The sequence below is a fragment of the Eutrigla gurnardus genome (assembly GCF_963514095.1).
Source record: "Eutrigla gurnardus genome assembly, chromosome: 6".
Classification (NCBI taxonomy): Eukaryota; Metazoa; Chordata; class Actinopteri; order Perciformes; family Triglidae; genus Eutrigla; species Eutrigla gurnardus.
The window spans coordinates 23,922,660-23,994,748 of NC_139920.1; the positions used below are offsets into that span (position 1 = coordinate 23,922,660).

The following is a 72,089-nucleotide window of genomic DNA, read 5'->3' on the forward strand; positions in this document are numbered from 1 at the left end:
ATTAATGCCGCTGGTTCATGCTCATCACGAATTGAATCTGAAACAGCAACGGCACATCAGCAACTCTCAACCAAGACGCAGATAACGGCAAAGCAGCTAGCATGCAGCTAGCTGGTTAGCATCGCCAAACACACCTGTAGCCTACGAGCCAAAACATTCAGGGAGCTGGCTGGATTGCAAGTACTGCAAATGTCAATGTCATTATATCTGCACTGTACACCTGCATGAATGTGATTGGATGTTTCAAGGCACCTGTTGTGAATGAGCCAATCATTGGGAAGCATGGAAAACAGTAGTAGCAGTAAGTTTCATACTGTTGGCTTTATATTATTACTTGATTTTTACCATTTGCTTTTTTAACATTTAAAGACCAAATTTAGGTGAAGTGAAGAAAATTCTTGTTGCATTGCTATAAATTACATGAACCACCTTCAAAGGATTGTATCCACTCTTCAGTCACAACCACAATGTTTCAATAGAATGTGTGACTTGCAGGTCTGTAAGCTCATGATTTCCATTAACAGCGTATTCTAGACTCATTCCTATCTGTGACCTTGTCTACATTCTTAATTGAGTCTGTTTGAGAGGCTCTGGAGCATCAACCATCAGTCAGTGATCATCTGAGTTGTGATTTTATTTCCTTCTGGGATGTCAATGCAACAACAACAGAACAAAAAGCACAGCGAAGCTGAAAAAAACCTGGAGATAATTGTCATTTTATTTCAGATTTTCTGCATTTACTGTCTGCTGCTTCAGTGCCTGCGTTAGCTTTGGATATGTTTGTTACCCGTAGCCTCGGGCTGAATGCTGGTTCAAGGTAGTTGGTTCGTCAATTTGAGTGGCAGATGTTTGGAGAGGCAACTTGACCGACTGGAGTAGAACGCCACAGATTGCCTCATCAAGGAAAAGAAACAAATGGAGGGATAGTGCTTAAAAAACAGAAATAGAGATGAAAAATGGACCGTTTGCTATCTTCATACAGTGGAAGGAAATAGAGAGTTGAGTGGAGAGTGAAACTGAAACTCTCTGGTCCCTCTGCTCTTTTAAAACTCCTCGATAAACAAAGAGAGAGAAGTAGTCATTTTGCCATGTGTGAGGCCCGCCACACCTTTCCCCCATTGAAAGCACGGGCCAAAGAGCAGTTTTGTTTGTTGTTTCGTCACCTACTCAGGCTTTATTGGTGTTGACTTAAAAGCTCCAACATCCACTGTATGACACCGATGGTCAGAGGTTGGGATCGGTGGTGAGCGACTTTACTTTTTACGACGTGCCATCGGGCTGTATGAAATATAAGGCGGCAGGCTGTATGGCGCGCTTCACACACACACTTTCATTAAAAAAAAAAAAAATTCAAGGACGTTATCACTTCATATCTATATAAAAAAAAGTCTGAAAGGGAATTTAATCGAGGGATGTTAAATGTCAGGAATAAATGCAGGAGAATAACACACGACTAAGGTCATATATTGATATATTTTGCATTTAAATCGTAGCCACGTTTGAATCAGGCCATTGACTTGCAGCAATTTGACGAGCACATCCTCGGTCTCAGAGTTTTACAGTAAAACAACTTAATTGTCTTTGTAAAGAAATAAAGGGCAGCCCTTAGCCAGTATGAACTTGAATAGGACACACACACACCTACACGCACACACACACACACCAGCCCTGCACAAGACTGATGGAAACCATAACATGGAGCCGAGGTCCTCTGGGGGATTGAGGAACGCCACACACTAACACGGCTCCAGTTACCCTGAAACCCAAGACACAGGACTGGGGAGACAGAGAGACTCACACAGAGAGAGAGAGAGTGAGAGAGAGAGAGAGAGAGAGAGAGCATGTGTCCGGAGGTAGTGAGAGTGACACCACACACCAGCATGTGGAGCCGGATCAAATACTTTATTTGCAAATAACTGTCAACATTTATTTCAACAGTCTCGTGGTACCAGATGGATGGGATTTAGACCATCATGACATGTCCCACGGAATCAACAGCGAGGTCTGTGAAATGTAATTTAGATCACCGTTATTGACATCTACGGGCCTGAGAGGGGGAATCAAAGTCGTATCACTAATCCAAACAAAAGCCTTTCCCACTCCAGTAACCCTTAAAGTGCAACACACACCTGCCGCTTCATGCGGTGATGATGATAGGGGAGCCTGGATGGGCCAATCAGGGCAGTTAACTCACTCCTATTCAGATGAGTGGGCGTGAACTATATTATATATATAAAATTAGCATTAATCAATAACTTCATAAGGACCACTTAATCTTGCAGTTATTCCATTGTATGTACATTACAATGTGCAGCCGTGCATATTTTGTTTCTGCAAGCTTTGACAGAATATATAGGATTCAAGATTTGACACTAAATTTGACAAAACTTCACTAACACTTTCACGGTGCCTCGCCTTTCTGACTGACACTCTATTAGGCTAGCATGAAAAAAAAGATGTGTTTTCATCTCGGAGCTTACAATAAATCTGACAATTATTTGTAAGTATCTTAATCTATAAAGTCTGAATGCCAGGAAATCTGAAGCCAACACTGGGACTGTGAGGCAAAATGAGCATCTTGGAGATCGGGGGTTTTATTCAAGAGACACACTCGTCATCGGGGGAGCTATTTGGAGAGAGGTGAAAAGACGGGGGGTTGAAAATAAAAGATTGGAGGCACGTCTTCATTAGTGAGGTAAGCGAGGAAGATGAAGAGGGGAGCAAAAAGAGTCAAGGAGTGAGAGAAGTTAATAAAGTAGATAAAAATCGGCTTCACCCATTAATCAGCGTGAGCACGAGTGCTGGATTGAAGCCCTTTTATTAGTGCACCTTGTATTGAGTTACATTATCTCACTGTTTGTTAATAGGTGGTCAGGAAGGAAGGAGGACAAACACCAGAGGGAGAGGCAAAGAGCAAATGAGGCCAACACAGGCCAGTGGCGATTGGCTAAGCCGGCGGAGCACAAACAACACAGCAAAATAAGAATACTCTGTCGGTGAACCCGCATTATTTTTTTTAATCTTCCTAATGAAATGACCCCTTTTAACCTCCTCATGACGTTTGAAGAGGGTTGGGTAAAAGTTAGCTCATGAGAATCCCAAAATCCGAAAAACAAATCCACGCTCCGAGTTAGAAAATAACGTGCCACTGCTCTAACAATACATACAACACTGTTCTTTCCACTGCACACATTCCTGCATGGACCGCATCCCTGCAGTTAATGTGGTCGTCACACATCCACACATCTCATTCCAGTAACCTTGAGCGAGGCGCCAAGGGCGTAAGTCACTGTGGATTATTATGCAGCGGGCTTAATGGCTTAAATGTGAATGTTTACATGGCAGACGACATCCGTGCTCTTCTCATGCGGCGCCGTAAACATGTAAACACAAACAAAACGGGAGTTTCCCAGACTCCCCCACCTCCGACCCCTCCGTCTTTTGCGCCCAGGGGACCGGGGGCCGCCCAGTGCCTCGATGCCACGCTCCTGCTTCTGCTCGCCTCTGAGGCTCCTTCATGGATGTGACATGCTCATGACGGGGTCCGACACCGTCAAGGAAGCTGAGGAAATGCAGAGCCAATGAGTCCCAAGTTTCCTTCAGGGAGCTTACCTTTGGGTCTGGGGCCTGTTTGAACCCCATGGCCCCGGATTTTTGGAGCCCAACAAAATGTTAGCATGCGGGGGTAAAGGGCTAATCCCCACGGCTGTTGGCCGGCTGGGAGGTGAGGGTGAATTGGGACATTTACATGATGCACTCAAAGGATAAATCACTGGATGTCAGGACATTTAGACATTTTCTGAAATTTGAATTAGCTTTGTTACAGGAATGTATGGTACTTAAAACATGTGCTCTTTTGTATAACACCACTTGATAAATGTTTTTTGGCTAATATATTCTGCAATCAACACTGTGATTACACGTGCAATGCATGGCTTCTTCTCTGCCTTTGCAGTAATGCCACAAGCAGACAAGCTTTGGCACCGGCAATATATTTCAGGATTAACTTTTTCAGACTTCTATCTATATGAACAGAATAATCAACTTGAACCATCTGCCTGGCGCCTCCACCTATTTTCCGACAGCCTATCGAAATGCAAATTGCGCAAGCAGATTAAAGTAAAAGCACATTCCCGACTGATGTATGAGCCCCTTTGACTAGAGGTTTTTATTGCCGGTATGGGTTGCTAAGAGATAGTTGCTCCCTCATTTTCGGGGTCACGAATGTAATGCTCCTAATTTGGGTGGGAGAGCGCATCCATGTAATTACAATAATCTTGTGCTTTCTACAGTCGAATGGAAACATTGCATCATGCGGGATAGCGGAGAGCGAAGCGGGGCATATTCAAGCATTTAGAACAAAAACAGAGTTGGTAGGCTTTCCACCAGAGCAAATGTGCTACAAACATGTATTGCCGCTGTGCAATTGCAATTAATTTCGGCTAAGGAGTGTAATAGTTATCAGCTGTGCATCGACATGTGTGCATCCACGTGTGCGTCATTTAACTTTCAACACCGACGTATTTACACTACAGTAAAAAAAAAAACGTGCACAAACACAGCTGCAGGCCTCATCCACACACAGGCCAACAGAGATCTGCTCATCTTCCTCAAAACATGTTCCTCTTCAGCTTCACTTCCTCAACATACTTTCACCTTTCCAAAGCGAGTGCAAGAACCGAGCGGAGGTGGAGCAACCCTGGGTATGGATATCAGTACACGGGCAAGCAGTGGTTCCCAGGGTGCTTCAATATCAGCATACTCTTAAAATGTGAGCAAAAAGTGAAGGTTCTATTATGTATGTTTTTTCCACAATGAAGGGACTACATGGAGGAGAATAGAAGCGTACAGTTTTCTGATGCTGAATCAAGTTTTAGGGTCGTATGTATATTCAACTCCAATCCGGGTCACGTTTGAATATTTTTCCCCGGAGATTTAAAATCCTGTTGACATTTTGAAGTGGATTAGTGTTGTTTTGCCTTTATTATACAGTCAGAGTTAGACAGGAACGGGGTAGAGGGAGAAGACAACATGTAGCAATCTGATCCGAACCCGGGTCGTTGTGGCAGACTCCTGTTCGCCAGGTTCTAAAACCAATGACGATAACTCAGCAATTCAACTATAATTCTCACTTTATTTGAGATATTCTGCTTGCACACAGGGTCCTTACAGTGCCCACATTAATGAACTTTGAGAGGACCTGCTAATAAAAGAGATCCCTCTCCAGGACAGTGAGCCATTGTATGCAAAAAGTCACTGTAATGATTCCCTCTGTTGTACTCAGGCAGCAACACCCACATCTGAAAAGTGACGCATGTGTGTATGTCTGTATATGAGAAAACGGCCGTAATTCTCACTTGATTTATTACCTCAGTAAACATTGTAAATATGACTTTATGAGCTCATTCGCTAGTTTCGAGTCTTCTTCAATACAGCGTGATGTTCATTTAGTAAATCATGGTCCCATTAAGAGTAAAATAGACGATAAAGCGGGGGATGCTTTAGGGCATTGGATATTATCTGGAGCAATATTAGCTCTGTGAGAGAACAGGCGCTTGCACGTATAATAAAATGGCACTGAGGAATCATCATCCTTCACTGTAACTCATTTATGCTGTGCCCGCTAGATGTAAAACAATAACTTAACATTGCTCTTGTTATTTATTAAATCCAGACTGGCAGAGTTGTTTTAAATATAGAGGCGGATTTGTGCTTTGTCCACCTTGAAGGACCGATGTTGCACTAGAGATTAGCGGCCCATTAGGAGAAAAAAAAATACACCTTACTGGTCAAAAGTATAAGGAGTCGATGCAGATAGCAGACTTGCTTCAAATAATTGCGTATCTGTTCTGAACTCCACAGGTAAGTACAGTCAAGTGGAAATGCTTTGGGTTAAATAGGTTACCTTACAGAGCGGAGACCATTTTAAGCATCTCTTTCCTCGGTTTTTAATGGGCCCACTTCCCAAAGAGGGCAATTTAAGAGAGGAGGTGTCACAGTCAAATAGCAGAGAGATCTTTCCACCGTCTTCATTGTTCGCAAGCTGCAGACGAGGCACGTCTACCGAGCGGTGAAAACGAACCGGACGGGCAGCCGGCAATACCAAATCATATGTAGTATACACTGAGGACCTTTAGTATTTGTCAGACTCGATTAGCGGCAGCAGTGTTAGTGTATGAAAGTCTGTTTCATATAAGACAAAGATAGATCTGGTGTCCGCAGAGACGTGGGATACAAATGTGACTGTTACAGTATGTGTCTGGTACAGGATCTGCAAGTGTATAGGTTTAATGTGGCTCTTGTTGTTTTCCAGCTAATATGACGTTTGTGTAAAATGTCCCTTTAAACTAAAGGAATAGTTTGACAGAGGGAAGTGTAAATATGGAGCTCGAGCCAGGAGGACTGTAGCTTAGCATAAAGACCGGCAGCAGGGGAAAACAACTAGTCCGGCTCCTTCCAAAGGCAGAATATGCATCTCAACACTTTGTATCTAATTTGTCTACAACATGCACAAACGTATGCATTATATCATATCTTCACACACAAAAAACCTACAATGCAATCTCATAGTCTATGCTTATTTCATGAATATGTTATCACAGACTCCTGATGGAGTGTTTTTTATGGTCTCTGTATTCAGTAGACCTACCTACTACACAATACCCCCCAAAAACAGTGAAATAGGACAGTGATGAATGTCGTTGAAGTGCCGGTTGTCGCTGTATGGCCACCGATGTCGCAGCAGGTTACCAGGGGGACCCAAAGATCTGGCCGAGGCTTTGCCTGTGAGTAATTACACTCCTCTATCTAGGGAACCTCGGAGAAGACATGCATCACTCATTTACTAAAGAAGGGGTGGGGGAGGAAAAATCTAAATGGCTCACAATGGCACCCTGGAGCAGTGTGCAATTAATTGATAAACGCCAGGACGTGATGTCCCGTCAGATAGTACAGAAGTGTTGCAAAAAAAAAAGAAAAAGTGTGCACTGGGGCGTGAATCAAAGACTGAAAATGCATTAAGAGAAAGTAAGTGAAATGCCATTAACCTACCGAAGCCCTCGACTGATAGTGGAGGGCAATAGCATGAGTTTTAAATTGCACCAAGCCCTCGAGATTATGGCAAAGTCTGTAAGTCTTCCACGAAAAAGGCTGCAAACCCATTCTGATTGCTTCTGACACAGGCACATGAAGTTCCGTCAGCAAAGACGTCGGATCTGAAAGCCATCATTAGGGATGCGGTAAATGTGTTTTGACCGAGTGATTACTGTATATACACATGTGCGGATTCATAATCAGATTGAAATTTAAGGGAAAAAATATCATACTCTTTGGTTTGGTCATATTGTAAATACTGAGCGCACGCCAGGATGACTGCATGTTTCCCATAATGATGCTGGTATTAGACTCTTCCCAAAGGGCACCATCAATAAAGCTGAGGGTTGAATTCCTTTTTCTAGGCAGTGGACAACAAATCAACAGACTTGGCGAAGACAAGAAGCTCTCCCTTTATACAGGAATGTGGTAGTCGTGCACACGCACAAAAACACATGTTTTAAAAAAAAAAAAAAAGTGCTCTTCCTCCCACAAATAAACACACACAAGGAGACACACATCCTCCCTCCTTGGTCTCGCTGCAGAGATTTCCCCCTGGTTTTGATTAATCTCCTTCTTGTGTTTGGGTCTCAACAGGCAGGTTGCCCACTCCACATCTGGAAGCTCTAGCAGCGCCATCTCCAGACACACACACACACACTCACAGACACACACACACTAAAAAAGGCTGCTGACAACACAAACAAGCCCAAAAACTCTCCCACCATACACCGTCCCCACATTTGCTACCTTTTGTTTTCTTCTCTGAAACCAATTATTCCTGGGATTCAAACCGTCTTGATTTGTTGATTTAAGTTCTTTTCCCACTATCGATTGGAATCCTTAGGAGGCAGAGTGTGTCTATTATAGTGCGGCGTCTTGTACTTAAAGATGGTATTGACATTTCCTTCGCTAGGGGATGAGGCAATTCTGAATGTATTAAAAAAAAGAGAGGGGCTGGAAGGGAAAATTCAGCTTGAGAATCTAATAAAAAGTCATCGTGAAGCACGGATAGGTAAACCAGGCACTTCTTGGTTGGTTGGTTGTTGTTTGGAGTGTTTTTGGTTTCCAGTGAACGTGTGACCACAGCAGACAATGTGATGCTACGGTGAAGTACTTCCAGCTGCTAATTTAGAGGTTTATGGCAGCAAAATGTCATCCGTCCATGAGCATCAACACAAAACGGCAGGTTTGTTGGTGTCTTACACGGTCGGCTTTACAGCTACACTGTGCAGGCCTTGTTCTGACTTTCAACACATGCTAGATTTCATGTTGCGAACCCCCCCGTGAGTCCTCGTACCCAAAAAAAGCTTAGACAATAACATAACTTTCACTGAAAGCAACATCCTCAATGCATAAATCACTCGGTAAACACAGCCAGTAGTCGTGTAGCGATGTTTTCAACACCAGCGCCGCCGTATTTACGGATCGGAACCTTTAAGGAGTTAACAGGATTCTGTCTGCTCTGAATGCACACCGTGTGTGGCGCGTTCGGTTTGCGCCAGGAACAGGCTTACTCCTCCATTCTTCATCGATGAGAGCCGAGTGAACTCAGATGTGTAAGATGAGTGCGTGCTGAATGGAATCGGAGCAAAGTGAGAGTGGGCATTCTTGTGTTCCAAGCACTTGCCTTTTAAAAACACTTTCTGAAACCACACGGCTGCCATAGTTTATCCAGAATGAGACGCTGTTTTCCACCGCGTGGAAATTAATCGATGGCGTAGCTTTTGATGTGAGGACCGTCGGTATATGTGAAGGTGGGCTCATGCTTAAGCACAGTACACTGAAAGTCAGGCTAGGTGAGGTTACTACAAACTACCAACACCAAATGCAGATGGAACCCAAGAGCCTGGGCTGCACAAGATTTCTGCCTAAAAGCCTATTGAGGCAGTTTTTGCTCGCCACTCGCGCTGTAACTCTTGCTCCTGGGTGGTGTTGGGACTTTGAAAATGTATTAACGCTGAAAATCATGAGCGTATTCAAGTCCTGCTCAATGTGTTAAGTGTCCTTAGATAACTTCTGTGGTGATATGACACTATAAATACAATTGAATTGAATTGAAAGCTACAATCATGCAATGATGAAGCAAAAGGGATAAAATACATTGGAATGTGCTTGGGGGATTTATAAGCTTAGTACAGTATGTGTCTCTTTTGTTTTGAATTGTCACTATCTGTATGAACACGTGACATCCAGCGGTAAGAGAGTGGACGTGTGACACGTGGGTTCAGAGACTGACCTGTTCGGGCTGCTCCACTTTGACCTTTTTTTTGTGAGCAAGTGAGACAAGCCACCTTTTTCATTCCCAGACACTTCGTTAAGTCAACTTCCTCTCTCCCCTCAGTCCAGAGTGTTATTGTAAAGTGTCACTCGGTGCTGTGAGAGACAGAAGAGATTGTTCTGTTACCGTGTGTGTGTGTGTGTGACTGCTTTTAGTACGTGTGTGTGTGTGTGTGTCCCACACTCTGCCCATATATCTTTCAAACTGGTTTGTCAGAAGCTGCGTGCCGAGGTGTGTTTGAGTGCATCTGTGTGGCCGTTTTATTCCCGCCTGGACGATAGCCGTGACGTGACACTGCCACTCAGTGGACTGATGCCAGAATGCAACATGAATGTGAGATGGAAGGGCGAGGTGTTCTCCACGGAGCCTCCATTACATACTTAAATAAATCTGTACTGCATTTTAAATTGTATGAAATAATGTATATGGCAAGAAAGAGCAGTAACACTGAAATGTAACTGGCACAGCTTACAGTGGCCTTTAACTGGATGGCGCATAATAATAATAAAAAAAAGATCTAATTACTTTCATTAGATCATTTTGCACAATAAGTCGAACCCCATGATGGAAAACAATTCCAAACTCAAGGTTTAGCTTGTATCGACTGGAAATGGCAGTGAAACCTTTTACGCACTCTATTTAAAATGATAATGATAATTAACTAATCTAATCTCTGTTAAGTTAGTTTATAGAGGAGAAGCAGTAGAAAAGGTTTTTATGGTCAATTTGAAGCTACAGCCAGCAGCCGGTGAGCTTATCTGACAAAGGACTGGACAGAAAAAAAGGGGGGGGCAAAAACAAGTCATAGGGGAGTCGTGTGCGGGACAATTTCTTGGCCGGGGCACAGTGACTTGGAGTCATGTCATCACCCTGAGGTTGCCAGGCAACCGCTGCAAGCTCCAGGTGCTAGTGGGCATACTTTGTCAGCTTCAGAAAATCCTGGGCTTCCTGTCGCCAGTCTTATTTGAAGCTCCTCCTGGGGTTAGTTTAAAGCAATAATACAAATATGCACAGTGCCCGAAAAATGAAAATAAAACATCACAAAACATTGATCCTTAAAATACTACTTGTTTTGCTGCTTGCATTAACAGGACACTTTTTACAACACAAGATATCTGGTGTCGTTACAACACTGGAATTTTGACCCCAGTTATCGTAAACTGCTGTAGCTGTTATCAGAGCATGACACCACTGAGGAAAAATCTCAGAAGATAATTGCCTTGATTTAAATTGCTGCCGCCGAGCCAACGTTGCCTTGAACTTCGAGCGTGCTTTTCACCACGAATTCACCCCCAGATTCGTCCCCCGGGTGCTTTGGGTGGAGAAGGTTATGAGAGCGGACGGATTCGTGGACAAATGAAGGCGATGACACAGACGGACTGAGCGAGCGCCAGAGACAGAGAGAGAGAGAGAGAGAGAGAGAGAGAGAGAGAGAGGGGAAACAATGTAGTAAAAGAGATGACAACGTCGATAAAGTGAAATTGGAGATCAAGCCAACAGATGGTTGGAGCAAAGAATGTGACCTGCCAAGTTCCTTGTGGCACTCCAGGCAGGGATAGACGGATACGTATAGTCGGGAGATAAAAAGGGAGGGAGAGTGGAAATGACAGATGCACAGCGGGGAAGATCCAGGGTGGGGGGGGGGAGATAGATGAGAGGGAGGAAGTGAGACGAGCACAAAGGGGAAACAGGCAGGAGATGAGTGGGCAAGCGAAAAGGGGGGAGATCTGCGGAATGAAAATATGAAAATCATACAGAGGGAGAAGAAAACAAACAAGGTATTAAGAGTTAAGAGAGGGAGTGCAAGAGAAGCAGGCGTCGGAGTAAAAAGAGGGAAGCAGGAGAGCAGGGTAGAGGCCACAGCTTGCCTTCCTCCAATTCAGACTGGAACAATAGCTGCCTATCAGTCTGTCAGCACCTAAAGGCGCAGAGGGAGTGAGAAGGTAGGAGTGACACGGCGCTAGCATCAATGCGCTATTGTCTGTGCGCGCGAGTCTCCGCCGAGGCAAACCTCACTCGGTTTCCTATTGAGGCGTTCTAACGCCATGAGTAATGGCGGCCGCGCCGGGGACACTGTTCTCGCTTCGAGCCTGTAAACAGAGGGGATCACGCACATGCATGTAAACTCTACATGTTTCTCAATGTGACCCATGCATAGCAATACATGTAGAAGAGTAGATGCACACACACACATAAATATTGAATAATTTTGTCCCTGAATGATTTCCATTACCTTCATCCAAGCGAAAGCTCACTTTCCATTCAAAATTGTCTTGTTTCTTGACAAAATGAATACAAACAGTGGAGAAGGGATTACAAAATAAAATGGTGTGCGTGTGTGTGTGTGTGCAGATTGCCAATGCACTGTCAACGTACACAAGTGGACTTGCCGGTAGCTAACGGCTCCCTGTACCAGTCACAGATTATCCACACAGAAACCAGTGAATCATACTGGTATAAACCATTACGTACCCACTGCATGTTGGCTGTCAACTTCTGACCTCTACGAGGAAGGAAACGGCGCCGTAATAGACTACACAATCAAATCAAAATCCCAAAGGGAACATCTAATGTTCACGGCGACTGACCTTCGCACAAAAATATGCCAAGGGTCTGAGTCGCCAATCCAGCTATGAAGGATGTCATTGAGCTTGTCCCCGGGACGCCTTCAATGGGGAAAATTGGAATTGGGGAAAAGATAAGAGTGAAACAAATCTACTTACTGTAATTGTATTTAAATAATCTACTCAAGGACTGTACTGTCAGATCACAAGTCTGTCTTTTTAGTTGAACATTCCTGTCTTTCAAGGATCAGACCAGTGTTACGAAATGTCATTGTCCTTCAATAGCATCGGCCAGCTAGCTTACAGAAACCTCTACCTTGTGATCAAGACTGATGACTTTCTGTTTGCCGCTGCCTTTCAGTAAACAATACAATGTATGAACTTCTTATACTACACTGTAATTTCTATTCCTTGTTATTCTTGTTTTTAAAATTAGTATTTTATTTTATTGGCTTGTTTTTTATCCAATGCTTTCAATGTTTGATGTAAAGCACTTTGACTCTTCCTCATATTCAAACTGGGACATGTTGGGAAGTCGTTCTCTGACCAGTATCTTCTCCTCTACATTGAAGTCATCATAAAACCAGCGTTGAGCCGTATCTCATACAAGCGTTGTTTATCTCACCGCTTGCTGGTTAGAAAGTACAATCTGTGCCAGTCAGATAACTTTTGGCCGATGGGATGCAGCCAAGGAAGCATGTGTTTCTTGTGCAGAATCAGACTTGAACTTGACATTACCGGCTAGCTCCACCCGGGCCACTTAAACGGAAGCAGCCGGACAGTAATAACAAGTGTACCCAGAACCTGCTTCTAGCTCCGGACGCAGAGAGGATTTGAAATCAGTGCCCACATTTGAATGGCTTTTATTAGAGTAATGAAGTCATTTTAGATCAAATAAACAACGCAGTGATTTTCACAAGGTAGAATTACGTAAACTCAGCGACTTAATGGTCTCGTTGAGTGTTTTTACACACCGTTTCAACATGAATGGCAGTAAAAGGCGGCTCAAACAGGTAGGCTGAGCTCTTATCAGCAATCCTGACCTGACCTTAATTACCAGGGGAATCATTCTCCACATCTTAAAAATAATTTACTAAAAACATGTATGTAGCCAACAAAGTATGTCGTCTTTCTGCTTGTGTCGTGGGGGGCAGTATTGGCTGGAAATGAACTTTGCAAAATGAATCTAGGAAGAAGGAAATTGATATGTTAACATGTGAGCAACAACTATTTTTTTATTTTTTTGTAATTCAGTATATAGATTTATAACATAAAATAAAAGTGGCTGGATTCTTGAGCTTATAGACATCTGTTGTACGTACTTAATATAACTCAATGTAATATACATTTTCTTCCTCAAAGTAAGCTTTGATAGCTACAAAGTCTCAAGTGAGTTAATGGTTGAATCAGTGGAACTGATCAACAACCCCTATGAAACTCCCACAGATATATTATGGTCATTTGGTTCTATGGGGGCTGTATAAATCTTACTTATTACCGCTTTAAGCTGTTCCCGTCGCACTATCCTCTTTCAAGCGCTCTCCCGTGCTGGTGCATGGTAGCTGTGGGAAATGCACATATTTGCATTGGAAACATTCACGGTCTATCAAATTAACCAGAAACATTCAGGTAATTGCAGTTAACTTACAACATGCTGAGAACGAGGGTGCAAACCTCAACGCAGACCTTTTTTCCGGGTAGGATGAATACGCTCCCCGAGTCATTTTGACAAGGTAATCATTCAGAGCAACCTCGGCGAAGCTCATGGCGAACCATTAGTTTATTTGACTTCAGCCCACAACATGTAAAAACATGGCTTCTCTTTGACCTGTTAATATGGTACAGTTATAAGTCTGGCTCTGGCCCAAGCTCCGCCTGCACACCAACTCGGTTCCCTTTTTACACGTCGATGTGCTGCCGGTGCGTTCAAAGGCAGGGTCAATGTGGTTCTGGTTAGGAAGGGAGAGCGGGGAGACAAAGAAGGGAGAAGGGAGAGAGAGCGGCCCGTGTAAGTGTTCTCTTGAGTCAACATGTTGGAGCACATTTTCCCTGACGATTTTGACACACGGCACTATAAACAGCGTAGAATAAATATCTGCAAACGATAAAGGGAGCACTTTGGGGGTTTATCAGTGCTGCGTGTTCAGCGCGGAGGGGTTGAGTGAGGAGAGCGGCTCACGGTGTGTGTTTATGTGTGTGTTTATGCATACGTAAGGTGTCGTAATGGAAATTCAAAAGGTGGAAGACTTATTTAGGCGTGTGTTTTGTCTGCCGTGCAACCATGCGTCGGCTCGGGGGGGGGCGTCACGGCGGAGATGGCGAGGTTAGCGACGGCGGTTTCCTGGGCGTCGTTTTAAGACTTGTATGTATAAATATCCATGAAAAGCCACATTTATAGGGACAGCCAACCAGCTAACCAACCAGTTACATACAGTGCCAGACATTCCACAACCCCTCATTTCCCCCCCGACATTTCCTCATTTTTTTCCCAACCACTTACAAGTAACAGCAACTCGTTTTTGATTCCATATCAACTTGTTATCTGCCCCGTTTTTACAAGCAAATAGGAAATATTACAAGCTCCGGTTGCTGGCTCTCTATTACTTATGCTCTTTGAAGTCAATGTTTTTTCCCCCCGAAAAGCAACAGCCTTCTCACGGAGTCATAAAAGCTCCTTTTTACTTGAACAAATTCATTTCCATGCGGCTCAACACATTTCACAATAATAAAGTCAAAAAACATTATCCGAAAGTCATGACGTGAAGGTCGGCGCCAATTTATATCAACAAAGTCATGGAGCAGGTAAGCAGGCAGTGAAGCCTCTGTCTAGGATGGAAGTCTTGTTTTTGTTCGTTTTAAAAGGTATAATATGGATTCACATTGTTAGAAAGAGACGGGGAGAGTGAATGAAGAGTGGGCCGGCGTTAGAGAGAACAAAGCCTTAAATCAAAAGAATAAAAGGTTATTTTTCTCATAGTTTCACGGCAGTTATGTTCTGAAGCACAAATCCACACCTGCACAAAAAAAACCTGCAGGAAAGTGTCGGATTCTGAATGATGTTCTCTGTGTGAGGTCTGTTCGCCGAGGGGGGCGGGACAAAGTGACTGGCTTTGACCTGGGAATGAGAGCGTGCTGCACTCCTTGCTTATTAGCTGGGGGGGTTACGCCCCCACATGGGGTCCAAACGCTCTTCGCTGATGCCCAGAAGAGTTCCAAACAGCGAAATAAGAGGAAAAAAAGAGAACATAGAGGCAGGGGGCAGGGACACCTCCACCCACTTACTGGGTCATAAGGGATGATGGGGATTATTTTTTGCCTATACCTTGTTTTTTAAGGGATTGCTTTCACAACCACGACAGTGTTTGGACTTTATTTGTGTAGAATGATGTCATTCAGCAGTTTTTCATTCTTTTTTTTAGATTCAAACCTATTAGATCACATTTTGATGGGATCTTCATAACGTAAATAAATCTGATTTGTAAAGGGACTCAGTCTACATATACAGGGTTGCCTATGAACTTGGAATCATTTGTAAATGTCTTGTCTTGTATAGCATCGAACAAATGTTATGCATTAATACATTTTCACCTGTGTAATTGGGACACATAATGTAATCATTGCACCTGGTCAAAAGTTGCATTTAAATAGGAATAAACTGGGGATTGTAGAAGAAAACAACAGAATTTGCATACGTGTTCCAGTAGATTACTGGTGTAAAATCAACTCGGTGTCATATTGTGAGTTAGAGCAGACCGAGCACACAAGTCAGTCAACCATCCTGCGTTGCCTGTGGACTTTCCATGCCCACATTCTCCACCATCTGACTGACGTGCTGTGGAAGCAGGAAGGGGTCGGCTGTGCGTTCAAGAGCAACGGTGGTTTTCACGGTCACAGACCGCTGCACGGGACCCTATAAATGTCATCCCGTCTGGTGGGAGAAGTGGGGGGGGGGGACGAGGATGGGGAGCCGAGCCGAAGCAAGGATCACCCCGGCGATAATGTGTTCCACAGCCACTGCACTGTAACCACCTGAAGGTTTAAATCAAATCCCACCATGCCTCACTCCGACGGCGGTGTCAGCGACGGAGATTGAACTGCGAATGTCTGGCGCTCAAACCCAACATGCCCTCACACTCACAGGAGTCTTCCTGTAATTTAGGGGATATATGAAAGTGGGGAGAGGAAAGACTTGTGGTGGGGTTACTTCCCCGGGCAAGGCTCCTCAGGAAGGAGTACTGTTCCAAACCACAACGGTGTCGCGCTACCATCCCGTGGACCGCCTGATCCTGGTTAGTGTTGGACGTAATTACAGCGAGCAGCAATCACACGGAGCAGGGAACCTCAGTAAGATAACCCGCCGTAGCTCTGGTATTGGAGGAATTGGGGCTTTCCTTTTTGGAAAACGTCGAGGGGAAGATCGTGTTTCTGTTTGTGGTGCTGTCTTGTTAGTGAGTCAAAAACTCCTATTTTTGTGTGATTTATGGCCACTTTGAGTGTGTTTGGCACGGTCGACCAAATTGGGGTTCGCGTCGCGATGGTGGAAGCAGTTCTACAATATCCAGGGTCTGTTTTATCAAAAGGAATAAGCTTTGAAAAAAAAAAATCAAAAAAGAGCTGTTATGATTTATGACGAATTTCCTGAAGGGTCTCGGTTTACGTGTGACACTGTGCAGTGACATTGCGGTTGAAATCGCCGCAATGGTGCTGAGAAGAAAATATGAGCCTGGCGAGTGGCCAAGAAAGCTTCACTCATTAGCGTGTATGTATATATGCATCTGCGGCGATCAGTGAGTTTGCCTTTATGTTTATTTATCTACATCTCAGCCTGCCGCTTAGCATTAAACCGCAGCAATAATAATCAGAGGCGCTAATGGATACTGATAGCACGCAGTTCTTTTAGCACCCAACACACACACACACACACACACACACACAAAACAAACACATCAAGAAACACATACACACACCGAGTCTGGTTCATCCAATCTTCTGCAGATGATGCTGGTGTCGGCACCCGGCCGCCCTGAGGGCACCAGCCTATCATTCTGCCCGCAGGGCCTGACCGAATCTCCAAACCCCCCCGGGGGGCAGATGCTCCTCGCCTCCTTACCCAGCCGTTGGCCCCTCTCTGCTACATTATTGATGAGGCCCTTCTGCCCTGCGGAGCTCTCTAACAGGCTTCTCACTACAGATGGATTCTGCTGTTACAGTCGGCTCTAAAAAGTTGGAACGAAGTAGTGGATGTATAGAGTGTATGGACAGGCAAGTGAGTCTGAATGAGAATGTATTTATTCGGCTCCTGTGTTCTGCCCAGTAGGCGTGTTTAGTAAAACAGCATGCGGTGTGAAATCAAACTGTGCTGATATGCAGCCGGACTCCTTCTGTAACTCCGCTCCACTTGAAGAAAACCTCAAGCTCAATATCAGCATCATATCCAGGGGAAAGAAAGAAGGCTTCTGAAGGGATTTCAAAGGAAACAGAACTTTTTACTTAAGTCTGCATCCTGTGCTGGATGGGAAATGAAAAATATATATCTGTGTATCTATATCTATATTCTGGGGTGTACAGGTACTTTAAGTTGGTCTGAGAAAGTGAACTTGTGATTGCATTGTCCTGTGTCGAAAGATGATGAGTAATAGTCTTAAAAGTTAGATTCCAGCCAAAAAAGACTGCAACCATGGGAGCCCTTTAACTGGCAGGAATACCATAAACCCTCCTGTTTAAAAGCCGTAAATCAATGAGAGTAGACTGTACTTTTCAAATAAATACCAGACTCAGGAGAACGGGGAGCAGGATGGAGGGGTGGGGCGGGGCCTGTGTGTTAAGGCCTTGCATATTTGGCAGTTGATCGCTACCAGAGGATTGTGGCTACGATGACATCATGGTATGGAATTTAAAAATCACCCACACAGTGATGGTTGTTTGTAGCTTCAATCATGTGACCTTCTGAAACACTTAACATGGCAGCTTTACGCGTTGCTTACTGGCTCATAAAAAAAAAAGTGTACAGTTCCAAAAATATTTGTGTAATTTAACATTTGAAAGCATCAACATAACATAATGATGGGAATTGGAAATGGCTTTTTTATAAGTGGATGTTGTTTGGTTTCCTCTGGCTTTCAGATAATCAAACATCTATGTCTTGCCTGTTGAGATTTTTATTGGTTTATGCAGTTCTTTTTGCTACCAGTTCATATTTTTTTGTGTGCATTTTCTGGGATTTTGGATCACCGGGGGCAGCTTGAAGACTATTGAAACATATTGATTCACTAGTAGCAGGTCTTATTTTTTCAGTATGATCAATTCAAAAAAATGGATGGTCTCATTTGAGATCATGTTTTGGAAACACATGAAAACTTCTTTGCTGCTGCACTCTTTGCTCCTCTGCTGCTTTTGTATAGAGGTGCGCGATTATTATCTTGTTACTTCGAACAAATCACACAATTATTTAGTAATTACCATAAAATTGTTCAAAGAAACACTCAGTGGCAATGGAAATGTATTCAGAAGCTGATTAACGATGCATCATTATCATAGTGCATCAGTTGCTTTTCATCAGTTTTATTATAATTTATACAGTGCAAGGTCTAATCTGATATAGAGGCAGGAAATATGAGAAGAGTGGAAGGGAAAACTTGTGAACAGAAGTTGCCTTAAGAAGGATCAGAAAGAATAGTAGTGAAAAACTGTAGAATTGGCAGGGAGGCTGATTGAGTAACAGAAGAATAAAGGTTACATTCCTCCGTTGTTTTGCTTCTTTCAGCCTGAGAGATTATGGTCAGATGACAGCAGCAGTCCGAGCTTGTGCTCTGCAATACATGAGCATCTATAACCTGATTCATAGGGAAGGGAGAGGATTTCTTCTGGGCAGCAAGCACATGTTTGCATACTGCAGTTAGCTTCAGCCAAGCTCGACTAATGCTGCCTGTCTTCCTGATTCCCGGTGCTGTTTGTGGGCAGAGAGCCTGGAGACCGGAGCTGTCAGGGCCTTGCTTGAGACGCCAGACTCTCTCTCCCCTTCTCTCGCCCACCCGCAATTTCACTGGCTCCCTCCGTCGCCTTCCACCTCCACCTCCCGCCATCCCCACCTCAGCCTCCCCCAGTCAGTAGGCCAGCATGGCTCCCGACCGCTGTTTTGACAAGTGCTTTAGACATAATGTCACAGGGAACCCCCCGGCCTGCCAAAAATGCTAACTAACCATAACACTAATTAGTCAGCGGGAGAATGGGTTTGGAAATGGTAGCTCGGAACAGTGAGCGGTGCTGGTGGCGGGCATTGTGGGGAGACTTGGACCCCGTCCTGATTGACTGAGGGAAAAGAGGCCGTGGAGAGCGAGAAGGGAGGGGAGCTATAGATGGAGGGCCAGAGTGGAATTTCAGGGACTCGATTTCCCCTGATTTGGGGACGTCAGGGGGGACCAGCGGGCCTTTCAGGGGGTGGGTGGAGCTTCGTGTGGTCCGTCCCTGGTGTGTTCCCCTCCCCACTTATCTCCGATACCATCAGTGTCAGCGGGTTTACGTCGGCCGTAACCGTTTAATGGTTTCATCACCCGTGTCCCCAAGACATTTTATAAGCCAAATAAAGTCCTTTCTCTTGTTACTCAGAGGTTTCTTTTTTCCTGCGGGTGTTGGCTCAGTGGGACCTTTTGAACCGAAATGTTGAGCTGCCAAAGAAGACGGATACAGTATTACCATTAATGAATCATAAGCAAATCGCAGATAAATAAGCATTCGCTGGTGTGAGACGGATAGCTTTTAGTCCCGCAGATTGTAAAAAGTATTATCATTTATAAAGAGAGACATTAGGTTACATATACAGACAGTAAAGCAAATACTTGTACTAGTAATAGTTGATAATACGTGCAACAGGCACTAAATCTGTCCAGCTCTTACGTAACTTCAAGAAAAACAGCAATTGTGTTGTACTTGCTTATCTAAAAGATGTGGGGAGAAGAGCACTCAAGGAGATTGCCCCGCAGTTGCTCTCTGAACAGCAAACACATTGCTGTCAACAGAGTAATAACAGTGTGATTGGCCCCTCGCCGCCACATGACGAGGACAGTGACCCCCGTCGCTAAGAAGTTAAATGAAGTCTCCGAGCTTTCAAAAAGCTGTGCGGCTTACCAACGGAAATTTCCCTTCTGAAGTCATCTTCGTGGGCACTCCTGAGCTACTTGCTTAGATTGGCTGGGTGAGGGAACGGAGGCGGGGGACAATGCAGTCAGCGAGCTAATGTTTGTCTCATAAAGTGCCAAAAAAACAGTTTATGTACAATAAAAAAGGACATTGCATGGAACACCAACAAACGTCAGAAATAGTCCAACAAATGGGCGGTTACTCGTATCGCTTTATCCATTTTTAGAGAAAACGGGATCGAGCCAATATGGTGCTTTAATGTTTAAAGCTGTGGGAGGTTTTTGCCTGTGGTTTGGTTAAATATCATGCGACCGCTACCGGAGTTTATTGTTAATGGCACCAGCTTTGTTTCCAAAAAGAGCCACCACGCCATCCTATTACTCATCCAATGGCTTCTTCGGTGCGTCTTCCCGACTGTGAACTTGAACATAAGACCTTTAAAATAAACTGGTCGTAGTCAAAGGCGCCTGAGTTATTTGTGTGTGGAGAAGGAACACTCCGTGTTTGAAAAGTAAAAGTCAACTGGAAGTTGAACTGATCTGAAAGTGAATAATTCCTAATGTGGTAGTCTCACATTATCACACATTTAAAGTTCATGTTCCTCATGTACGCTGCAAACTTTGCTGGAGGCAAGCTAGTTTCTTTAGTTAAACGATGAGAATTTTGCTGAAAGTATTCCAAGGCGATATCCTATTGTGTTTTTATCAAGGGTGTCAACTGAGTGGTATAAAATATTGTCACCCCACTGATTCAGTGATAGTTCTTCTGTTTTTTCATATCCTTGTGGGAAAATTAAGTTTTACTAAAGCTATACAGACTTACACTATCACATTTCCTATCCAGCAGGAGCACGATGAAGAGAAATGAGACAAGTTAAACACGAGTTAAAACCTCTGGAGTCCCAGCAATGCGTTAGGCAGCTGTGGCTCGACTTCACTGATGTTCTCGGTGCTAATTGACAATGTAGAAGTAGATGGATGCAAACAAGCTGAGGTACAAAAATAGTCATACATTATGTGGACTGATTTATTTGACCTTGTCTGAAGTGGCACCACTGCTTCCATTAAATAAACCCTCCCGACTCTCACTTTCCCTCGCCCACATTTGGCCAATGCAGGCTAAACATTGAACTTTCAACATGGGAGAATGCTGTTCATTTCCTGTTTCCTACCAGGGAATATACAGTATGTATTCCTTGTTTCCTACCAACAGTCGAGGTTACATTTTAAGTTTATTATTGCAACTATGACAAAATTGCCCTAACCATGACAACCTAAAACTTTGCCGTGAAAAAAATGTCCTTGTACATACTATACCATGAAAATGTTAAAGTATGGAATAAAAAATGGCATAGGATGCCATGAAAAATAACGATTTAGTATTTGTCTTAAACAAAGTCACACAAAGTCAAAGTACAGTATATGCCTTAAAAGTGTCATCAACAACAGACACAGTCAAATATGTCATAAAAAGAAATAGTTCCAACCTTGTTTTGTGTGTCCTTTTGTCAAGTTGCCCCTCTTACTTCTGTTTACTACAGTCATGATTAGCTCAACACCAGCCATTGAACCACTCCCTGGACCCTGTAACTTCTCCCCCTTTTCCTGGATCCCCTGGACTCATATTATGTCTTAAAACAACATCTCAAACAATGAAATATGATGTACATATGACACCGTATGCCATAATGGTATATTATTGTATGTCTTTAGAAAAATACAGTTAAGTATGCCATAAAAATGTAAAGTATGTCCATCCATCCATCCATCCATTTCCTACCGCTTATCCTGTATTCAGGGTCACGGGGGTGCTGGAGCCGATCCCAGCTGTCATTGGGCGAAGGCAGGGTACACCCTGGACAGGACGCCAGTCTATCACAGGGCCTGTAAAGTATGTAATAAATTAAAAAATATATTTATATCAATGGAGTATCTCATAAAGATGACATATCATGGTATGTGATACTGTATATAAAACACTGTAAAGTATGTCATACATTAAGCAGAACAAATAAAGTAACTTTAAAAATGATCAAGTATTGTCTGATTTTAGTATATTTTTAACAGCGTGGATGGTCCCTGCCCCACCAACCAAACCCCCGATCCCCCAGCCTGACAGTTTTATACAGGGGAATGTCTCTGGTCTTTTTGACAAAGGCACATCATGTGACAAAACAATACACGTTGCCATGACAACAGTGGAATTAAATAGAAAAAAACCATATTTTTTATGCAATCATAATATGTCTGTCATTGTAATGCTGGTCTAGCAGTCAATCGCAGGAGTAATTTTATTAAGGGATGGACGGGCAACAACAACTGCTGCAATATCAAATAACTAGAGATCCTGCAATAACAACTACTAAAACTAATAGAAACAGGGCTTTTTTCAAGATTGGAGAACTAGTTCTCGTAGAACTCTTGACATCAGCGATCTGATTCCATGTGTTTTCACTTATTGTGAGAGACAAACTCAACAATAATAAATCTATTGCTATGATTGAACACCATGTGTAGTTCAGAGGGTGCTATGGAGCCAAGGCTGACTTATCTGGGCCACAGTTTGCAGGAGAGCCTCGTGGGTATGCAGTGTTTTTTGTAATGTTGGCCGAACAGAAAAGTGATGGAGGCCAACGATGGACCTCAGAGGGATTTTGCACTATGAAGATGGCTGTGAAGAGTCACCAGGGGTCACGAAGACCTCCTCACTCCATCCAAGTGATTCGCAGTTTGAATGTTCACATCTCCCTCTCACAAACTTCTTTTTCTCCTCATCTCTTGCTCATTCCCCCCCACTAGTGATGGATTCTTTCCATCTCTGTCTCCAGTGTCATTCACTGTCTGACTATCTCTCTTTAAAAACATGCACACATACATATATACAAATGACCAAACATCACAGAATCACATCAAGACTTATCAAAAGAAGCTGTCCTCATGGAAATTCATCAGATCCCCCAAATTAATAAAAAAAATTAAATAAAAAGCGCTAAAAACAACAACAGCAGCAAAACTGAAAAGCAGCTCAATTCTATTTCTTCAAGCTCGCCTACAGCTGGGAAACACAAATCAACCTAGAGTCACCTCAATTTTCCCACTCAAAGAGTGAGGAGATTTAGCAGAATTACTGGAAATTACATGTTGTATTAAAAGCCCATTTTATCTGAAGACAAAGGGCCTGCGACAGAGACAAAATATTGTACAGCGCTGGAAAAAGGCTCTCTGTTGGATTGACTACTGCTGCCATCCTGCACAATTTCACATTACTTCATTGTTTCAGTAAAATAGCTCCTATCCTCCCCCTCAGCTTTTCTCTTACTTCCTCGACTTTTCTTTTAATGCGCGTCATTCGTCAAAACGGAGAGAGATAAACACACTTTCAGCTATGGGATTTAAAAAAAGGAGAAGACGCTGGTTTTTTTTTGTTTTGTTTTTTTTCTCCCCCATAACTTTTGGATTAGAGTTGTTAACCCTTCTATTTTCACATAATGATTCTTAATTTCAGCTCCTCTGTAGCAAATCTCCCAGTGAAGCTCTCGGGCTGCCGTCCAGAATGACAGTCTGTTTGTATATCTAACTGTACACCCAGTAGTCACACACACACACACACACACACACACACACACACACACTCACTCCATCATACTGTGCATGCTCACCCACCTACACTGACAGCGAGCCATCTTCACACACACACTGTGTTGAATGTGATGAACTGTGCTTGACTTGTTCAATCTGCTCCATTGACTGTGCCCACACCTCATGTTACAGTCAGAGTGTGTTTACATTCACTCTAATGATGCAGTTATAACCTCGGCAAGGTGATGCTTAATCGTCATGTCAACGGCTTAAACAAGTTAAATTGTATTAAATGATACGGGGCAGCTGTAGCTCAGTGGGTAGAGTAGGCTGGTGGATTAATCTGCCAAGTTTGTGCAGGACGGGCCCTCAGGGTGGGTTAAATGTGTTTGTGTATACTTGTATATGATGATTTTAAGTACGTTTCAGTTAAAGTAAATGGATTAAGCTAGATTCTTTTGAAATTTGTTTTTCCAGGTGATTATTTAATTTGGTTACCGTGGGGTGTTTTTGATTCTGCGTACTCTGGGCGTACCTCATTACCAGGTAAACCGGATTTTTTTTATTATTTAACGCTAATTCAATTCTCAGAGTACAATTGAGGGCATGGCCTCATTTTCAGATGCGACACAATGTCTTGAATCAGAGCGGAATGGTTTGAGATGGAGGATAAACACAAGTTGACAGAAACAGCTGTTATAACACAGCGGCAACATGACAGAGCTTGGGGTTAATTCACAAATGAATCAGAGCAACAAACACCAACAAAGTCCCTCAATTTCCTCATTACATTTACTGTATTGTTAGCCTGTAGGCTAGTGGAAGTACCTCACAACCCATGTAAACATGGGATACAGGGGGAAGCACTGCTGAGAGTAAAGGTCATTCACTCAAGTACAATGTTCTAGTAATTAAATTTAATTACACTTTACACTTTTATTCCACATTCCAGAGGGAATATACACTTTTTACTCAAACACATTTGAAAGCTACTCAATTACTTTTGTTTTATATAAACTATGTTCATTTGCACTACATCCATACCTTCATATTTGCTCTTTTTACGCACAGTAAATACATGTTGTTCTGTTGTGCATATTTTTATGCGTTTATACCTTTAGCTTTTAGTATATATTTGTATTCTTTTCTATCATATTTGTATTTGAGGTCACTGTGTGAAGGGAAACTGCAAAATAAGAATTGCATTGCTCAGGGTGAACTATGTTTCTACTGTGTGGCAATAAAACTCTTGAATCTTGAAAACCAACGATTAGCCTCCAAAATACTTATTATTTGTTATAGAATGTTTCGCCGACTAGTTTAAAAAGTACTTCATGACTTATATAAGCTACATACATATCCACAAGGGTCAGAGTCGGATCGCTAACCATGTAAACGCCTTTACTGAATGTCAGCTTGATACAGGGATTCAATAGTGAGTCAATAGTGATTTGCATAAAAACTACTTCTGCTAATTTTCTCTACATTTATATATATTTAAAAAAACATCAACATTTAAATCAACTTCCCGTGACCTGCAGCATAACTCTGCAAACGCATCCTTGCAGGATACAAGCGTAAATGTAGCGAGCTGAAGAGGCCTCTCTCTCTCTCTCTCTCCTCCCACGCCGACTGGCTAAAACCGCCAGAGACGAGCTGGTTAATGACCTGAAATTCTGAAGAGCACGGGGATGGCACATCCTTCTTCCCCCTCTCCCTCCTGCCCTGCTTTTGCCCTCAGATGTGTGTCTCTTCCAATCTCACGACTTCTACGCATTTTGCACACGTCTGGTTTTGGGTCACCGCCCGTGGCACTCCGAGTTGAACATGTCAACTTGAGTTGTGCTTTGCATAATGTCAGCGTCAGACAGAGAGATAAATTAGTAGTGCTCGGAGGGGAATGTAGGCAGCCTCTTACTGTACAGGGTGTATTGTCTTCAGCATATAGTTCGCTTACACTCTGCCCTTAATACCACTCAACGCTGACCGAATAACAGGCGGGGGAAAACAGTTAATGAGGAGCAGGATGTGGACAGTCGTCTGTCCATCAACAGTGAAAGTATTAGATTACATCTTGGCGCTGAGCCTCGTTTGAAAACGCAATGTAGTTGCCTCAAAAAGTCTGCATAGGTTGTTTGACAATGATAGAGTACAAATCAATAATTCAACATTTTCCCTATAATAATAAATAATCAGTCTTTAATATTACAGCAAACAACTTGTCGTACATTATTAAAGAACCATCTTCTGACAAAGATTCTACAATGAACATAAATAACCACCTTTTGTAGCTGGTATGAGATGCTCAGCAGAACAGTATGCTATGGGCTATGCTAGACAGTGCTAAAGAGTGCTACTGCAGGTACGTTGGTAACCTAGTTAAAAACGAAGGCAGTGTGTATCATAATCCATAATCCCAAAAAACCCTGAATTATTTTAGAGGTCCAGACATACATCGGACACACGTCTCAATGGGTAACATCTGAAAACTCGACATTGCCTTCCATGTATATGTCATCTAATGATCATATGTAGAGAGAATCTGTTGGTTTCTCCCAAGAAAAAACTCCCAAAGAAGCAGAAAGCACCAAACTTCCTCTGTTATCAGATCTTGGTCAATCTTTGCATTACTGTAACATGTTTGGAGAACGAAATGTTCAGCAAATCATCTCTCATCGCAGCGAGAGTGAAACTTTTCATGACATATGGAGTTGACGGGTTGACTGGAGAGTTGTGTGTCCACTATGTGGCTGTGGGGCATGCGGGGGTGTTTGAAACTATATTTAAGTGCGAGACTTTGTGTATTATGAATTCAGCTTTACATTTGCTTCGGGGCCGGCTGGGGAAAACAACACCATCAAGTCGAGAATGTGAATTGCTTAATAAAGAACACAAAATTGGAAAGTAAGCGTGTTGTATTGTTTGCTTTCTTGTTGCTAGATGGATGAATAATGTTTACTCCAATATTTGAGCCGATGCTGAAGAGGTTTTTATATTTCAATCTGTTTTGCAACATTGGGTCCGTCGACAACTAATCTTACATTCTGCTGCAGCAAACTGCAAAACATGGTCAGTGGTCAGTTGTGTTTAAGGACCCCTCTTGGTGACTCAGACTTTCTCCAAACACACGCCATTGACCGCCTCAGTCGCTACTCTTAACTCTTAACACTAGTGATGACATCGCCCCCCCACCACCACCACATATTGTGGTGTTTTTGGCTAACAGCTAACGGAATGGCCTGCCTGCCTTGTTGCAATGTGAGGAAACTTCATCCTGTGGTCTACTGACATCAAATATTCTTTACAGAAAGTCATTTGAATTCTGAGACACAGACCTAAAACACATAATACAAGTTGGAGAATGATTACCGAAAACATGTGAAACCACTGTGAAGTATATAGTACTCAATTGTGGAGTTTGACCATTAAACTTTCATTATTTTCATGTTAAGGATGTTTTGGGCAGTAATATCGTTCTAAGCGACTAATTTCACTGTCACAATTTAATCCATTTGGTCCAATAACATATAGAACGCCACATGATTGGATTATTTCATCTCCATTCATGTTAGCACAGGGCTAAATCAGACGTTAGCCTCGGCGGAAGTCTCTGGTGTGCATTCTTTGCCCGTAGAGCATGAATGTCAACATTCTGTTGTGCTCAGCAGTGAGATAGCCGATATGTCCAATATACTGTACATGTGTTAATAACCCTCACCCACGATTGGTCGCGGCCTTCAGCAGACACGTCCCTGGCATATCAGAGCAGAGAATACAGCTCATTTTTTTATGAGTTTTGAAACACAATTTTATATATTGCAGAATTATTTTATGAATTCAAATTTGACTGGGTGGTTGATGACACATTATTGTGCACATTTATTTTTGATTGACTTAAAAAAAATATCCAGTTCTCCCAGAAAGTTGGTCATATCTTAGGTGTCCACCATGTACTGCAACTATCCTTGTTTTGATAATTCAGGTATTCAGTTTCTCAGTGGAATTAGACACCTCCACACACACACACACACACACAAACATCCTACTCTGCCTCCCCAGCCGCCCTGTGACTCAGTCATCTCAGTAAATCCAGTCTGTCTAATGGATTGGCCACCCCGCTCACAGCGCCTCCCTAATGTTGGAGCTCTGAGAGGCCACTGTGCTCCCCACCTGTTTCGTGCAGATAGGCTGCCATGACGCATGTTGCAGCGAATGCAGGGACGTCCGTGAAGTGCTAATGCGCGGGAAGTTTCAAAGAATTAATGCTAATGGCTTTCTTTTTTGCTCCATAGTTCTGTAGGTCTGATGTGGAACAGTTTGTGATAGAACTGAGGCCAGCGTCAATACCGGCAACTCTGAAACAAACTGATAAGACAGTGGGGAAACCACTGAGCTTCCACAACAGCTTACTCATTAAGGCCTGCGTCTACTTCTCAGCTTTACTCCATATTGTGAGGAGCCTCCCTTGTTTCTGCACGATTTGAGTGGCTGGATGCCGTTATTATTATGCGTCTGTTGTCACTATTTGCAGGTGAATGCATTGGCAAAGTAGTCTTGCTTGTTAGTGATAATGGCATCTTAGTAAGCAAATTTATTCAATGCATGTTGGTTGCACAGAATGCTACATAATTTAGCGGACAGACATTCTTTGTGTAATACCTGTTCCTTCTTGCCAAGCTGCCAATTAACATGACTGACAAGAAACATCTTTGTTAACAGAGAAAGAGAGCCATTAGCTCTGTATCAAACCCTGACATCTTGGCTACTATAGATTGTCTGGGCATTTAGCTAACAGGCATTACACGAGAGTCTGTCAGGGATCCATGAAGTGAGTTAGCCCTAACAGGTCGGCTTGGCAGCGGTGAAGGCCTGGAACGACGGCCAAGAGTTTGATGCATCTGTAGATGGAGACTAACAGTTGTTGTCTGTGAGAACGGATAGCGACCAGTGGAAATTGTGTCGGTACTGTGTGTACATGCAATGTCGAGAATAGCTGCCTTAGGATTATGAAAATGACTGGTGAAATTGTTCATTTCTTATCAAATATGCAATTTAGCGAATGCTAGAATAAATGGCTGTAGGAAGAATAATTCATTGCTATTTTTAACTGGTAGCGCTCCATGCAACGCAAGATATTTTAGGACATTCAAATCTGCAGAGATTGTCTCTCAGACATGGATTTCGTGATTTGTACATCTCCTCAGTCACACTGCACATTTACCGGACTTGCTTGACTGCTGCTGCTGATGTTCGCACATCATTAGTTGCAAGTGATGTTTGTTTGAAAAGCGGCGTAAGAACATTAATAGATCCATCCATCCATCGTCTACCACTTATCCTGTATTCAGGGTCGAGGAGGGGCTGGAGCCGATCCCAGCTGACATTGGGCGAAGGCGGGGTACCTGGACAGGACGCCAGTCTATCACAGGGCCGACATGTAGAAGCAGACAACCATTCACACTCACATTCTATCATTAATAGATATCGTTTGTAAAAACAATAATCATTCAGGAGGTCCAACAATGGGCTTTTTTTAAAGTGATTTCTTTCTTTAAAAGCCTACATATTAGTGGTCTTTGCATTATGAATTGCATTTCTATACTTTCTTAAAACAAAAAAATGCACTGGAGTGCTCTGTTTTAAAGTAGCAAGAGGATGAATGGCAAGCTAATGCCGTTGAGTGTTTCTATTTCAGCTATCATTTGCGGAACACAGATTTTAAAGTATCACAAAGACAAAAAGAAAAAAGAAAAAAAGAAAGAAAGACAGAGAGGCTCGAATGCTTTGGGTTAATAAAGAAAACAGTGCAAAGGTTGGGATACATGCCTCTTAGGGCTGGGTCTGCATAACTGCTGGTGAACTGCAGTGAAACAGACGGAGAACAAACGTGAACACAGGCAGACATTCGCAGATGCACACTGTGACCTTCTGCATGACTGGAGAAACATACCGCTAGCTGCAGCCGGGGCAGAGGGCAGATGGTGACTTTGAGGTGGGAGGTTGAAATGTAGAAAGGTAGATGAGGTGTGTGTGTGTGTGTGTGTGTGTGTGTGTGTGTGTGTGTGTGTGTGTGTGTGTGTGTGTGTGTGTGTGTAAGGCTCTGGGATCGGAGGACAGCAGGATTTGAAGGTGAAAGTCCTGCTATTGATGACAATTTCATCTGCAGGTTTGCATTTTTATCTGAGCTGCATCATCGCTTGTTTAGTAAAAGTGATGGAACTGGTATAAAACTCACACAGATGTTGTCTCATTAACAATGGTTTATTGATTGTGTAAAATATGATTCAGATCTCTGAATGTGACTCAGAAAGACTCCTTCAAAAAGAGTTCAAACAGGATGTGGGATAACTGGGACGATGCCTCCATCTAGTGTTCATCTTTTTTTTCACAGCACTTCATAGTTGCACACATTGAAAAGCAAAGCATCACATTGTTAAACATGTTAGCTCATCATAATACTCAATTAAAGGAAATTTCAATTATTTTGGAACATGAATTTATTTTAACCTAGGATCTCTAAATTCATAAGTGTCTAACCAGGCAAGTGGTAAATTGAGTCCAACCACAAATGTAAGGTAAAAATGATTTCCAGTCATTAATATTATTATCATGTTTCAGTTAGAGATAACATTTTGCATTAATATTTCATTGTTGTTCTATAAAGTATTGACAAATAATGTACTAATGATTAATAAAGCCATTATTTTCTGCTTGATGCCTATCAAGAAAGTGTAGAATATCATTTGAGTCCAACTTAATAGTGATATGAATTTGATTAAATATCTAAAAATGATATAATTCAGATAATTGTTTCAAACTTTTCCATGCTGATCCATTGACAAACCTTTCTTGATTTATTCATTGACTGACATTGTGCTGGCATCGGTGAACCATTTCATTTCGACTTCTTTCTTGCCCAGCTCCCACAGCTTAGTGACAATCCGAGGCCCATTTTTGTTTGTAGTCAGGATATATTTCTTGTTCTCTGGGTATTTTGTTGCATTGTACCGGCCATAAACTAGAGACTGACACATCCGACAGAGCACCAGCAGGAAAAGGGAATCCCTTTCATCATCATTGAGCACCATAACGCTCTCCCAGCCCGCCAACACTGCTCCACCTACATCCAAAGGACTGGGGTTCTGCAGCATCATGTACGCAATTGTTATTGCCACATCAAATACAAAGCAACTGTTCTGGAGCAGATCAAAGTCCAGCACGCCTGACACCTCATGACGCCCGTTGGCTACAGGTGTGACAATGATGTTCTTGTCATTTGTATCCCCATGTATAATTCCTGTGAAAGACAACACAAAAACACGCTGATGCTGAGTCGAATTACGGAAAAGGTATGCCGCAAGTTGAAATATTTCAACTTCAGCGTAAAAACAACAAGGTCGCTACCTAAGTGTTGATGGAGCAGCTACAGTGTTAGCATAGCACACCATTTGAACTCAGAGAAATAAATGTCAGGGGATCACTAAAGTCAGTAGGATTCATTCTGTATAATAATAAACCAAAGAACATAAGGAATGTAGACTACTGTATTTGTATTACCTTTTTGGAAAGAGCTGGTTTTGGGCTGCACCTGTGATTTATGCAGTTCAAGGACTCCTTTGACCACTTCCTGCAGGGGATCTCCATCCAACACTGACAGGTAGCCCTCCATGAGAGGAACATTGGATAAAGTCCAAAGCTCACCATCGTCTACTTCTAAGACATCCAGGTTTGGACATTCCAGCTGGAAAAAAAAATGTTTTGCAGGTAACTGTCCATATTTTAAAGCTGCACTAATCATTAGAATTAGTGTGACATATGACAGTATGACATCAAATTGATATGCCAACACCCATATAAGCTCTACATCGCTCCTGACAACAAAATTGGTTCTTAAGCAGATAAATCCTGAACAATGAACTGAAATACAGAAAGTGTGACGTTTGTACTTGTTGTAATGCTTGTCCCATGGTGGCAACCAACTTGCCGACATGATAAAGATCTTGTGTTGTGACTGGAGATTTTTCGATGCGTTTTCCAGGGAGATAGGTCAACAGCCTCACGCAGTAGGTCTGAGCACCCTGCCTACAGTCTGGATACAAAAACAGGGGCATTTTCAGTCATTTTTTATTCATAAATTTAGAATATAGTGTATATAGATATAGAGTTTCATTTTTTCATTCACTCTGGGAAGGCCTAGTTTGTTTCATTACAACTGGTTTTAATCAGGTAATCTCATTGAGTCCAGAAAGTACTGACTACAGGTTAGAAGAAAGCCAACAAAGCAGCAAAATGACATACGGCATCAGATACAATCACAGACTTCACAGACACTGAGATGAGAACTTCTATAGATTAAATCACACAGAGAAAGGCAGCGAACACCAAACATTTCAAAAAAAATTTTTGCCGGGGTCGCAACTCAAATAAGTTGAGAGTCAAGATACGACTCTAATATCAATAAAATAGATTCAGGATATAGCCGGGAGGTTAGCGCATGTGAAATGTACATGAAGTCTGCAGTTTGTTTGACATTTAAATTGTATTTGGATAGAATGTGTCACTCTCAGTCGTTAGTTTACAAAGACTGGTGTCTTTGGATGAAGAGATCTCTTGCTGTTACCTATTTCCTCCATACTCATAAGCTGCCCCATCTGGGTGGGCATGGCTGTCTGAGTGGGAATTCCATGCTGGTGTAGAAAGCACATGGCTTGGGTCTGCACCTCCAGGCGGGTGACATTCTTACTCGTTTCTGAGTTCATGATCTTCAGGACGTACTTGCTACCCTCCTCGTCCACCACCAGAAAGTTCTGGTCCACGTAACTGGGCAGGATGGAGATCTCAGTTATGGCCCGTCCATAAATTTGCACCGTCAGTTCGGTGGCTTGCTGCAGGGTGAGCGTTGGCCTTCGATCAACAGGTTTGGCATTCTCTGCACATAAGGACAAAATTACAACGCAATTTTGCACAACCTTTTTAAACTGTGACGTGTGAATTTGCCAATGTTCTCACCAAAACCAGAAACACAATTTTAAGTATTTCTCTGTAACAGATGATCTGTTAATCATGACATTTGATGCCTGATTTATCTTGTCTTTACAGTACTTTTTTGCTCAATATTAGTGTTTGTTTATGTCTTCTCATTATGGATTAATCTGCAGGTTATTTTATCCATTAATCAATTGTTTGGTTGATTACACTACCATGAGTGACACCCCAGAGTGACATCACATCACAACAGTCCAAATGAATTATTGATAACATAAAACTAAAAGCAGAATGAATGAATTAATAACATAAAAGTAAAAGCAGATCAACAATCTTCACTTGGAACCATGAAATACTTTTGCATGATAAATTCTTTTCCAATTCATTTTCTGTCAATCAATGAATTGATTCAACTGTACTTGCAAACTTTCAATATTACCTGCCAGTTACACAGACAAGATGGAAACCTAGTTAGAAGCACAAAATGCCTATTTGAGCAGACTTTCACAGGCTCATTTTAAAACATATATTAATCATATATTAAGTCCGTTCTGGATTAAACTATACCCACTGCTAGAGGAATGGTTAGAGCTCCTCTTGGGCTAAAGTGAATATAAATCCTTCAATTAAAGGAGCCTTAATCATTCACCTACTATGGCAAATTCATCCCACATTCATGAAAGATTTAAATAATCTGGTTTAACTAGTACACATGAAGGCATTCTCCTGGCTTAATCGAAGCCCTGTCTATGAAACCAGCCCAAAATACTGCACATATACATTGAGAATATCTACATGACTGAGAGAGTATATCTAAGCTATTAAATAGGCTTTATTTACCAATCATTCAACAGAGAATATTAGCATCTTCCCATATGTGTTCAGTAAATAACGCGGAGGTGAGAGTACGTGGCTCTTGCAAGCTTCTGAACTATAATCTTGTTTTCCTTTGAGGAGGTGTCAGTGAACCTAAAAATCAACAAACCATACATCCAACCGCTCGACTGCACCTCCGCATTTATGTTAAATAGATCATTTGATGTAATAGCAGTAGCCAATTTAACATCTTCACCATTACCTGCCAGTTACACAGACAAGACGGACACCTAGTTAGAAGCTCAAAATGCCTATGTGAGCAGACTTTCACAGGCTCATTTTAAAACAGTCGTAGATTTAGTCCATTCTGGATTAAATTAACACTGCAAAAGGAATGGTTAAAGCTACTCTTGGACTAAAGTGAATATAAATCCTTCAATTAAAGGATAATCTGATTTAACTACACATAAATGCGTTCTCCTGCCTTAATCGAAGCCCTGTTTATGAAACCAGCCCAAAATACTGGACATATATATTGAGAATATCTAGATGACTGAAAGAGTAAATAGGCTTTATTTACCAATCATTCAACAGAGAATAAGAGCACATACCCATTTTTGTTCAGCAAATGACACGGAGGTGAGAGTACGTGGCTCTTGAAGCGTTTTAACTTGTTAATCTTGTTTTCCTTTGAGGAGGTGCCAGTGAGCCTTAAACTCAACAAACCATACATCCACCCACTATACTCCACCTCCGCATTAATGTTAAAGAGATCATTTGAAAGCAGTGTTTTTATTAAACAAACTTTACCACAAACTTTCATTATCTCAAGGCGTATAACTGTGAAAAACAGTGTCTAATGTTGGCTTCAAACCAACGTCAATTTAAATTAACTACAGAATGACTAACGTGAGTAAAACAAAGCCACAAACTCTTTAGAGATGAAATAGCAGTTGCCAATTTAACATCTTCACTATTACCTGCCAGTTACACAGACAAGACGGAAGCAGACTTTCACAGGCTTGTAGATTTAGTCCGTTCTGGATTAAATTTAAACCACTGTTAGAGGATTGGTTAGAGCTACCCTTGGGCTAAAGTGAATAGAAATCCTTCAATTAAAGGAGCCTTAATCATTCACCTACTATGGCAAATTTATCCCACATTCATGAAAGATTGAAATAATCTGGTTGAACTAGTACACATAAAGGCATTCTCCTGGCTTAACCGAAGCCCTGTCTATGAAACCAGCCCCAAATACTGCACATATACCTTATCTAGACGTTGAGAGAGTATATCTAAGCTTTGAATAGGCTTGATTTTCCAGCAGATAACTCTGGAGCAGGTTAGACTAAGTGGCGCTTGCAAGCTTTTGAACTAGTTTTTCCTGTTTATCACTCAGGAGGTATCAGTGAAACTATAAATTAACCAATCATACACCCACAGTAGGAAGTGTATGATTGGTACTATTATATTGGTACTGATTGGTACCAAGGTACTATGGAACAAGGTCATTTAACCCTTTGGAGGTTCTAGAAGATTGGAGCCACAACCAAAGCCCACATTTTAATCCCAACTGATGCATGAACTGTTTGAGTTGTTTGGCATGATTTCTGCAGTGGGTAGATCCCTTAGAGTTCACACCCTGCCACAAACACAAGTTTGACCAAGCCCCACTGACCTAGGATAACTAAAGGCTAGTCGCTGCCACTGCAGAGGAGAATGTAATATATTGCTGACATGGGACTTGCCATGGTGCAAACACTACAAGGCAGACTCTGCAGTGATACGGTGCACGGCCATATTGTTTTTGACATTACCATTTAAAAAGAAGGGGTGGATTATTCAGGAGACTGTCAGCATACCATTGGGAGGTGTGACTGTGTTGCGGAATAAACAAACCAAACTGGTTTGTTTAGGTTGTTTAGGTTGATTTTGCGCCGCAACAGGGGGTGTTGGTCTATCACATAAAATCCCAATAAAAATAAATTTACAGTTGTAAAGTGACAAAATTTGGAAAAGATAAAGGAATATGAATACTTTTGCAAGCCACTGCAAGCTTTTTTCCTTCTCTGTACTAATAAGCTCTTAATGTAGAGCTCTGGGAGACTACCAACCATTACAATACTTTTAGTCTCCATTTTTGATTCAGTGACGACAGGAGGAGAATCTCAACGCTGATAGGTCTGTAACTTCAAGATCACACAGGGCGGGTAGAAGGCATCAAACACAGGACATTTGGCTGGAAGATTTCTGTCTGTGGCTGGGTTTTAAAATTAGGTGAACCTACTTATAAGAATTATGCAGTGTGTTATTTATTGTGTCTCATTGCAATTTCCATGTATCAAAGTGATATAAGGGAGGAGATATTAATCTCTGGGTTTCAGCCAGCCTCAAGGCCTAGAAAATCTAGATAAGGAGATGTGTGTGCTTATCACCAGAAGGATGCTTGCTCAGTACTTTACTTGTTTTTGCCAGAATGTTTTGTACATCATTATAATAAGACTAATAACAGAACTGCAGGCCTGTATATCATGTATATTCATACTTCCAAAGCCTATTTTTGCCATCCAGTTCATAATAAATACTTGTAATTTTAACCATCAGATTTCAGGTATTTTGTTGATGGAGGTCCTTCTCTTATAAGCGGAGATCAAGAACACAACATGTCCCAAGAAATACTTTCTCATTTCTTTTTTTGCCCCAAATATTTTTATTTCCATTTTTGCAGACATCACAGAGTACAGCTTTTATCAAGTGTCTGTATAGAAAACAGCAGCAAAACACCCCACAAAAATAAGAAAGAAAGAAGAAAAAAAGAAAAAATCCCAGTCACCCTCCCGGCACCCACACCCTCCCATGTTGGGCGTGGTCTAATTTTTGATAAGCCTCAGGAAAATGTTTCTAAGTCTGCAATCAGCAAATATAAAAGAGGACCTTAATAAAAGGTTCTTATAATAACCCCCATTGTCTGCAGTGGTAAATGTTGTGAAATGTTTAAGTCTAGTCCACTGGTGGGTTTCTAATAACAACAATGTGTCATGCTAGTCTACAGAAGGATGTAAAGCAACTAGATCATATTTTGCATGCTCTTTTATAAAAGCATTGGTGTATAATTTACTTATGAGCCATTAGCGCCCCATTGCTGGGTGCTTACTGAGAATGTTTCCCAAAACACAGTTAAGAAGATTATTCTAGAATTGATGGTAAAAGCTGCACAGATATTCTTTGTAAACGCAAATATTTATTCTCTTTCATGCTCATCCATCAAAAACCCTTTCTTTATTCATTGACTGACATTGTGCTGGCATCGGTGAACCATTTCCTTTCAACTTCTTTCTTGCCCAGCTCCCACAGTTTAGAGAGAACCCGAGACCCCTTTTCGGCTGCAGCCAGGAGATATTTCTTGTTCTCTGGGTATATTGTGGCATTGTACCGGCCATAAACCAGAGCCTGGCACAAGCACCCAAGTACCAGCGGAAAAAGGGAATCCCTTTCATCATCATTGAGCACCATAACGCTCTCCCAGCCCGCAACCACTGCTCCACCTACATCCAAAGGACTGGGGTACGCAAGCATCATGTACGCAATTGTTATTGCCAATTCAAATACAAAGCAACTGTTCTGGAGCAGATCAAAGTCCAGCACGCCTGACACCTCATGACGCCCGTTGGCTACAGGTGTGACAATGATGTTCTGGTCACTTATGTCCCCGTGTATAATTCCTGTGAAAGACAAAACAAAAACAATAAATTTGTGCATTGAAATGTACTCCAGGGAAGAACTGTACATTTATTTGAGGTAATTGCACCTATTTGGAGGGAAGCCAAATTCCAGCTATTAGTATTTAGATTTAACATTCATATTTAACATTTAAATGAAATAAAAAAATAAAAAAAACGTGAATTTAAAACATTCATACCACTTTTTTAAATGTTTAAACAGAGCTAAATGTGGCAAAATGTAGCTGATAATTTGTGTGAGTGTGAACAGTATGGTAAAAATAAAGATATGGTTTTGACAAATCAACTATGGGTAAGAAAAACTTGGTAAAACCTGCATTAACATCTTGGGCAAGGGAAACAAACCACACATATATATTACCTTTTAGGTTGATGTACAAAAAAAAAACTTGTTAGCACATCCACCAGATATGAAGCGAAATAACATTGTTTTTGGTAGGAGAGTATTTTTTGCTTAATGACTTACATGCTAGCTTTTCATAATAATCCAACCATTTATCTCAATCACCAAAAATGTCACTCGTGCTGATGAAGGAGAAAAATAAATCAAAATGGTGATCATGTACATCTATACAAAATGTAATTTCAAGTTGTCCGGTAGCTGTTGAACCAAAGCGGTGGGCAGGCATATGTACATATGGACATTATGCTAGTATGGCTACAAAACATCAATATAGCAGTTTTTAGGTGATATGACACAATAAGCAGCAGGGTAAAGAGTTTAAACATAAACCACAGGATTACAGAAAATAACTTGTTACCTTTTTGGAAAGAGCATGTTTTGGGCTGCACATGTGATTTATGCAGTTCAAGGACTGCTTTGATCACTTCCAGCAGGGGATCTCCATCCATCACTGACAGGTAGCCCTCCATGAAAGGAACATGGGCTAAAGTCCAAAGCTCATCATCGTCTACTTCTAAGACACCTAGGTTTGGAGAAACCAGCTGAAAAAAAAGAAAATTGTTTTTAATAGTAAATCTTTTGCATGGTACTTTAAACATAACATTTTGATACCTTAAAAGGGACAGTTCACCTTAATATCAAAACTACCTATTTGTCCATCTAGTGCTACCAATCCAGTTTGTTTAGTTACCTAGTTTTGGAGATGTGTGTATGCAAAATCTATTTCCAAAATGTATGAACTGGTTAATCCAAATCATCCACATAGAGTAGGCCGACATGTTGTAAGCAGCTTCTTGTCGGAACTATGTTTGAAAGAAATGTCCTCATCAACTTCTGACAATATAAATCAAATCAAAATCAAATCAAATCAATTTATTTGTAAAGCACATTTAAAAACAACCAAAGTTGACCAAAGTGCTGTACAATTCAGTGAACACAAAATTACAAACAAAAATGACACACACATTGAGACCACACTTGAGACCATCAGGGGCATTTAAAGGCCTGGGCAAACAAAAAGGTTTTTAGATTTGCCTTAAAGGCAGCTGCAGAGGAGGAGCACTTAATTGAAGTGGGTAGGCTGTTCCATAGTCTTGGGGCTGCAATGGCAAAGGCACGATCGCCCTTTCCTCGTAACCTAGACCGGGGAACGGTCAGGAGCTGTTGGTTCGAGGATCTAAGAATCCTTGGGTTGGAAAGGTCACAAATGTATTGGGGGGCCAGGCCATGTAGTGCTTGAAAAACAAATAAAAGAACTTTAAACTCTGTCCTGTACTTGATGGGGAGCCAATGAAGGGATGCTAGTATGGGTGTTATGTGTTCTTGCCTCCTAGTTCCTGTTATCAATCTGGCAGCAGAATTCGGAACCAACTGTAAGCGGGATAGTGATGACTGGCTAAAACCTAAATAAAGTGAGTTGCAATAGTCCAGCCTAGAGGTAATCAAGGCGTTGGTAACTGTATTAAGGTCAGAGAGGGAGAGAATTGATTTAAGTTTTGCAATGTTTCGTAGTTGGAAAAAACAACTTTTCTTTTCTCAGTTTATTTGTTTGTCAAATTTTAAATCTTGATCGAAGATCACCCCAAGATTTCTGGCATGGGTATGAAGATTGGGCGCCAGGGGACCTAAGTGATTTATTATACCTATGGAGGAGTTTGGGGGGCCAAAAAAGACCACTTCTGTCTTCCCATCATTTAGTTGGAGATAGTTGGGTGTTTAGCAGATTCTGAACAATGAACTTAAGGACAGTTAATCATCTGCCATTATTGCAACAGCTGCATATGAAGTAGGTTATGGGAATCACAGAGTAACTCACGATACAATAATATCATGATATTTTGCCCACGATAACGATGATCACAATACATACATTGCAAATCTAAGGACTTTTGAACTTACTTGTTGCAATGTCCTATCCATGGTGGCAGCCAACTTGCCGACATGATAAAGATCTTGGGTTGTGAGTGGAGATTGTTTGATGGTTTTTCCAGGGAGATAGGTCAACAGCCTCACGCAGTAGGTCTTAGTACCATGCCCACAGTCTGATCAGACAAGGTCGATAGAAAAACAGGGACATTTTCAGTTCAGCGTAGTTCAAAATACTAATTTCTAACAACCATCTATAATCTCATCAATAAAATTGTGAATCAGCTTCAACCTGATAACCTAAATGTATGTTATGCACGTTGAATGGAATTATGAAATTGGACTGCAGTCATCTGTTGCTGTTACCTATTTCCTCCATACTCATAAGCTGCCCCGTCCGGGTGGGCACGGCTGTCTGAGCAGGAACTCCATGCTGGTGTAGAAAGCACATGGCTTGGGTCTGCACCTCCAGGCGGGTGACGTTCTTACTCACTTCTGAGTTCATGATCTTCAGGATGTACTTGCTACCCTCCTCGTCCATCACCAGAAAGTTCTGGTCGACCCAACTGGGCAGGATGGAGATCTCAGTTATGGCCCGTCCATAAATTTGCACCGTCAGTTCGGTGGCTTGCTGCAGGGTGAGCGTTGGCCTTCGATCAACAGGTTTGGCATTCTCTGCACATTAGAGAAGAATTAGAATCTGCCATCATTCCCACCAAAACCAGAAACACAATTTTCAGTGAAATGTGGTAGATTAAACAAGTGCAGACAGAACCTATACCAACTTGATGTATCTCTCTGTAACAGATGATCTGTTAATCATGACATTTGATGCCTGATGTATTCATCGTATGTCTTTGTAGTACTTTGTTGCTTAATATTGAGCGTTTGTTTATGTCTTCTCATAACGGATTATGGATTAATCTGCAGGTTATTTTATCCATTAGTCAACAGTGTTGGGTATAGTTACTTTGGAAAGTAGTTAATTAGGTTACAACGTGACCATCAATTAAAAGTAATCAGTTACGTTACAGTGTTACCTGTGAATAAAAGTAACGCGTTAGAGTACTCATGCGTTACCAAAAGTTAAAAGCCGTTTGCAGCACCTCGCACATGCTGCAATTTAACTGACACACACACAGCCTCCTTTAAATGCACCGAGAAGTTGTGACAATGGTGAATAACGTCAGTCATCTAACCAAATTAACTCTGCAGGATAACAATAAAGACAGTTAGCAATATGCCACATAACGTTTTATTAATACATTTTTTTTTTTTTTTGATTACATATGTGTAATCAAAATTCACACCTACCCAGCACAGGTAGCCTATATATGAGCACCAAACAAGATTAGGTAACTCCTGAATTTTTTTAAACTTGAATGCAGTTATGAAAGTGCATAAAGTGCGCTTACTTAAACACAATCTGAGGTAAACAGGTAGCAGATTCAGATCCATTGAGAAATTAACGACCAGTCAACGATCTAACAGAAATTTTAACAGCTGGATCTATGTCGAACAGATATGATAACAGGCCGAATAAAATCGCTCACTGGCACACAGGCAAATGACAAATAGCCTCATATCCGAACTAAAATACTATTCTATACTATAAGTGTCACCGGCCTAAATTGACATCGTCCACTTACATTTACTCTTCAAAGTAGTGATTAAAACGTAGCAGAAGAAGATTTACGAAACGTCTGTCCCACAGTCGATTTCTCCTGGGAGTAAGAACGAGACTCCACCACGGGTGCGCTGGAGGGTGGTGGGGTATTGAAGCGCTGACACAGGTAACGTAGGTCAGCAGCAGGGTACAGACGCATCGCAGCGCTGCGCCTCCGCTGACACATCCGCAGGTGGAACACTACTGTTGGAGCCACTCTTTATTTTGTTTCTAGTTACCTATTTAAAGACATTAGAAATGGCACCACCTGGTGTTGACCGGTGGTAGTGACAGGAGGCCTTTATGATTAGGTCTCTGATGACACGCAGGTGTGCAAACCAACAGGTGAATGCTGAGAGAGCACACAGTTTTTACTGCTCCGTTTTGTTCTCCGTTTATGTCGATACCAACACTAAGTGACACTTAGAACGCTACATTTTAGATATGACAACAGATTGTGATAATAGCGTATGTTTTGTTTATTTGTACTTTTTAGTTTAATTCAATTAGTGCATGTTAGAGCTGCGAGCCAACACATGCACACACTCACACACAATCCACCCATAACCAACCGGACAGACGACAAGCAAATCAACAACCATGTAAGTGCAAACTCGAAGCACGTAAGAATCTCTCGACAGCATAAAGGCTTTAGCTAAGCACCACTCGTAGAAGCTATTGACCTAACAACTACAGTCTGACAAAAAGCAGGCTGCAGTCGGGATTTTCCTTTCTGTATCCGGAGAAATTCTTAAAATAACGGATTACTTTTTTAAAAAAATAACGAAGTTACTGATTGCTTGACGCACGAAACTAACGCGTTACGTTACACGTTACACGAAAAAAGTAATTAGAGTACTCTAGCGCGTTACCCCACAACACTGTTAGTCAATAGATTGTTTGGTTCGTAAAACTTCCAAAAATAGAGCCCAGAGTGGTATCACATCACAACAGTCCAAAATTTGAAATGATTATGAATTCATTAATAAAGTAAAAGCAGACAATCTTTACTTGGAACCATGAAATGCATTTGCATGATAAATCATTTTCCAATTCAATGTCAATCTACTAATCGATTCAACTGCACTTGCATACTTTCATATGGTTTGTATGCGAAAAAAGCCTTTCTCTGATATGCAGTGGCATATTAGTAGGAAGTAGCATGAGAAGAAAATAGTCTTAAATCAATGCTATTAAATAAGCGTTATTTTCATAATTATTATCATTCAACAGAGTGATGAGCACGTACCCATTGTTGTTCAGCAGATAACCACGGAGGAGGAGAGAGTACCTGGCTCTTGCAACTAGTTTATCTTGTTTTTGTATGTTTGAGGAGGTGTCAGTAAAACCATACACCAACCAATCACTCAACTCCACCAGCTCAAGATTAGAAAAACTTGAACATGCCTTTATTACTAGTAGGCTAGACTATCAGAATCAGAATCAGAATTCCTTTATTGTCCCTCAACGGGGACATTTGTTTGCGACAGCAGCCAAAGGACAGTATGTTACAAGAAACACAATAGTAATAAATAATAACAATAGCAAAAATTTACAATATAAATAAAAAAATGTAAAAAATAGAATAGAAATAGAGTAGACTTGTTATACATATAAACATGATACTGTAAAGGAGACTACTCTAATGGTCTCCTTGCAGGTCTTCAGAAAAAAAACTGTCAGGCAGCTACAGCTTGTTCAGAATGCTGCTGCTAGAGTTCTTACAAAGACCAAAAAATATGAGCATATTACACCAATTCTTAAATCCTTACATTGGCTCCCTGTATGTCAGAGGATAGATTTCAAAATCCTCCTGCTCACATATAAATCACTACATGGTCTAGGGCCGAAGTATATCACTGATATGCTCCCACTACATAAGCCTTCTAGACCACTAAGATCTTCTGAGACCAATCTGTTAGTGATAAACAAAAATCACGGGAGAGCATCATTTAGTCACTATGCAACAAATAGCTAGAATAAACTTCCTGAAGATGTAAGACTTGCCCCAACTCTGACCACTTTTAAAACTAGACTGAAAACGTTTATGTTCACCATAGCTTTCTGCTAAATCTTTTAATGTCTGCACTGTTTTTAATTATTGCAAATATGTTTTTATTCTCCTTGTCTTTCTGTAATGCATTTTAATTTTGCCTTTATTTTCTTTTAATTCTTCTATTTTTTCTTTTTCACTTTGTTGTATGACATGTCATGATGTGAAGCACTTTGAGTCTGCCTTGTGTATGAAATGTGCTATACAAATAAAGTTGCCTTGCCTTGCCTTCATAAACCATTAAGATATATTGTCTTTATCTCAATTTCAAACAATAAAGATCACATATATGTTTAATTATTGCAATCGGTCTCTACTAGAACACAATTAACAATGGAAGTGTGAGTCGTTTTTGGGATATAAGTCATAATTGATGTTGAATGATTTTGTGTCATGGATTCCATTCATACAATGTGTCACATGTTACATGAATAAAAATACATTGGAGACCAAACACAACAGTTGACTTGCATTCTTCTGGTCCGTCCGCAGGGCCGGCCCGTGGCATAGGCCGTATAGGCAAATGCTAAGGGCGCTGTCCATCGGGGGGGGCGCCATGCCAGTGCCACAAATGGTATAAACATTTTTTAAAAAGTTGGTAGGCTACAAGAAATAATCCCACGTTAATTAAAACGCAAAGCAAAGCCTATTTAATAGAAATAATATTTGTAACAACATTACAACTACCCCCCCCCCCCCCCATGCACGGTGCGCCCCCTCCCTTCCCGTAGCCTATCATGATTCTTTTTGGACGTCATCACATCAAAAAATCAACACAAGATGTCAAAACGGCCGAAACTGTCGGGTGCCCAGGGAAGAAAAAAAAGAAAAGAAGAGGAGGAGAAATGAGAAAAAGACAGAGGTAACGTTACATAAAATTATTTATCTGTTACAGATAGACACCTGGCTTTTTAGCATTAGGATAACGTTACATGATTCGCTAATTGCTAATCAATAAATAGCTAACGTTAGTTGACTGTTTTAACGTCAGTTAATATTGTGGAGGGGGCTAAGTTGTTATGGAAAGTAATAATGTAACGTTAGGTAATTACAGTCCTCCCACCTTACATTCCTCAGGGACATTTGTATTAGATCTTTTAAGCAGGTGTTTACATTTTTATTGCCTTCTGGTTAGCTAACGTTTGCCCTGCTGGTAATAGTCACTTTTCCACCCCTTTATATATTATAGTTGTAAGCCTAGTTGTTAAAGTGCACATCATTAATGTTAATTAAGCAATATCACATGAGAGAGAATGCTGTTTTGAATATCAGCACTGCTGTGATTTGGTCAAAGATAATCATAACATAACATTCTCATATATATTACTGCTACTTTGCATTCTGCTATTCAGCATTTCACTGTAATGATGACAATAAATTGAATCTAATCTAATTTGCATATCAGTTAACATCATACATATATCTCTTTGGTTTTTCATTTATATTATATAATTTCATTTTATTCCTGGAATCATATGTTTTTATTATTAGACTGTAATACTCAATGGTGTCACATACTCCTCTCTTCAGATGCACTGTTGAAGTTTCTAAATCCCACCCCTGGGCCATCTACCACATCTACCACTGCTGCCTCCAACTCAGCAGCACAACCCACCAGTGATGCAGCATCAGCAGCACAACCCAGCCATGATGCAGCAGCATCAAGCGGTCTTCCTGTTGCCCCCACCTTTAATATCTTGTTTTGTGCAGTGCCTTATTTATATTGTTTTTTTAATTTATTTTATGCAACTTGTTGACACGTTTTATTTTGTGTTTAGATCTTATACTTAAGACTATTTATGAATGTATGTAAAAATGATTGTATTTCATATATTCATTTTATTTTTTGTATTCATTTATTTATTCCTAATTTTTTTTATCTTGTTAACTATTCTGATTGTGAATTTGCTTTCTTTAAGTAAAAAAAAGGTCAAAGACAAAACTATTCGGTTTCTTGTGAGTATATACACTACACTGCCGATGCAAGGGGGGCGCCACCTAAAATCTTGCCTAGGGCTCCAGATTGGCCTGTCCGTCCGCATACTGGTCCATGTCGAAACGCCTGCCACGTCGGCGCCGTTGGATGTGTCAGCTTGCGGAGAGGCTGTTTTGTTTTTCCCCCATTGAAAACAAAATTGAGTTTTGCATTGCCTATGAATGGTTTGTTTCTTTCGTCATTTCAGTGTTTTGTTTATTTTTGTTCTTGAGTTATGAGTTATGTGAGTTGGGGGTGCAATACCTCTTTCTCACAGTCACTAAGTACTTTTATAACATTCAAACACAACATATTCATACCTGTATCTTATTGTAAGTCGCTTTGGACAAAAGTGTCTGCTAAATGCCCTTGAATGTAAAATGTTGTTTTCTACGCTATGCCTACGTGACCTTGGTTGTTTTGTTCCCATCTTTACAACCTCTCACAAGTATTTTGCAGTAAACCAACAGAGGTCACATGACAAATATATTCTCAGCAGGTGGCAACTGTAAAACACACTGTTTAATAACTGTGAAAACAGTGTCTAATGTTGGCTTCAAAACAACATCAATCTAAATTAACTACAGAATGACTAACATGAGTAAAACAAAGCCACAAACTCTGTAGAGATGTAATAGCAGTAGCCAATTTAACATCTTCACTATTACATGTGTTGGGACCTCAGGGTTTGTGTCTATGAAACAATTCATGGATGCAGATTGAATTGTTTCTGAACATTCAGATTGGAGCTTGTGGAAACACAGCCACGCACCTCCCCCTCCCCCAACTGCCTGCAGGCCTGTGTCACTGAAAGTGACACGTCCAGATTCCATTCTGATTGGTCAACTGCAATGGCTGTTGGCTTCCTACCAAGCAGACCAAGAGGCTGTCCACACGTACCAAAACAAACTTTTTTTCTCCGTTTTGCCTTGGCGTAGTTTCAAGAAAATCTGCATCCAGATGAATCCACTAAAAACGACTCAGCGCGCTGTAGTACATATTCCAGGCCTATATGTGGCGCTGTTTCTTCTACAAAAATACACCAAAAACGCAGAAGAAGAGACAGAGCCAACAATAAGCATCAACAGCCGTCACCCCAAGGACCTTAACTAGGCGTTGTCACACGTTGTGATGGATTAATTAGAAAAATAAATGCATACATTCATGGGAAGTTAGCTAGCGGTTGTTTGTTAGCATCGTAATAAAGTAGCATATCTGCAACTTTTTGCCCGGCATATCGCCCCCCTCTCTCGGCTCCGTTAGGTGATTGACTTGACCATTGCATAACATTCCACTTATTTGCCTTAAAAAAACCTCTTTGGTTGCTTTTGCAGTATGCTTTGGGTCATTGTCCATCTGCACTGTGAAGCGCCGTCCAATGAGTTCTGAAGCATTTGGCTGAATATGAGCAGATAATATTGCTCGAAACACTTTTGTCAGCAGTGACATCATCAATAAATACAAGGGAACCAGTTCCATTTTCAGCAATACATGCCCACGCCATGACACTACCACCATGCTTTAATGATGAGGTGGTATGTTTTATGTACCTGGAGAGTGTTTTTGAATTGGCCAGCTGCCTACTTTCTGCTTACTCGATGATAACATAATGAGGGAATAGCCCACACCTGTCCATGAAACAGATTTTGAGTCAATTGTCCCCTTAGTTTTGGTCCCCTAAAAAGTGGGGGGCACATATAGAAACTGTTGTAATTCAGACACTGTTCACCTAATTTGGTTGTTTTTGTTGTTTGTTTCATTTCATATCCATTGCAGTGGTATATAGAGCCAAAAAGAAGAGCATTGTGTCGATGTCCCAATAGATATGGACCTGACTGTATATATTGAGAATATCTAGACGGCTGAGAGACTATATCTAAGCTATTAAATAGGATTTATTTTCCAATAATTAAACAGAGAATAAGAGCACGTACCCATTGTTGTTCAGCAGATAACCCGGAGGTGAGAGTATGTGGCTCTTGCAAGCTTTTTAACTACTTTATCTTTTTCTTTGAGGTGTCAGTGAGCCTAAGATCATCAACAAACCATACCAACCCACTCGACTCCACCTCTGCATTAATGTTACATGGATCATTTGAAACCAGTGTTTTTATTAAATAAACTTTACCAGTGTCACCTAACATCAGGCTAACATCATATAATTTGCCTTAAGGGCATTCTTCAACTTTCATTCTCTCAAGGCATCACCCAGCAACCCAGGTGAGCACATTGTGAGCACATTATGATACTGCAGTGTACAGCAGGTCAAATCTGCTGCTGACAGACACCTGCACTGCAGTAGGAAGTAGGAGGCCATAAAGGATTTTGTGGTTTTCACGCCTACTCATTTAGTTGTTTCACATTGTGACCTTTGCAAATGACTGACAGTTATAGATTGGCCAATTTTTTGAAAGCTTTAGACATAGTGTAGCAAGGAGACCTCTGGAGACAGTAGATGTCTTATGCAGACACATAAGTGGCCGATGATCATTGTTAGAATCAAGGCTTGAGCAATACCACAGTTATGAAATGAACAGTGTCCTTATGGAAGGTGCATATGAAGCCAAAGTTATCTTGAAAATGCTGCAAAGGCATCTCAATACCGTCAAGGTTAAAGGTTAGAACTTTGTGTTCAGCACAAGAGACACAAACTAGTTCATCTTGTTTTCCTTTGAGGAGGTGTCAGGGAACCTAAAAATCAACAAACTATACATCCACCCACTTGACTCCACCTCCGCATTAATGTTAATGGATCATTTCAAACCATTGTTTTTATTAAACAAACTTTACCAGTGTCACCTGATGAAGGTTAACGTCATATAATTTGCCTTTAGGGCATTCTGGAACTTTTGTTCTCTCAAGGCAACACCCAGCAAACAAGATGCCGATGTGATTGTGAGCACATTATGATACTGCAGTGTACAGCAGGTCAACTCTGCTGCTGACAGACACCTGCACTGCAGTAGGAAGTAGGAGGCCCTAAAGGATTTTGTGGTTTTCACGCCAACTCATTTAGTTGTTACACATTGTGACCTTTGCAACTGACTGACAGTTATAGATTGGCAAATTTTTGAAAGCTTTAGATAGTGTCCAAAAAAATCCCCAAACAATGTGGTTACTCAGCAATAACAGAGACCATTGCTATCTGTATTGAAGTAGTAGATATAACGTCATGTGATTATAATGTTGCTGGAACAAGTAAGGTGCTGGGCCCAGGGCCATTGACAGAGTTAGGACAGTGCCTAATCTCACCTCTAGGCGGTAATGTGGTTGACATCACTCTCTTTAGTGAGATTATGTCCTCTGAGATTAAGTAATCTGTGACTTTATTGCAGAAAACTGATGACGTTGACTGATGTGTTTTACCAGCAACTCTTTCTATCAACAAAGGAGGCGAAAGACTAAGACCCTCATGTGAGTACATTAAATATTAATGATAAAAGTGAAGACCCGACCCCGGATTAAGCAATTGAAAATGAGATGAGATAAAAGTAAACTAATATATCAAATGTACACATCACAGATTTTTGTCTGAATAGTGGCAGAGAGACCATCCATCCATCCATTTTTTACCGCTTATCCTGTATTTAGGGTTACGGGGGGGCTGGAGCAGATCCCAGCTGTCATTGGGCAAAGGCAGGGTACACCCTGGACAGGATAGGCTATCACAGGGCCAACATGTCGTGACAGACAACCATTCACGCTCACATTCACACCTACGGGCAATTTAGAGTCACCAATTAACCTATCCCCATCGTGCATGTCTTTGGACTGTGGGAGGGAGAGAACCTACGGAACCCAGAGAGAACCCACGCTTACACAGGGAGAACATGCAAACTCCACACAGAAGGAACCTGGGCCGACCCGGGAATCGAACCCAGGACCCTCTTGCTGTGAGGCGAGAGTGCTACCCACTACACCCCCCTGCAGCCCGCAGAGAGACCATATTAAGCAAATGTTATTTTAAAATGTAATTTAGGAGGGAAGAGAGACAGAAAGCACTACATAGATAACATTTACAACATTTATGCATAAATATTTTTTTCATGCTTTGATGATCCTAATTATTGAGATATTTACATTTACATGTACAACAAGTGAATGATGAGATTCTTCAGAGAGAGAGTGAGTTGCTTTTTGCAGGTAAAATGAGGTTCTCTTTGCACCTAATGTTTACAGAATTTTGCAATTGAGGAAAAAAATATTATTAGTGGACATGTTATGAATGTAGGGCTGCATGGTGGTGTAGTGGGTAGCAACATGAAGTGGGCAAAAAATATATATATATATTTTAACCACATGTGTAATTAACTCCAGTTTCTCACTCAATCCTCATTCCTCACTAGAGGACACAGACACAGAAGGAGACACACAGCAGCACAGCAATAACTAGGGGGAGTGAAAGATCTATCAGTGAGACATGGAGAAGATGTGACAGGAAATGTCACTGATTTAAACATCAAAACTATTATAACTCCTGTGTTTCTTCTCTGATCTGCTCCAAAGTTTCCATACTTGATGACAGTCCCACCTTGAACACGTCTGCACTGTAATATTTACTCACAGTCAGAGCGCCATCTACTGGTGGAGGAGGGGTCACATTAGGGGGAGGAGGAGAGATGTCAGGAAGGCATGGACATGTGTGTGAGCTCTGTGACTGAAATGTAGTTTCCCTTTGGATCACACCAGATCAACAGTCATGAAGTCATTTCCACACCTGCTAATTATTTTATTTATTGTCTCATCTGCTCCACACTTAACATGCACCTCAGACAGCAGTCAGGGAGATAGATGGCTTTGAATGTCGATCGCTTCTGTCTAAACTTGTGCCACAGGAAGGCGGCCACAGCACAGGAAGGCGGCCACAGCACAGGAAGGTGTCCAGGACACTGCCATGTGACCGCAGGCACTCCACGGCCGCATATGAGCGAGGGCCCGTCATGACACTGCTTGCAGTTTTAATTTTGTATTATTATTGGAGCATAGGTTTAGACAGAAAATGAATCTGCTTAATAAAGATCAACAACCAGGATCAGCTTTTTCTCCGAGGTTTATTCAACAAAGTATTTTCATCTGCAGACAAAAATAGTTTGCGCCTGCCTTCTCGTGCAAAGGAGAGACAGAGACAGCAAGAACGACCCTGAATCTCCCTTTTAAGGAGGAGGAATCATTACGTAGACAAAAGACGGGTCATGTCCTAGCTTACAAAGACAAGATGTACAGAACACAGATGTCATTATGTCCAATGAAATTATCTCATGTCATGTGGCACTCATGCTCATATCACCTAACTACGCACAAACAGGCAATAATGTTAGTCATAGGATAACAGTTGAGAAGAGGAGATGCGGATCAGCGTCTGACCTGACAAAGATTCTGATTATAAATTACAAACATCCAAAATTCCCATAACAACACTCAGGAACACTGAAGTGTATAAACTCTCATGACTTTAGGCACTTATTAAACATGATAATGTTTTCTAAATGGTAATTTATGTTTGCCAGAAATTACTCTGCATGAGTAAGTCATTATACATTATACATACTTTCCCATGAATGCCTTTTACTCTTTATTTTGTTGACAATTATGCAGTTCAAAATCTTTATTACTATATGTATGAGTACTTTGTCTTCCATGCAGTTTTTCTTAAAAAAGAAACCTGCAGTATTCTTAAAATGTGTCCTTTTTGCTGTAAAACACTATTTATTAACTGCTGATCTTACGATGATGCTTTATTTTGGCCGTTAGGTCAAAAGGTTTAGTGGAATCACCCCATGGGCACCGAAGTTTGTAAATGGTTTCCTAACATGTTTCACACTTTCCGTCACTGAATCGAGCAGCGCTCTGAAACCACACCTTCTCCACCTGCTCCTTCCCGAGCTCCCACACTTGAGGGAGAATTTTGACGCCCTTCCTGGCTGTAATCATCAGATACTCTGCGTTTTCTGGATGTAGCGTCACAGCGTGACGAGCTAAAACCAACGACTGGCAGAAGCGAGACAGCACGAGCACATAGAGTGAATCCTTCTCTGCCTCATTGAGGGGAATGACACTCTCCCAGCCCGCGATGACAGGTCCACCCACCTCTATGGGTTTAGGGTGCTCGATCATCATGTACATGACAACGATGGCTAGCTCGTAGATGTAGTAGCCACTGTTCATGTCCCCGAAGTCAAGGATGCCAGAAATCTCGTGGCCGTTTCTCTCATCAGGTTGTACAAGTACGTTGAGGTCATTGAAGTCACCATGGTTAATGCCTGAGAAAAAGAACAAAGTGTTGTTTATGGGAACCAAAATACTTTATTAGCTCCCTGATCAAATGTTTAAAGGTAAATATGATACTCACACTTGCGGAAATTGGAGCGTTTAGGGACCACGGAGGTCTTGTACTGATGAATGACCGACTTCACAACCTCATCGAGAGGATCTCCATCCAAAACATGGTAGTATTCTTCTAGAAGTGGAATATTTGACAGACTCCATATGAATTTCTCTCTCTGCAGCACGCTGAGATGAGGGTGCTCCATCTGAGAAAAAATACAAATAATTATAATAATGATAATAGGAAGTGGAAGGCAAGGTTAAAAGGATGATAAGTAAACATGTTTTGCCTTGCAAAGCCAAGCAGAAGTCCAGATTTATGCTTGATGAGCAGAGGAGGGCTAGTCCTCCATTATATAGATTATCTCCATCCATCCATCCATTGTCTACCGCTTATCCTGTATTCAGGGTCACGGGGGGGCTGGAGCCGATCCCAGCTATCAATGGGCGAAGGCAGGGTACACCCTGGACAGGACGCCAGTCTATCACACGGCCAACATGTAGAGACAAACAACCATTCACGCTCACATTCACACCTATGGGCAATTTAGAGTCATCAATTAACCTATCCCCATCCTGCATGTCTTTGGACTGTGGGAGGAAGCCGGAGAACCCGGAGGAACCCACGCTTACACGGGGAGAACATGCAAACTTCACACAGAAGGAACCCGGGCCGACCCGGGAATAGAACCCGGGACCCTCTTGCTGTGAGGCGAGAGTGCTACCCACTACACCACCGTGCAGCCCCTATATATAGATTATCTGATTCTGAAATAATACAATCAAGGCTGACAATGAAGCAGTATAATGATGTGGTTATTCAATGTATGTCTAACGAACTCAAATACAAAACGACCACAATTTCATAAAACACATTTTTGTCTTAAAACATCACACTTTCACATTCTGCAGCAGTCTGTTCAATCTGTTCAATTCAGATTTGAAGTTCTTATGAAACAATGAAAAACATGATATACCTCTTGCAGGACTTTGTCCATTCTGGCTGCTATCTTGCCAATTTCATACAGCAGCTGTGGTGTTAAAGGAACCTTGGAAACAGTGATTCCAGGCAAATAAGTCAGCAGCCGCACCATGTACTTCTGACATCCATAGCCACAATCTGCCAAAGGGAAAGAAAGGAGCAGTGTTAAAACCAGTCCCCTCGCTCTTAGCCCTCGTGAAGCAAGACCTGTATGTTGTGACCTTGCTCACACTCATCATAACTAGAGAGTATTAATATAATAGAAAAGATTTAAGCTGCAAATGTGATATTTTGCATTGGTCGAGCATTTAAAATTGATTTCCTACAGCATAACTCAAAACTTCTCTATCACCCAAACAGTGTCTAAATTAGGGCCAAATTTAACAATCTAGCACGTGCACATGCTCACAAACATGCATACTGATGATGGATAACTTGGAGAATCCTATAGATTTCTACTGCCATATGCCTGCAGGTAGTACAGGAATAAGTCCAAACATGAAGGAACAAGGTTGAGTCTGAGAAGGAGTCCCTAAAACAGTCCCAACAGGTTTTATGATCTCATCTGAAGAATATGGGAAAGAAGTCATACAGAAAAAATGGCATAACATTTACTTGCAGTAGTGCATGCTAAGTTGTGTCTATAGTTTCTGGAATTTAATTGATCCTATGCCTCCCACACCTCCAGGGTTTACACACATCCTAGACTGCTCTAATTTCTCTGGTCTGACCTGCAGTGTGACTGGTCTCATACCTATTTCTTCCAGGCTCATGAGCTGTCCTGAAGTGGTGGGCCGGACTGTTTGGGTAGGAAGTCCATTCTGGTGCAGGACTGACATGGCGTACGTCTGCACCTCAATCAGAGAGGGGTTTTTACTGTTTTCTGTGTTCATTATCTTCAGGATGTACTCGCCACCCTCGGTGGCTGCCACGTAGAAGTTCTGGTCATCGTAGCTTGGCAGAGAGCGGATTTCTGATGCCGTCAGCTTGAATAGCCTCTTCACCATCTCAGCCACCTCAGGAGGGCTTAAGTTGGGCGTGATATGCTTCCCTGACATTATGTCTGAATGAACACAACATGCTATAACCAAAAGGGGATTTTGCTTGCAGAAACCAAAAGCATCTTAATAACCTAGAATACATTTATAATAATATAAAATACATAAATCTAACAACCAAAATGTATACTACAGCAAGCTGCATGCCACTTTAGGAATCACAATGAATAGCTTTTTTCCCCCAATTTTATAGTTAGTGTTGTGTGATAGTGATTACTTTTAATTGCACTTTTTTTGGGTAACCAAAAATGCAGTGATTAATGATGAGTGATTAATACAGGAACAAAAGAAAATGTGATAAATGTGCTATTACCTATTTTCACCAGTAGGGTTCGCCTAAACACAGGTACACTTTGCCCTTCTGTCCATTTTTCAATGACTCTATGGTTAAAGTCTTGGATCTCCCTGACACGTTTCTTTTCCAGAGAGTGCATGGCCAGTGCATTAAGACGATCTGATATTGTGTTCCTGAGGAAGCTCTTTTTTATTTTCAATGTTGAGACGCACCGTTCAGATTTAGCTGTTGTCAAAGGAGTTGTGATGAGGATCTTCAGCAGAGCCACATGCTTATTCAATACATCACACTCACGTCGACCCGGCCTTTCTGGTTCAGCAAAGCCCGGGATGCATACTAAGCAAGCTGCATGCCTCAGGCATCACAATGAATTGCTTTTTTTCATTTTATAGTTAGTGTTATGATAGTGATGACATTTAATTCCACATTTTTGGGTAACCAAAAATGTTGTGATAGTATGCTAATGCAGGAACACAAGAAAATGTGCTAAAGGTGCTATTGCTAATTATCACCAGCACTTTCTAGTAATTGTACATCTTTTAAACTTGTCCCTGATACATACACATTTATCAATGGCACTATATGGTTAATGTCTAGGATCTCCCCGACACGTTTCTTCATGTTTCTATGTAACCTCCCCCCCCCCCAGTCCCCGGGGCGGCGCCCTGAAGAAGTTCCCTGTGAAGAGCTTGTACAAGGCCACAGCATAACTTGTTATGGCTGTAGATGAGTGGCAATTTTCATTTCTATTTTCTTTTCTTGACTTTCTCTGTGACTTGCTAACTCCTACTCTCTGTGCTCAATGTCACCAGCTTGGTTAAAACACTGTGACAGTCTGGACATAACTTCTTTTTTTTTCTCCAAACCAAGCACATCAAGGATGCCTTGGTAAGTGACGCTTTGTAAAAGGATTCCGTTTAGGAGATGCATTCCACACATCGCATGAGATAATGGTATGCTTGCTAATGTTCTAAATAACAGCCATAGTGCCTGAAAAAAAAATTCCCGTGTCAGACCTACCTCAGGCTGACCAGGAACGATGGAGCGCTCGAGATGAAGTGCCCCTCGCCTGGAATGTAGACGAGAGCCTAAGGCAGCAGGAGGCGGAGACAAGAAGCTACACTATGAAGGCAGGAACACAGCGGCCCAACCGTTGGACGTCTGAAGCATTTGGAGAGGCTCGGACGAGGTCGGGAACACATATGTTTGGTGTGTACAGTTGCGTCGGAAGCTTTCGGAGCCGCGTGGACGTTGTCTGATCAGACTGAGCATACGAAGTCTGAGGAGGTGGGCTGTTGGACGTCTGAGCCATTGGATACTCTGATTGGCGGTGTGCTAGCGAATCAGAGTATCCAATGGCGGTGTGTGGGCGGGGCGGAAGTGACGATGGTACCAAGACTGTGTGTGCATTGTTTTTATCTGCACTCCGTTCCGTCATTTCCTGTTTTCCTGTTTTGGAGTACTGGCACGAGACTAGCGCCACCCGCTGTTAAGAAGGGTTATTGCATCTCGCGCAAGCGCAGAACGTACACGCTGCTGTGTTGTCGGAAGCACGTCGAAGCGGTGTGTACAACGCAACTTTTCTGCCGAACGGGTCAGACGAGAGGCAACAGAGTGGGTGGAGAGTGGTCGGATAAGGCAGTTGGACGTCTGGGCGGTGTGTGGGGGCCTTTAAGGCATCCACTAAAAGTGCTTGTTTTTTAGCCACTGACAGAGTTGACTTATTTATGACTAACATTGTAGTACACCATTAAATTGCGTGACATGCAGTAATCTACTGCTGTTATACAATACATTACAGGTATAAAGAGACGCAACGAAGCAGTTAGTAAAAAGTTCACCTAATGAATGTCCTTGTGTGTGTGTGTGTGTGTGTGTGTGTGGTTAAAAATGCATTGATCATTTCAGATTTACACATTTTGTGTGAGTTGCTTTTTGCAGGTAGAATTTATTACGTTGCACAGTAGGCTACACATTGAGGTTCTGATTGCAACTAATGTTTACAGAATTTTGCAATTGAGGAAGAAGATATTAGTAAAGACGTTATGAATATATCTGAAATCAAGTCATTCAGGTCGCTACTCCCTATAGAGTAGACACTCAATAGTTAACTATACAGTGATCAGAAAACTGAGGCTTAATCATCGTCATTTCGTGTCATCACGAGGTCAGCTGTTGTTTGTTTTTTTGCATCTATTACATAACATGTGGAACATTGCATGTGTAAATGCCAATTTATGTAATTTTTTTATTATCATATTTCAGGGCACTGCAGTATGGAGCATAGGTTTACACACTCAGGAACAGTGAAGTGTATAAATCCTCATTACTTCAGGCATTTATTAAACATGACCATGTGTTTTAAATGGTCAGTAATGTTTGACCTATAAAACACAATGTACTGCTATTAACTGCTGATCTAAAATTTGTACTCTGTAACATGTTCATCTATTGAATTGTCTTTATAGTTGCTAAGTAGCATACAGTACAGTAGATAGACATAACGGGATAACCAGTCAGTAAAAGTAGGTAGAAAGGGGGGAGGACAAGAGGAGAGGGGAGGAGAAAAAAAAGGCTGCTCTCAGACTGTGTTCCTGTGAGAGAGCACAGTATGGGACCGGGGGAAAAAAACCTCAGCGACAATGCAACATATGAGCACACTTAACAACATGAGAACTCAAACAACAACCTGCACCAGGGGAGGGGGAAAGGGGGAGGGAGGTGTATTAAAATGTATTTGTGAGGAGAGTTATTTATATATAAATCACAAAATACATTGTGAATCCTTCTCTGTGCATTCATTTTTCAGACTGAACTGACCCCATACAGTTGGTCTGTCCAGGTGGAGCTACTCACGGAAGCGTATGCTGTGTTTCATTGTAATCGGAAATTGGTAACTTCCAATTGCTGAGTCACGCTCCCTCTAGCCCAGCATTACTCTACCAGCTCGCAAGCCTCTTGCGGCTCGCCAAGCCTCAATTTATGGCTCCCATCAATTGTAAAATAATAGTAGAGTCCTATGTGTGTAATAAACGGTGTTATGTCTATGGGACATATGAGTGTGTGTGTGTTAACCCTCCTGATTCACCAGCTTTAAAAGGATGTCTCCAGCAAGGACTTCTCTCTCTCTCTCTCTCTCTCTCTCTCTCTCTCTCTCTCTCTCTCTCTGTCTACACCCTTTCGCTGACTCCCAGCCAGACCGTGCTGTCATTGGAACTGTGTTATTTGTGATTGAGAATATTGTTGTGATTAGAGCCATTTCCTTCTGTGCGTGTGATTTTTGGTTTTGATGCCCACAGTGGCTTATTTAAAAAGCAGTCCGGGTAGGTAGGGGTGAGTAGCCATTTTTTTTGGAACCTCTTTTCTCTTGTTTTGTGTTAGGGAGGCAGGTAAGAAGCCTGTGTTTTCTTTTCTCGTTATTTCCTTTGGTAGACAAGCTAGTTTCTAAAATAAGAGTTTTGTTTGTTTTGTTGGCCGTGCTCACCCTGAAGTCAAGCTACCAATTTAATACATTTGTGTTGGACTGCATCCACGTGTTTTTGTCATTGCTGGGGGGTTGGGGAAAAAGGGAGTAGAGCACCTAGGCCGGGGCGTAACATAAATTGGGGGCTCGTCCGTCTTTTTTTTTTATTGTAATTCTAATAATTGTGGGCTCATCAGTCTGTGTTTTGCTTGGTGTTCGGGTAACTTAATTGGGGCCTATTGATTTGGTCACAGAATTGGCTTGTTTGTCGTATGTGCTGTGATATCATTAAGTCCACATTTCCTGGTTGACAGTTTGAGTTAAAATGGAGTTTGATTTAGAATCATTTGTTAAAAAACCTACATCACAACAGCTACAAAAATGTAGAAAAGTTGATTTGATGCTGGTGGCAAATAGGTTTAATATAGAGATGGCGTTAAACCTCAAAAAAGAGGACCTGCTTCAGCTTCTTGTCACTAGACTTGGTGAAAGAGGGTTGCTTACCATTTCGGAGAGAACTGAGAATGCTGATGTGGTGCGCGCAGATCCAGTACCACCCGTCGTGCCCAATCCCACTGATCCTCCCAGTTTGCTGGGAATGTCGGCTGAGGAGCTCAGTCTGACCCTCCGCATTAAAGAGATGGAGATGAGGAATCGGGAGTTGGAGGTGCAGGCTATGCACTTGAGGGTGAGAGCATTGGAGCTGGAACGCCAGCCAAGTGCCACTCCACAGTTTCAGTCAGGTCAGCAGACTCCTCACTCTTCACCTCATGGTTTTGATGTGAGCAGACACATTGCTCTTGTTCCGCCGTTCAGAGAGTCTGAGGTGGATTCATATTTTAGTGCTTTTGAGAGAATCGCAGCTGCTTTGAGTTGGCCGAAGGATGTTTGGTCCCTGTTGCTTCAATGTAAATTGGTGGGGAAGGCTCAGGAGGTTTGTGCCAGCCTTACAATCGACCAGAGCCTAAACTACGACATTGTTAAGACGACTGTACTGAGGGCATATGAGCTCGTGCCTGAGGCCTACAGGCAAAAATTCAGAATGTGTGTCAAAAGTTTCAACCAGACCTATGTGGAGTTTGCACGGGAGAAAGGGGTCCTATTTGATAAGTGGTGTCAGTCCAGCAAAGTCAGTGATTTTGCCAAGCTACATGAGCTTGTGCTGCTGGAGGATTTTAAAAAGTGTCTGCCAGAGCGCATGGTCACTTATTTAAATGAGCAGAAAGTTGCGTCTCTCGCCGAAGCTGCGGTGCTTTCCGACGAGTTTGCGCTAACTCACAAAAGTGTGTTTTTTTCTAATGTGACCCTCCTGTTCCAGCAGAAAATAGGAGTGGATCGCCCAGGTTTCTGAGACGCAACAATTCAGCCAGCAGTGAGAACCGGCAGTGTTTTTACTGTCACGAAACGGGTCACCTCATAGCAGTCTGTCCAGTGTTAAAGCAAAAAGAAAAGGCTAAAAATAAAATTCCCTCTACTGTAGCAGCGATTCAGTCAGAGACACTCATTAGCCAGCATGAACAGCTGACTGACCAGCTACAAGAGGAGGTTGACGATGACTTTAAGCCATTTATAACGCGGGGATTCTTTTCCTTGAGTGGCCGCGAGGAGGACCGGGTTCCGATCACCATACTGAGAGACACCGGTGCAAAGCATTCTGTGGCCCGACGAGGAGTCGTGCCTTTCTCTGACAGGTCGTATTGTGGGTCTGATTTATTGGTGTGGGGACTCAAAATGAGCGTTCTGCGTGTGCCGCTACATAATGTCACTCTCTTCTCTTCCTTAGCGTCTGGTCCGCTGCGGGTTGGTGTGCGCGATCAGCTGCCAGTTGCAGGGATCGACCTCATTCTCGGGAATGACTTGGCGGGAGAGAAGGTGTTCCCTAGTATTCCCGAGGTGACGGAAAATCCTGCTGCTGACGTGTATGCTGTCCCTGCTTCGCCTGACATGCCGCTTGTATTTCCTTCGTGCGTCGTGACGCGTGCCCAGGCACGTAAGTTTGCAGACATGACTGATCTGTCTGACTCGTTTTTGAATACTGATAACTCGGTCAGCCCCGTTTCTGACGATAAAATTGTTCCGGTATCTGTTGATGTGCTGCTAGATGAGCAAATGTTGAATTTTTCTGTGAATAAAGAGGAACTAATTAAGGCTCAGCAAGCTGATAGCACATTGGTTGCTTGTCTCTCTGCTGCACAAAATTCAGAAAAGTCAAAACGACCTGTGTCTTACCTTTTGGAGGATGGCGTGTTGGTGAGAAAGTGGTCCCCGTCCGATGGTGTGGAGTGTGACGCGGTTACGCAAATAGTCGTGCCAAAAGAGTTCCGTCAACAAGTGTTGAATTTGGCCCATGATCACAATTTGTCCGGTCACTTAGGGGTGAAAAAGACATACCATCGGGTCCTTCGTTATTTCTTTTGGCCAGGGTTAAAATCCTCCGTCACCAAATACTGCCAATCCTGGCATGTCTGCCAGATGACAGGGAAACCAAACCAGGTTATTCCTCCAGCACCTCTACATCCAATTCCAGTAATCAGTGAGCCGTTTGAACATGTGATCATAGATTGTGTAGGACCCTTGCCAAAAACAAAATCCGGTTTTCAGTATGTACTCACTATAATGTGCGCTGCCACTCGCTTTCCCGAGGCCGTTCCGTTGCGCTCATTAAGAGCATCAAACGCTTAAATCCATGCTCCTCAAATTTTGTGTCACGTCAAACAGGGAGTGGGATGAGGGACTGCCACTGCTGCTGTTTGCTGTTCGGGAAACCATTCAGGAGTCTCTTGGTTTTAGTCCGGCCGAGTTGGTGTTTGGGCACACTGTGCGCGGCCCGCTGCGTTTGCTACACGAGAGGTGGCTTGCAGACGAGCCCAGTCCCGTGCGCAACATTTTGGACTACGTGAGTTCGTTCAGGGAGAGACTGCATGCTGCTTGTGAGCTGGCCCGCAGTTCCCTCTCCGATGCCCAGTCCAAAATGAAAACTCACTACGACAGGAAAACTCTCCGTCGCCACTTCCAGCCAGGTGACCGGGTCCTGGTCCTGTTGCCCGTAGTTGGTTCCCTCTAGGCGAAATTCTGTGGTCCTTATGAAATTGAGGAAAAATTGAGTGACACAGACTTTATTATTAAAATGCCTGATAGAAAGAAAAAATTCTGTGTGTGCCACATTAATATGTTGAAGTCCTATGTTGCTCGTGAGAATGCTAATATTCCACCTGTTCACCCCGTTACATGTGTCGCTCCAGTGGTGTCCCCCTCATACAGTCCGGCGGAGGACGGGCTGCGTGAGCAGCTGAGTTCGGTTCCGTGTGTTCGGTTAGAAAATTGCAAGATTTTGGAAAATTTGGAGGGGCATCTGTCACATTTGTCTGGCCCTGCGAAAGATGACATTTGCCGCCTCATTCGTAGCCACATGCCGCTATTTGGTGATAAACCCACCCAAACAACAGTTTTACAGCATGACATAGATGTTCGTGACAGCAGACCAATTAAGCAACATGCAGTGTTTCCCCTACCATTGTACAGGCCTGGCGGCTCGCCAGGCCAAGGAGACCTGCCGCCAGGCCAAAAAAAAAATCAATATACCAAAAATAAGCCACCTATCAATTCATTCATAAATCAATAATCATTTACATTAGGAGCGCCTCCGCGCAGCACAGCAGACTTGCTCCGCAAGACGCGCGGCCGCAACAATCCTCGCCGCGCGCTCCCGCTACTTTTTTCTTCGTGTACTTTACGCGCTTGATGTTGTTCTGATACCGTTCCGCCTCGTTAAACCACCACGATGTCGCTTTCTATGAAAACACGGAACGTTGACACTGTATTTTGATAAGCTGTTGCACTCTTCAGACTCGTGGTGTGAGCGGAACCGGTCCATAGGGTCCATAATATTTATTTTATTACATTACATTATTATTTATTTTTACATAATAAAAATGCCGCTGTGTGTCTCCGTCCAAAACCCGCTGCGCTCGCGCTGTCTGCTCGCACAGATCCGCTCGTGCGCACATGCGCTGATGCAGGTCGAGTGTTGTCGAGAAATATAAGCAGAGACGGCGCTCCTTAAAAACAACATCACGCCATGTGTGTGTAGTATTAGGACGTGATGACGTGGGTACAACCGGCCAAAGCCCGTTTGCCCCCCCTCCCCGGGGGGGAGGATTGTTTTTGATAAGATGTGGAACTTTGAGTTAACTGCTGTTGAGTAAACCTATAACTTATATTTTACTTGATAAAATAAGACAATATATGCACTCATATGTCGTTGTAGTGTTTTACAGTATCTGTAGCTATTAATGTGATGCTCATCATTTTCCAGCCATATTTTTCTGAACCCTGATCATTTCCATCAACCAGCACCTTAATAAGTCACTCTCTCCTTGTGATCTTGAATACACTCTGGTTGAACAAAAATGTTGAATGCAAATATAATAATTGCAGAATTGCAGACTGCTTGCTGTGCCACCTGACTTATCCAACTGCACCAATACACCATCCCACACGTCTCGTCTGTTTAGGGTTTTTTCGGTGGGTACCACCGGGCCTGAAAAAAATTCTAGGGGAAACACTGAACATGCATACCGCGTCAACCCGGTGAAGCGGGCCACGATGAACAAGGAGGTTGAATATCTCCTAGAGAATGGTTTGGCTGAGCATAGTTCCAGTCCGTGGAGCTCGCCCTCTCTCCTCGTCCCAAAATCAGACAAAACTCCTCGATTTTGTACGGATTACCGCCACCAAGGTGAATGCCGTCACCAAACCCAACTCTTTTCCTCTCCCCCGTATGGATGACTGTGTGGACCGGGTTGGGTCGGCAAAATATGTCACCAAGTTGGACCTCCTGAAGGGGTATTGGCAGGTGCCCCTTACCAAACGTGCGTCCGACATCTCCGCTTTTGTCACTAGTGACCATTTCCTCCAATACACGGTCATGCCATTCGGATTAAGAAATGCTCCAGCCACCTTTCAAAGGCTGATGAGTACAGTCCTTGCAGGTGTGAAAAATTGTAAAAAGTGTATCTGGACGACATTGTTGGTTACTCCTCCACCTGGTCTGAGCATGTTGATATCCTAGAGGACATTTTTAGACGGTTAGAAGGTGCGTCGTTAACCTTGAACTTGGCTAAATGTGAGTTTGGTAAGGCTGTGGTCACTTACTTGGGTAAGCAGGTGAGGCAGGGTCAAGTGCGCCCCCTGTTGGCCAAAGTCCAGGCCATCCTGGATTTTCCGGTGCCAGAAACGCGGCGGCAGCTCCTTCGGTTTCTGGGGATGTGTGGCTATTATAGAGGGTTCTGTAGGAACTTTGCAAGTGTAGTGGCACCCCTCACTAGTTTGGTTAGCCCTGTGGCAAAGTTTCAGTGGACTGATGTGTGCCAGGAGTCCTTCGATTCTGCGAAGGCTCTCCTGTGCAGTGCGCCCTTGCTGTCAGCACCTGATTTTTTGCGTCCCTTTAAGGTCGAGACAGATGCCAGCACTTACGGTGCAGGTGCGGTTCTGGTGCAGGAAGACGACAAAGGCATTGATCATCCCGTGTGCTACTTCTCAAAGAAGTTAAACAGACATCAAATAAACTACAGCACCATAGAGAAGGAAGCCCTTGCCTAGTTGTACCCTCTACAGCACTTTGAGGTTTACGTGGGTTCCAGTCCAGTTCCGGTCCATGTGTTCTCTGACCACAATCCCCTAGTGTTTCTGTCCCGCATGTACAATCATAATCAGCACCTTATGCGCTGGTCCCTGCTCCTGCAGGACTTCAACATTGAGATCCACCACATAAAAGGGGTGGATAATCTGGTGGCCGACGCATTATCTCGGGTGGGGTGTTAAGGGTTCAACATGTCTCTTGGGGAGAAATGTTGATCTTAGGTGGGGGGGTGTTATGTCTATGGGACATATGAGTGTGTGTGTGTGTTAACCCTCCCTGCCAGAGGGAGGTGCTGCTCCGTTGTGTGTGTGTGTTTTTCTCTGTGTCTCTGTGCAGGTGGTGATTGGTCAGGAGCTGATTCACCAGCTTTAAAAGGATGTCTCCAGCAAGGACTTCTCTCTCTCTCTCTCTCTACCCTTTCGCTGACTCCCAGCCAGACCGTGCTGTCATTGGAACTGTGTTATTTGTGATTGAGAATATTGTTGTGATTAGAGCCATTTCCTTCTGTGCGTGTGATTTTTGGTTTTGATGCCCACAGTGGCTTATTTAAAAAGCAGTCCGGGTAGGTAGGGGTGAGTAGCCATTTTATTTTTGGAACCTCTTTTCTCTTGTTTTGTGTTAGGGAGGCAGGTAAGAAGCCTGTGTTTTCTTTTCTCGTTATTTCCTTTGGTAGACAAGCTAGTTTCTAAAATAAGAGTTTTGTTTGTTTTGTTGGCCGTGCTCACCCTGAAGTCAAGCTACCATTTTAATAAATTTGTGTTGGACTGCATCCACGTGTTTGTCATTGCTGGGGGGTTGGGGAAAAAGGGAGTAGAGCACCTTTTATGTTGCGCTCAGGTTGCCCCTAGGCCGGGGCGTAACAACGGACACAGCGCTTCATCGGTAGTCATGTGGAAGACAGTTAAAATAACTTTTCTCTGAGTTTTGTCAACATGAGAATGACTTGACCCACAAGAATCTGTGTGATGCGCAGCTACAAACAGAATCTCACATCAGAAACATTCAGAAATTAACTGATTTACAACTGAAAGTGAAACTGCGGCGAGTGGATGTTGAAAAGTGGGTGGTATATTATGACTCCGCCATAAATTATTGCATACACTTACATATTTATGTATGTGATCTCTGATTGATAAGCAAATCGAATAAGAACTAGTAGAATTTTTCTTCCATAAATGTCCTAATTTTGATTCATCAACCTCATGATTAGACACCATTTGATGAGGGGAAAAAATGCTCTAAAATTGTAAAAAAAACAACATAGAAAACGGATTTCATAGGGCCTTAAATAATAGCCGGATGCATTACATATACTGTATGTTAAGTGGGATGACAAATAAGTAAGCAGATATGCTTAGTTGGAGATGGCTTTTGGTATTTTGCAGTTGAGGTGGCTATCCTGTGGACTTTGTCTTGTAAGTGTGGCTCTACTTCAAAAAATAGTGAGGATCACTGCTCTAGCCTAAAGTACCAGGTACATTTCATTTCTGCTGACTCACAATGGAGGATCAATAGCCAGAGAAAGAAGACCATTCAACTTCCCATCCAACGAAAAAGCTAATCGAAGGGAAGAAGGGCAAGTCATCAAGAAACAAAGTGACCGTGGATGAGGGACACTGTTTGGTTTCCAAAGGAACTCTGGATAATGAGGTTCCAGAGGCTTGCCTGCAGTTACCTATCACCAAAGAGGCCACTAGAAGCAGTACAACTTTAAAATTATGCTTTATTTTGGTCAAAAGGTTTAGTGGAATCACCCCATGGGCACAGAAGTTTGTGAATGGTTTCCTACCAAGTTTCGCACTTTCCGTCACTGAATCGAGCAGCGCTCTGAAACCACACATTCTCCACCTGCTCCTTCCCGAGCTCCCACAGTTGATGGAGAATTTTGACGCCCTTCCTGGCTGTAATCATCAGATACTCTGTGTTTTCTGGTTGCAGCGTCACAGCATGACGAGCTAAAACCAACGACTGGCAGAAGCGAGACAGCACGAGCACATAGAGAGAATCCTTCTCTGCCTCATTGAGGGGAATGACACTCTCCCAGCCGGCGATGACAGGTCCACCCACCTCTACGGGTTTAGGGTGCTCGATCATCATGTACATGACAACGATGGCTAGCTCGTGGATGTAGTAGCCACTGTTCATGTCCCCGAAGTCAAGGATGCCAGAAATCTTGTGGCCGTTTCTCTCATCAGGTTGTACAAGTATGTTGAGGTCATTGAAGTCACCATGGTTAATGCCTGAGAAAAAGAATAAACAAAATCCCATTTATGGGAACCAAAATACTTTATTAGCTCCCTGATCAAATGTTTAAAGGTAAATATGATACTCACAATTGCGGAAATTGGAGCGTTTAGGGACCACGGAGGTCTTGTACTGATGAATGACCGACTTCACAACCTCATCAAGAGGATCTCCATCCAAAACATGGTAGTATTCTTCTAGAAGTGGAATATTTGTTAGACTCCAAATGAACTTCCCTCTCTGCAGCACGCTGAGATGAGGGTGTTCCATCTGAGAAAAAATACAAATAATAATAAGAAGAAGAAGTAGAAGGCAAAGGTAAAAGGATGATTAGTAAACATTGCTATCTGATTCTGAAATAATACAATCATGGCTGACAATGAAGCAGTATAATGATAATGTGGGTATTCCATTCATGTCTTAAGAACTCAAATTCAAAACAACCACAATCTCATAAAATAAATTAAAAGTTTTGAAACGAGACAAGAAACTTTCACATTCTGCAGCAGTCCATTCAATGTGTTCAATTCAGATTTGAAGTTCTTATGAAACAATGTCAATGATCTAACATTTTCACAGGGATGTTAACATGCTATACCTCTTGCAGGACTTTGTCCATTCTGGCTGCTGTTTTTCCGATTTCATACAGCAGCTGTGGTGTTAAAGGAACCTTGGAAACAGTGATTCCAGGCAAATAAGTCAGCAGCCGCACCATGTACTTCTGACATCCATAGCCACAATCTGCCAAAGGGAAAGACAGGAGCAGTGTTAAAACCAGTCCCCTCGCTCGTAGCCCTCGTAAAGCAAGACCTGTATGTTGTGACCTTGCTCACACTCATCATAACTAGAGAGTATTAATATAATAGAAAAGATTTAAGCTGCAAATGTGATATTTTGCATTGGTTGAGTTTTGCATTTAAAATTGTATTTCCTACAGCATAACCAAACACTTCTCTCTCACCCAAACAGTGTCTCATGCATGCATACTGATGATGTATGACTTGGAGAATCCTATAGATTTCTACTGCCTATATGCCTGCAGGTAGTACAGTAATAAGTACAAACATGAATCAGGGATGGGTGAATATCATCACATTGCTGTATATGGGTAGCATTTTTACAAATACATGAATTTATTCTTGTGCACTGGTAGTTGTTGAAGTACGTACTACAGTACTATATCTTCCTACAGGATCCAATTCACAACACTCACACTGAGATATAGGGCACTATATGGTCAGGCCCCTGCTTATCTTTCCGATTTCATAGAGGTATAGGGATAGAGCATTCACAACTGTTGGAACAAGCTGTAGAATGCTCTACCCATCCCTATTTGGTTGGCTGATACTGTGGACATCTTTAAAGTACACCTGAAGACCCACTTATTTAAGCTGGCATTTGGGTAGACTGTCTTTAATTGCTTGTGTGTATATCTGCGCATGTATGCCATATTTCTGTATTTTTAGCTGTATTCTTTGCACTGTTTTCACTTTGTTTATTGTGAAGCACTTTGTGATTTATTTTATCTGTGAATATAAAAACATGTAAAATACATTTTACTTACTAAGTTACTAACTAAATTGTACTTATATCCTCATATGTGTGTGCTGGAGTGAAGTGGAGTTAATCATGCTTATTGTAAAAACAAAGGTTGAGCCTGAGAACATTCCCTAAAACAGTCCCAAAGGGTTTTTTGGTCTCATCTGAAGAATGTGGGAAAGAAGTCATACAGGAAAAATGGCATAACATTTACTTGCAGTAGTGCATGCTAAGTTGTGTCTATAGTTTCTGGAATTTAAATGATCCTATGCCTCCTACACCTCCAGGGTTTACACACATCCTAGACTGCTCTAATTTCTCAGGTCTGACCTGCAGTGTGACTGGTCTCATACCTATTTCTTCCAGACTCATGAGCTGTCCTGAAGTGGTGGGCCGGGCTGTTTGGGTAGGAAGTCCATTCTGGTGCAGGACCGACATGGCGTACGTCTGCATCTCAATCAGAGAGGGGTTTTTACTGTCTTCTGCGTTCATTATCTTCAGGATGTACTCGCCACCCTCGGTGGCTGCCACGTAGAAGTTCTGGTCATCGTAGCTTGGCAGAGAGCGGATTTCTGATGCCGTCAGCTTGAATAGCCTCTTCACCATCTCAGCCACCTCAGGAGGGCTTAAGTTGGGCTTGGCATGCTTCACTGACATTATTGCTGAATGAACACAACATGCTATAACCAAAAGGGGATTTTGCATGCAGAAAACAAAAGCATCTTATAACCTACGGTAAATTTGAATTACATTTAGACACATGTATTTTATTTTATATAACAACACACTGTATGTAATTTTCTGAATATTTTCCTTTTCATAGCTATTGTTGTGTGTATTTCCTAATAGTTCTGAAGCGATTAGTAAATAAGGCAAATTGACAAATCAACAATTAAATTAAATAAAGGATTCCATGCCTCGAAAGTAATTTATTGAATCACAATTACATGGATTTGCAGTTTTCCTTGTTTACGATGTAATTTGTTTGCCTTTAAATATGTTATCTAGAGTTTTGGGAACTTGTGATGGCTATTTGTCCCCTTATTTTAAAAACAATTTATACCCTAAACAACGCAACAACAATGCATTTATGTTCAACTTCATTAAGTCTATTAAAACCACTAAATGTGTTTTTTCCACATGCAAATAGGTCCGTGTACGTTGCGGCCATCCGACTTTCGTTTTGAAGTCGACAATCGGAAAACGAATAACAAGTCGTTTCCCGTTTTTCGCTTCAAAATAAAAGAACGAAAAACGGAAAATGACTCGTATCCCGTTATTCGTTTTAAAATCGGAGAACGAGAAACGGAAAACGACTCTGTGTTCATGAATGGGAATCGGGGATGAAATAAAAGTGCCATTTTCCATTCCAGATTTTGCCGTACGTCTTTTTTAATGACCCGGAAGGTGCAGAGTTATGCCGCGAAAACACTTGATCTGATCCGAAGACAAATTTCAATGTATTTATCTGAATATTCAGATATAAATTTTGTGTGGCGCCACAAGACATCCCACTTGACCTCCTGGCTGTTATACTATCTGAATAGTCATATAAAGACATTGACATTTCGTTCTTTTATTTTGAAACGAAAAACGGGAAACGACTCGTTATCCGTTCTGCGAATGTCGACTTTAAAGCGAAAGTCGCGTTGCCGCAACATATACAGACCGTACGCGGACCCAAATATTTCCAGAGTTTTCTATGCGTTTTCTTTGGCCAATAAGTATGTGCATCAAGGTCCGTCATCAAAAATGCGTAGACACACGTCACACACAAAGTGTTTTCAAATAAAGTCAACGTGTTGACTGCACTGACTCGGTTTAGTCAGTGCAGTCAACACGTTGCATGAGCTAACGATATGCTAGCTAACGTTACATTAAATAACAGCCATAGTGGCTTAAACGTGTCGGTTAACCTACCTCGGGGTAGTAAAGATACCAGTGGAATGAGAGTAACGGGTTCGTTTGGGATGAACTGCACCTCGCATGTCAAGGAGATGAGCGAGCAGGCGGAGCAGCAGGAGGCGGAGCAGCAGGAGGCGTCTCCAGAAACTTGTCTCCAGTCGGACAGTTTCCATCGGCCTTCGAAGATTTGACAGGAAGTCATAGAAAAAGTTACATCCTGTTGGACGAGATCTGTAGGCTATCTGTAGTTTGCGACCCTATTCGCATTTATTTATATTTGTTCATAAATGTCTGTGGAAAACAGAATCAGAATAATTTAGTAATCCCTCAGGAAATTGTACAGCTGCAGTTGCTTTATAAGAGTCAGGAAAGAAAGAGCCAAATAAGTATACAATTTTAAAGTATAAAATAATGCCAATGAATATAAGTAATGTATAACCATAATATGTTATATGTATATAAAACCCTATACGGTATAGTAGTGTATCTCCTGTTGAGGTAGCAGTATCATATAGTACACATATGTTGGGTTTGACAGTTATACTGTATTAAATGTGTATCTGGCTTTTTTTTTCTGCCTCTTAGAGCACACTATAGGCTAATTGCTCGTTTTGATAATCTCTATATAGGCTACATACCCTTATTTATTGTCTTTATTATGATTATTATTATTATTATTATTATCAACCATATATGAGATATGTTTGTTAACAGATTTAACTTTAATTGCACAACATGAAACAGCCCACGATCTAGCGTTAAATATTAGACTCACACAGGAAATTCACATTTTCTACTAAACGTGATGTTTGTTGTCAAAACTAAGAGCCAATCAGCTCTTAGATGAGGCAAGAGCCAGGCGTTTCCCATCATGCCCTGGGTCTTGCAGTCGGTTGAGAGCAACTGCGGCGCCTGGCTCTAAAAACTGCGGCCGCCTTGATCTCGTGAGATTATCGTGGCCCCCAAATGTATTATTTTGTCAATACATTTGAATTCTAACATTTATTATACCAGCCAATATTTGTATCTGAACTAATTGTGAAATATATATATATATATATATATATATATATATATATATATATATATATATATATATATATATATATATATAAAATCCCAAAACACATCTGAAGTAATTTATTCCAAATAAGCATCCAAACTTGCGGAAGTCGAGAACAGCCATGGATTTATTTTTATTTTTATGCACTGTTATCTCGTGATAATGACTTATCATTTCGTTTTCTTGAGATAACAAATTAATTCTTTAGTTATCTCAGCATTATGAAGATCGTCATGATAATTAATAATGTGTTCATCTTGACTTCAAACGAATGCGCTGCCACAAACGGCTTCCGTAGCCACTGGCTGTAGCTGTAGCCTACCGTTAAGTTACCCCTTACGTTAGTTTGGTTACTTGACTGTGTTTGTTTAGGAGCTACCGGTTAGCAGATGAGAGGCTGAGCAGCAACCTATTGTTATGTCAAAGCAAGTGACTAATAACAGCAGTAACAGCAATGCTGTACTTTTCACCCTTTCACTAACCGGTAATGCAGCTTGAGATGGTGGAACCTTTTTTTTCTGAATGAAAACAATTATCTAATAAAATCACCAAAGTCAGCATTCATTTTTTCAATTCAAAAGGGAAAGAGAAAAATGATCAGCACAACGTACTGAGATGTAATTCACATCTGTTCAAGGTTGAGCCTTCAATTCTAATATGATGCTGGACAATTTAATGAAAAATAATGTATTATATTTTTGAATTGGTATTTTTTGAGTCAAATCTGAATCTGTTACGTAACTAGTAACATTTCTCTGTCAGATGAATGTATTAGTGCTTTACTGTACTTCTACTTCAAATTTCAAGTAGTACACAGCTGCATATTTTAAAAGTGCTTTCGGGCCTTTTGTAAGGTATTTTGTTGTACAATGAGTTTCAATAGTAACATAATTAAAATGTGTTCATTTAACATAATAATGAAGCTAGTTGGCCTTTCAGTTGGGGCCCCCAGGGTATGTGATGAAGTCTGCTATTGATTTTTCCTCCCATGAACCAGTGTTTTTGATTGTGAGGGCGTGACTTGGATGTCTAATGCACCTATGGCATAATGGCATGTTGCCCAGGAGTCAAAGAGCCGTGTTGTGTGTGAAGTAGCCGTTTTCGAGGAAGTACAGTCACACAGCCACAGTATTCTCAACATTCCCCCTTCTTTTAGCTGTGCTTTTGGGTCGCCACCTTAGGCTTATAACAAAAAAAACAATTGAACTTAACAAAAAGGAATTGTGCTTTGTAGCAGCTAAATAAACCAGTTCTACATTTGGATGGATTATCCACACTTAAGCAATTAATACTATGTGTTTGCACGTGTGTCATTTGAGCATGTGGATGTTTTTCATCTTGAGCAGATGTTTGCCTCTGGTTAGGAGTGTGTGTGCTTGCATTGATGTTAATTTTCTTATCACAGTTCCCACATGGCGCCGAGTGCTTGTACAGCTGGGGACTGAGGTGCAGTGGTCAAAAAGGCGTCGGCAGTCTTCTTACACCACCTGCCACAAAACATTCCCACAAAGCTGACGGGAAAGGCACGGGAAAAATGTCTGCTAGTCTACCAATAATGGAGCTGCTTTTGATTTTTGCCCAACACGTGGAGTCAGCCCATTGAAACTGTGAGGTTGTGAATTCCATGGTACTGCATGTCACACAGCTAGTCCTTATATAATGGGTACACAGGTATCCGTAGTGAACAATAAAGGGCCACACAAGCAAGTATAGGGCACAAAAACGTACCAGGCTCTTTTACACATATCAACATGCCATAAACTCCATTGAACTAGTTGCTAATGTTTCATAATTCTACACATAATCAACTATTTACAGGAAAAGCAAGTTTATTTCTCTTTTCCCTCATTTATTTGTAAACACTTTAAGTCTTCTACTCTCCTATACTGTGGAGCTCAAGCCATGCGGTTTTGCCTCGGCTGCCAATTCAGTGTCTGGTTTGGTGGCATGGTGTTCAGGCCTTTCCTGTCCTTCTATTCCTGGATGAATGTTATTATCTTCCGGAGATTGACTGATTGCAAGGGCAAGGTGTTGGTTGATGCGAGCCTCTTGAGGACCTTATTGTTGCGCCTGGTGTATCGGCCTTTGCTTGAGGTTAGTCTCTTCCACCTATACATCACTGGACTTGGGCAATAAATGTTTATCTTATCTTCTCCTAGCCTTGTGAAACCATATTCATGAGAGAGAGAGAGAGAGAGAGAGAGAGAGAGAGAGAGAGAGAGAATGAAAGGTCAGTGTGATCACTTATTAACATGTATCAGTCTTGTAAGGTCTGGGTAAACATCTGCTCGGCAGAGATTTAGCATTCATGAACAACAGAAATGCTATGTGATACCTGCGAAAGCTAAATTATTCATTTTTAAAACATGCCAGGTAATAAAATGACTTACCAATGATTACTGAAATATATGTCTCTAGGG

At 41.9% G+C, this 72,089-nt stretch overlaps 4 protein-coding genes across 4 annotated transcripts; all 4 read right to left on the reverse strand.

Moving 5' to 3' along the window:
• Window positions 1-30,158: 30,158 nt before the first annotated feature.
• Window positions 30,159-34,067, reverse strand: LOC311015243 (hydroxylysine kinase-like; the record flags this gene model as incomplete). The annotated part of the gene is made up of 5 exons (XM_084012372.1): window positions 30,159-30,948; window positions 31,209-31,392; window positions 31,598-31,740; window positions 32,272-32,580; window positions 34,064-34,067. 5 exons carry the CDS (start codon window positions 34,065-34,067, stop codon window positions 30,506-30,508), a joined length of 1,083 nt encoding a protein of 360 aa, XP_083868498.1. The 3' UTR covers window positions 30,159-30,505.
• Window positions 34,068-36,473: 2,406 nt separating this feature from the next.
• Window positions 36,474-42,413, reverse strand: LOC311014910 (hydroxylysine kinase-like). The gene is made up of 5 exons (XM_084011844.1): window positions 42,377-42,413; window positions 39,828-40,136; window positions 39,495-39,637; window positions 37,954-38,137; window positions 36,474-37,174 (listed from the first exon to the last, which is right to left on the reverse strand). Exons 1-5 carry the CDS (start codon window positions 42,378-42,380, stop codon window positions 36,732-36,734), a joined length of 1,083 nt encoding a protein of 360 aa, XP_083867970.1. The 5' UTR covers window positions 42,381-42,413; the 3' UTR covers window positions 36,474-36,731.
• A 7,988-nt stretch (window positions 42,414-50,401) lies between these two features.
• Window positions 50,402-53,579, reverse strand: LOC311014909 (hydroxylysine kinase-like). Its single transcript, XM_084011843.1, has 4 exons — window positions 53,216-53,579; window positions 52,457-52,599; window positions 51,505-51,685; window positions 50,402-51,415 (listed from the first exon to the last, which is right to left on the reverse strand). Exons 1-4 carry the CDS (start codon window positions 53,517-53,519, stop codon window positions 50,961-50,963), a joined length of 1,083 nt encoding a protein of 360 aa, XP_083867969.1. The 5' UTR covers window positions 53,520-53,579; the 3' UTR covers window positions 50,402-50,960.
• Window positions 53,580-64,613: 11,034 nt separating this feature from the next.
• On the reverse strand, window positions 64,614-68,733 carry hykk.2 (hydroxylysine kinase, tandem duplicate 2). Its single transcript, XM_084011217.1, has 5 exons — window positions 68,622-68,733; window positions 67,055-67,363; window positions 65,761-65,903; window positions 65,252-65,432; window positions 64,614-65,158 (listed from the first exon to the last, which is right to left on the reverse strand). The coding sequence occupies exons 2-5, from the start codon at window positions 67,356-67,358 to the stop codon at window positions 64,704-64,706; spliced, it is 1,083 nt and encodes a 360-aa protein (XP_083867343.1). The 5' UTR covers window positions 67,359-67,363; window positions 68,622-68,733; the 3' UTR covers window positions 64,614-64,703.
• Window positions 68,734-72,089: the final 3,356 nt, after the last annotated feature.

What these genes read in the sequence shown, in the direction of transcription:
- LOC311014910 (XM_084011844.1), bottom strand. An exon ending in TGGATAGGACATTGCAACAA is followed by an intron (nt 38,138 to 39,494) that starts GTAAGTTCAAAA and finishes CTTTTTTTTCAG; the next exon opens with CTGGTTTCTCCAAACCTAGG. An exon ending in AACATGCTCTTTCCAAAAAG is followed by an intron (nt 37,175 to 37,953) that starts GTAACAAGTTAT and finishes TGTCTTTCACAG; the next exon opens with GAATTATACACGGGGACATA.
- LOC311014909 (XM_084011843.1), bottom strand. Translation starts at nt 53,519, where the DNA reads ATGTCAGGGAAGCATATCACGCCCAACTTAAGCCCTCCTGAGGTGGCT. An exon ending in CATGAGCCTGGAAGAAATAG is followed by an intron (nt 52,600 to 53,215) that starts GTATGAGACCAG and finishes TCCCTTTGGCAG; the next exon opens with ATTGTGGCTATGGATGTCAG. An exon ending in ACGCTCCAATTTCCGCAAGT is followed by an intron (nt 51,416 to 51,504) that starts GTGAGTATCATA and finishes TCTTTTTCTCAG; the next exon opens with GCATTAACCATGGTGACTTC.
- hykk.2 (XM_084011217.1), bottom strand. Translation starts at nt 67,358, where the DNA reads ATGTCAGTGAAGCATGCCAAGCCCAACTTAAGCCCTCCTGAGGTGGCT. An exon ending in TGGACAAAGTCCTGCAAGAG is followed by an intron (nt 65,433 to 65,760) that starts GTATAGCATGTT and finishes ATTTTTTCTCAG; the next exon opens with ATGGAACACCCTCATCTCAG. An exon ending in ACGCTCCAATTTCCGCAATT is followed by an intron (nt 65,159 to 65,251) that starts GTGAGTATCATA and finishes TCTTTTTCTCAG; the next exon opens with GCATTAACCATGGTGACTTC.